At 42.6% G+C, this 60,948-nt stretch overlaps 2 protein-coding genes and 1 pseudogene across 2 annotated transcripts; all 3 read right to left on the minus strand.

Moving 5' to 3' along the window:
• Positions 1-14,031: 14,031 nt before the first annotated feature.
• On the minus strand, positions 14,032-45,295 carry LOC121575533 (protein-glutamine gamma-glutamyltransferase 2-like). The gene is made up of 13 exons (XM_045223289.1): positions 45,045-45,295; positions 27,612-27,791; positions 26,238-26,456; positions 22,373-22,491; positions 19,733-19,861; positions 19,393-19,570; positions 19,044-19,179; positions 18,321-18,424; positions 17,812-18,051; positions 16,691-16,966; positions 16,158-16,318; positions 15,847-15,983; positions 14,032-14,789 (listed from the first exon to the last, which is right to left on the minus strand). Exons 1-13 carry the CDS (start codon positions 45,052-45,054, stop codon positions 14,639-14,641), a joined length of 2,040 nt encoding a protein of 679 aa, XP_045079224.1. The 5' UTR covers positions 45,055-45,295; the 3' UTR covers positions 14,032-14,638.
• Positions 45,296-53,769: 8,474 nt separating this feature from the next.
• LOC121574653 (uncharacterized protein KIAA1755-like) lies at positions 53,770-60,667 on the minus strand. Its single transcript, XM_045223328.1, has 9 exons — positions 60,587-60,667; positions 60,190-60,306; positions 57,090-57,188; positions 56,859-57,007; positions 56,216-56,354; positions 55,928-56,050; positions 54,801-54,998; positions 54,203-54,365; positions 53,770-53,954 (listed from the first exon to the last, which is right to left on the minus strand). Exons 1-9 carry the CDS (start codon positions 60,638-60,640, stop codon positions 53,770-53,772), a joined length of 1,227 nt encoding a protein of 408 aa, XP_045079263.1. The 5' UTR covers positions 60,641-60,667.
• LOC121576013 lies at positions 58,573-59,926 on the minus strand (annotated as a pseudogene).
• Positions 60,668-60,948: the final 281 nt, after the last annotated feature.

The raw sequence follows: 60,948 nt of genomic DNA on the forward strand, positions 1-60,948 counted from the left end.
TGTGATTTTCTGGAGAAAAAAAATCTCAATTTGTCTGTCATAGTTGACGTGTACCTATGATGAAAATTACAGGCCTCTCACATCTTTTTAAGTGGGAGAACTTGCACAATTGGTGGCTGACAAAATACTTTTTTTTCCCCACTGTATATACTGACATCATGTGACAGATCATGTGACACTTAGATTGCACACAGGTGGATTTTTTAAAACTCATTATGTGAGTTCTGAAGGTAATTGGTTGCACCAGATCTTCTTTAGGGGATTCATAGCAAAGGGGGTGAATACATACAGTGGGGAGAACAAGTATTTGATACACTGCCGATTTTGCAGGTTTTCCTACTTACAAAGCGTGTAGAGGTCTGTCATTTTTATCATAGGTACACTTCAACTGTGAGATACGGAATCTAAAACAAAAATCCAGAAAATCACATTGTATGATTTCTAAGTAATTAATTTGCATTTTATTACATGACATAAGTATTTGATACATCAGAAAAGCAGAACTTAATATTTGGTACAGAAACCTTTGTTTGCAATTACAGAGATCATACATTTCCTGTAGGTCTTGACCAGGTTTGCACACACTGCAGCAGGGATTTTGGCCCACTCCTCCATACAGACCTTCTCCAGATCCTTCAGGTTTCGGGGCTGTCGCTGGGCAATACGGGCTTTCAGCTCCCTCCAAAGATTTTCTATTGGGTTCAGGTCTGGAGACTGGCTAGACCACTCTAGGACCTTGAGATGCTTCTTACGGAGCCAGTCCTTAGTTGCCCTGGCTGTGTGTTTCGGGTCGTTGTCATGCTGGAAGACCCAGCCATGACCCATCTTCAATGCTCTTACTGAGGAAAGGAGGTTGTTGGCCAAGATCTCGCGATACATGGCCCCATCCATCCTCCCCTCAATACAGTGCAGTCGTCCTGTCCCCTTTGCAGAAAGGCATCCCCAAAGAATGATGTTTCCACCTCCATGCTTCACGGTTGGGATGGTGTTCTTGGGGTTGTACTCATCCTTCTTCTTCCTCCAAACACGGCGTGTGGAGTTTAGACCAAAAAGCTCTATTTTTGTCTCATCAGACCACATGACCTTCTCCCATTCCTCCTCTGGATCATCCAGGTGGTCATTGGCAAACTTCAGACGGGCCTGGACATGCGCTGGCTTGAGCAGGGGGGACCTTGCGTGCGCTGCAGGATTTTAATCCATGACGGCGTAGTGTGTTACTAATGGTTTTCTTTGAGACTGTGGTCCCAGCTCTCTTCAGGTCATTGACCAGGTCCTGCCGTGTAGTTCTGGGCTGATCCCTCACCTTCCTCATGATCATTGATGCCCCACGAGGTGAGATCTTGCATGGAGCCCCAGACCGAGGGTGATTGACCGTCATCTTGAACTTCTTCCATTTTCTAATAATTGCGCCAGCAGTTGTTGCCTTCTCACCAAGCTGCTTGCCTATTGTCCTGTATCCCATTCCAGCCTTGTGCAGGTCTACCATTTTATCCCTGATGTCCTTACACAGCTCTCTGGTCTTGGCTATTGTGGAGAGGTTGGAGTCTGTTTGATTGAGTGTGTGGACAGGTGTCTTTTATACAGGTAATGAGTTCAAACAGTTGCAGTTAATACAGGTAATGAGTGGAGAACAGGAGGGCTTCTTAAAGAAAAACTAACAGGTCTGTGAATTCTTACTGGTTGGTAGGTGATCAAATACTTATGTCACGCAATAAAATGCAAATTAATTACTTAAAAATCATACAATATGATTTTCTGCATTTTTGTTTTAGATTCCGTCTCTCACAGTTGAAGTGTACCTATGATAAAAATTACAGACCTCTACATGCTTTGTAAGTAGGAAAACCTGCAAAATCGGCAGTGTATCAAATACTTGTTCTCCCCACTGTATGCACGCACCACTTTTCCGTTATTTATTTTTTTGAATTTTTTGAAACAAGTAATTTTTTTCCTTTCACTTCACCAATTTGGACTATTTTGTGTATGTCTATTACATGAAATCCAAATAAAAATCAATTTAAATTACAGGTTGAAATGCAACAAAATAGGAAAAACACCAAGGGGGATGAATACTTTTACAAGGCACTGTATATGAACAATCTCAAATATAAAATATAGTTTTGTTTAACACTTTTTTGGTTTTCTACATGATTCCATATGTGTTATTTCATAGTTTTGATGACTTCATAATTTTTCTACAATGTAGAAAATTGTACAAATAAAGAAAAACCCTTGAATGAGTAGATGTGTCCAAACTTTTGACTAGTAGAGTATACACTAATGATGTTGAAATCCATCTGTTTAGGTGGTGAAAGACTCGCAAAGTCAAGCCTTCTTACAGAGGCTTGAATAATGAACTGTTTTTGTGTGTCCTGCTGTAATCATATTGTTCTTGTTCTTATTGTATATTCAAAGTCACTGCACTTTTTATTTGACGTCTTCTCTTGTGCAGGATTTTACTTAAAATGTGATTGTATTTTATATTTTTTAGATATTGTATTTGTAATATAAAGTATGTTTTGTTTCTATGGCCTTTATAATCAGTTGTTTTAACTCATGTATTTACTATTTTCCATTCGTGTCAATTGAACAGTTTCTGATTGTTTATATATTTTTGTCCATATCTATATGACTTCACAATTAATTATTATTAATTATTAATCTTTGTGACCAATTCATTGTATGTTAGAATACATTTTGAATTCGCAAGTACAGTGTGCAGGAGTATATCTAGTCGGCTCAAGTTTTCACTTGAGGTACATTATGAGGAATGGATAAATACATTCTTATAACTGGTGTTAAATTAGTGTATTAATTAGTCTCTGAGTATTTACTTCCACCAGCATCCTTGTGTTCTTTAGGGGGTGATTTGACTAATTTGTGTCTTTTGTTTTAGGCATGAATACAATTAAAGTAAGGTAGGTGAAGGTTATCTTCCATTTACAGTTACACACTCTCTGAACATTTTAAAGGAGAGCAGGGATGCAACATACACAAGGTTATACTGCCACTGGGAAATATTTTAGGATACAGTTTTTTTTCACACACCCTTTTTCACTCTTATCACACTATATTTATCAATTGGGATACAGTGCACTACTGCCACACACAGTCCTAACGATGAACTACAATTACTGGTGCTCTTCAGCCTGTTTAGGTACACTTCCTTGTTTGAACAGTAGAGGTCTGTGTGGATATGAGGCAGTTCAGGTTTCTTCAGATGGTGCGAGACATGTTCCATTTCAGAAGGAGCTAGTTCACTGTGGTGCTCTAAAGCAGGGGTTCCCAAACCTTTTCACTCGGGCCCCACTTCCAGCATTGGGGAACATCCCACTCCCCCCCTGCCTGCGTGCTCTATGTGTATGTGTATTCATGTGATATTTGAGTGACAAAAAAATTACAACAATATCTATGGGCTAAAAAACCTAAATATAAAAGGTGTGCAATGACTAACATGACAAGAGGAACTGATGATGCACTACCCAATTTCGAAATTGCACCTTGTGCATTCTACTATTACAACTTTCAAGAGTAAGTTTAAAGCCGGACTGAGTTCCTTAAAAGCCGGACTGAGTTCCCACACCCCCCTGCCGACCCCTCGTGCCCCCTACACATTTTTGGAATCGCTGCTCTAAAGCATGTCTAGAAATGCTGTATCCCAGCCCAGATGAAAACTCCGCCCTGATGGAAACTCTTAAATTTAGAGTTATCTGAGGTCATTGGTATAACTACCTTCAGAATGATTATATCCATGCAACTAAGTTATGTTTGTGTTAACACACTTGATTTACAACCTATACTTAAACTTATTTTTCTTGTTTTCAAACAATCAAATCATTTAAAAAAAACATGAAGTAAAATTGTACAATATCTTCTATACCTTGAAGAACCAATTCGCATTTGGGGAAACAGCACTACTGTTTTCCCCAGCGCCTTTGAATTAGTTTTTTTGATGAAATGGAGGAGTGTCCGGTAGCGTGGTATGGTAAAAAAAATATCTGTACATATTCAGCTGTTTTAAAACTGTGTTCGTTGTTTGCTGTAACTTCTTCGTTGTTGTAATATCCCAAATGGACGTAGCAGTTTGACCAAAAAAGAATTCTAGCTTTAAAGGGACAATTTGGGATTGGTACATCCATTTGTGGACTTTTAAATTAATGATGTTATAGCCATTGATTTTTGAAGAATACAACTTATAAATGCCTCATGCCTCTTTGTTCAACTGTCTTACCCCATCATAACTCCAAAATAAAAGCTTATTTTAGTCCAATGTTTGTATTGCTTTGTTCACAAAAGAAGTGGCAGGGTACCAGCGCTGTTGTGGATTAAATCCTGGATTGCCAATTTAATAGGATGGTTTTGTGAACCTGTTGCCCTCTGTTGGTAGCAGTAGATTTTATATGATAGGGAAACATATTTATTTCCGCCTAAATAGACATACCCAAACGTAATTATTTTTCATTAGATGGCCATGTGTATCAAGTTTTATTAGTCGTACAGCATGTACAGGATACACATGGTACACACAGTCCAATGAAGTATTTTTTCATGTTGAGAGCTCTAAATCCAGCTGAAAATATCACAGCGAGATGAAACCACAACAGATTAACTGTCACTGTTCGTGCAAATGTGGGGTCTGAAACCTGACACTTCAAGTCAGCTCCACTGAGAGAGTACAAGGGGAGAGTAGACAAATGGGGCTTTCTGACAAGGCACAGGACCCTACTGCATTCACAGAGCACTTAGTATACCTAAATGTCAGTCGGACATATGGAGGATCTACATCTATTAATTAATAACATGTAATGTTTTGTCAAAGTCAACAATTCAATGAACAATCAGGGCTTAAAATGTCCCTGTGGCTAACTTTGCTATGCACGACGAAATGGAGGTCCATTTGTAAGAACCAACTATCAGAACCTAACCAGATCCAGAGCATTACATCCAGATGTCCTGCTCAAAATGAATTATTGCATTTGTTTGTGCATTTTCCCCCTGGATCTGATTTATCAATGAAAGTGGATGGATTCTACACCGTCCAAAGGTTTATGGGTAGAATAGGCATTTTACTGGGTAGAATCCCCAAACGACATGCCACATTCCTGGTTTAACAAGCTAGTTTCCCTTCTCACTCTCTTACCTTTCATAACTGTCTAGAAATACACCTCAGAAGCAAGGGAGTATATTGTGTGGGTGTTGAGTGTGTCCACCACAAACTGAAACCCAAAGAAGTGGAAAGATTAGAAGGAAACTATTACTTAATGGCACCTCCATTCTTCATGGCATCATCATTCAATGGAAGACATTAAAATGTTCCTGTGGATTGTTCAACATGTAGGGACTAATCATATAAATACTTTGATGGTGTGCTAAGTGTTCATCAAGATGAATTCTACCACAGTGCTTTGTCCGTTCATGATAGACTTGACCAGTTTCCAGGTACAGCAAGTTTTACATGGAGCCAATGTGTCATCTCATCTCTTGAACCAGTCTTGTTGAATGATTTGTATCTCTAGCTTCTGCCAATGATTTATTTAATTGATGCAGAAGACAGTTTTACTATTACATATTTGTCAAGAAGATGGAAGTGAACCTTTTGCCCTCCATAATAAAATGCTCAGTATTTGCCAAAAGATTACTGATAGCAAGCCACTGTATTTGTTCATGTTGCTCTTCTCATTGCACAATCGTTGATGAAGGGTTAATATACTGTAGGGTTGGAGCTGGCTTGACTTCTGTAAAGCTATCTGACTAAATAATAAATGAGCATATCAAATACTTTTTCATGGGTATTGAAATGTATTTCTACCAATTAACATTTTGAAATATTGCCTGCTGCATTGCAATAAGAAAATACACAGTATAATCCAATACATTTTAATGATAGCGGTTACTGCAAACTGAGTATAAAAATATTACATAGTACCCATTATGCCCTTCATCATTGTAGACTTTTAATAGACAATCCAAATCCATTTAATACTTCTATATCTAATAGCAATACTAGTCTGCAGCATTGTCAATACATTCACTTTCAACATATGCCACTAACTGTATCAAAAGAAGCGTATAAAAAATTTGACATTATAAAGCTTTACTTGTACAGGTTTCTAATCCCAAGAAAATAGATGATTTGCTTGAAAATGTTATTTTTAAAGTAAAAATGTAAATGTTCTTTTGCGTTAATTTATATGAAAAGGCCTCTAGTCTGCATTATATTGTCAATAAATTCATTTAAAATATATCAATAAGCAAAAATATAAAAGTACTACATATCAAAGCTTTGCATGCAAAAATGTATCATCAGAAACACCTTTATTTGCCAAGTACATTTACACATACTCAGAATTTTACTTGATGATATGATAGTGCCTTCAGAAAGTATTCAGGCCCTTGAAGTTTTCCACATTTTGTTATGTTACAGCCTTATTCTAAAATTGATTAAATTGTTTTTTTTCTTCATCAATCTACACACAATACCCCATAATGACAAAGCAAAAACAGGTTTTTAGAAATGTTTTCTAATTTATTAAAAATAAAAAAATGAAATATCCCGTTTACAGTACATTAGTATTCAGACCCTTTACTCAGTACTTTTTTGAAGCACCTTTGGCAGCAATTACAGCATCGAGTCTTCTTGGGTATGGCGCTACAAGCTTGGCACACCTGTATTTGGGGATTTTCTCCCATTCTTCTCTGCAGATCCTCTCAAGCTCTGTCAGTTGGATGGGGAGCATTCCTGCACAGCTATTTTCAGGTCTCTCTCTCTCTATGTTCGATCGAGTTCAAGTCTGGGCTCTGGCTGGGCAACTCAAGGACATCCAGAGACTTGTCCCGAAGCCACTCCTGCATTGTCTTGACTGTGTGATTAGGGTCGTTGTCCTGTTAGAAGGTGAAACTTCGCCCCAGTCTGAGGTCCTGAGCCCTCTGGAGCAGGTTTTCATCAAGGGTCTCTCTGTACTTTGCTCTGTTCATTTTTGCCTCGATCCTGACTAGTCTCCCAGTCCCTGTCGCTGAAAAACATCCCCACAGCATGATGCTGCCACCACCACGCTTCACCGTAGAGGAGGTGCCAGGTTTCCTCCAGATGTGACGCTTGGCATTCAGGCCAAAGAGTTGAATCTTGGTTTCATTAGACCAGAGCATCTTTTTTCTCATGGTCTGAGAGTCTTTAGGTGCCTTTTGGCAAACTCCAAGCGGGCTGTCATGTGCCTTTTACTGAGCAGTGGCTTCCGTCTGGCCAATCTACCATAAAGGCCTGATTGATTGCGCAGTTTGGCCGGGCGGCCAGCTCTTGGAAGAGTCTTGGTGGTTCCAAACTTCTTCCATTTAAGAATGATGGAGGCCACTGTGTTCTTGAGAACCTTAAATGCTGCAGAAATTTTTTGGTACCCTTCCCCAGATCTGTACCTCGACACAATCCTGTTTCGGAGCTCTACGGACAATTCCTTCGACCTCATGGCTTGGTTTTTGCTCTGATATGCACTGTCATTTATGCATTGTTATATAGACAGTTGTGTGCCTTTCCAAATAATGTCCAATCAATTGAATGTAGCACAAGTGGACTCCAATCAAGTTGTAGAAACATCTCAAGGATGATCAATGGAAACTGGATGCACCTGAGCTCAATTTTGAGTCGCATAGCAAAGGGTCTGAATATTTCTGTAAATAAGGTTATTTTTTTAATTTTTTTTATATGCTTAGGGTCATTGTCCTGCTGGAAGGTGAACCTCTGTCCCGGTCTCAATTCTTTGGAAGACTTAAACTGGTTTCCCTCAAGAATTTCCCTGTATTTAGCGCCATCCATCATTCCTTCAATTCTGACCAGTTTCCCAGTCCCTGCCGATGAAAAATACTGCAACCACCATGCTTCACTGTGGGGATGGTGTTCTTCGGGGTGATGAGAGGTGTTAGGTTTGCGCCAGACATTTTCCTGGATGGCCAAAAATATCAATTTTAGTCTCAGCTGACCAGAGTACCTTCTTCCATATGTTTGGGGAGTATCCCACATGCCTTTAGGTGAACACCAAAAGTGTTAGCTTATTTTTTTCTTTAAGCAATGGCTTTTTTCTGGCCACTCTTCCGTAAAGCCCAGCTCTGTGGAGTGTACGGCTTAAAGTGGTCCTATGGACAGATACTCCAATCTCCGCTGTGGAGCTTTGCAGCTCCTTCAGGGTTATCTTTGGTCTCTTTGTTGCCTCTCTGATTAATGCCCTCCTTGCCTGGTCAATGAGTTTTGTTGGGCGGCCCTCTCTTGGCAGGTTTGTTGTGATTCCATTTTTAATAATAGATTTAATGGTGCTCTATTGGATGTTCAAAGTTTCGGATATTTTTTTATAACCCAACCCTGATCTGTACTTCTCCACAACTTTGTCCCTGACCTGTTTGGTGCCGCTTGCTTGTTGGTGCCCCTTGCTTAGTGGTGTTGCAGACTCTGGGGCCTTTCAGAACAGGTGTATATATACTAAAATCATGTGAAACATAGATTGCACACAGGTGGACTTTATTTAAGTAATTAAGTGACTTCTGAAGGTAATTGGTTGCCCCAGATCTTATTTAGGGCCTTCATAGCAAAGGGAGTGAATACATATGCACGCACCACTTTTCCGTTATTTATTTTTTAGAATTTTCTGAAACAAGTTATTTTTTTCCTTTCACTTCACCAATTTTGACTATTTTGTGTATGTCCATTACATTAAATCCAAATAAAAATCCATTTAAATTACAGGTTGTAATGCAACAAAATAGGAAAAATGCCAAGGGGGATGAATACTTTTGCAAGGCACTGTATTTAGAAGTTACTCTATCGACATGCTCCGTAACACTCTATCATGCGATATTCTCAGCATAACTGTTTAGAGAGTTGATCATTTTTTGATGAATACCTTGTTTATCAATGGATATCTTTAGCTAGTGTTATTGTAATAATTTTGCTGAGTTGACCAGCCAGGACTGTGTATGTATTGCATCACTGTCTACAGTATGCTCTCATCCAACACCGCCAGACATATAAATGCAGTATTTGTGAACTAGAAGTTATTTGGATTTAAACATCTGCTAAATAACCATATAACCATATTCATATATCCGTATAGGATATGTAAATCTGTCATAGGAGCTTGTCAAACACATTCAAAACTGTCTTTATGATCAAATCTATTCATATTCTCTGCCTTTAGGCAGTCGTCTCGATTGCGTAACACCACATTGAGCCAAACATCTGGGAGTCGCATGTCAACTAAACCCTATCATCACAACCATCTGAATGCTTGGAGACCCAACTCTGACAAAGCGATAATAATAATAATAATAATAATAATAATAATAATAATAATAATAATAATAACAATAATATAATAATAATAATAATATGCCATTTAGCAGACGCTTTTATCCAAAGCGACTTACAGTCATGTGTGCATACATTTTTACGTATGGGTGGTCCCGGGGATCGAACCCACTACCCTGGCGTTACAACCAATTGAGCTACTCTCAAAATTAAATTATTTCATAAATAGTGAATAAATCCAGACAAACATTAATTAACTGGTGAAACAGACATAGTTTGTCCAGCAAACTCCCTAGTCTTTGATGTGAAAGTGTTACTTTCAATTTAAAATCATTTTTTGAGAAGCTTCATGAATTGTGACCTTGGCAAGACTCTTGGATAGTTTTAGTCTGCTTGATTTGTAGATGCCTTTTTTAGAACTTTCTGAAACAAGTTATTTTTTTCCTTTCACTTCACCAATTTGGACTATTTTGTGTATGTCCATTACATTAAATCCAAATAAAAATCCATTTAAATTACAGGTTGTAATGCAACAAAATAGGAAAAATGCCAAGGGGGATGAATACTTTTGCAAGGCACTGTATTTAGAAGTTACTCTATCGACATGCTCCGTAACACTCTATCATGCGATATTCTCAGCATAACTGTTTAGAGAGTTGATCATTTTTTTGATGAATACCTTGTTTATCAATGGATATCTTTAGCTAGTGTTATTGTAATAATTTTGCTGAGTTGACCAGCCAGGACTGTGTATGTATTGCATCACTGTCTACAGTATGCTCTCATCCAACACCGCCAGACATATAAATGCAGTATTTGTGAACTAGAAGTTATTTTGGATTTAAACATCTGCTAAATAACCATATAACCATATTCATATATCCGTATAGGATATGTAAATCTGTCATAGGAGCTTGTCAAACACATTCAAAACTGTCTTTATGATCAAATCTATTCATATTCTCTGCCTTTAGGCAGTCGTCTCGATTGCGTAACACCACATTGAGCCAAACATCTGGGAGTCGCATGTCAACTAAACCCTATCATCACAACCATCTGAATGCTTGGAGACCCAACTCTGACAAAGCGATAATAATAATAATAATAATAATAATAATAATAATAATAATAATAATAATAATAATAATAATAATATGCCATTTAGCAGACGCTTTTATCCAAAGCGACTTACAGTCATGTGTGCATACATTTTTACGTATGGGTGGTCCCGGGGATCGAACCCACTACCCTGGCGTTACAACCAATTGAGCTACTCTCAAAATTAAATTATTTCATAAATAGTGAATAAATCCAGACAAACATTCATTAACTGGTGAAACAGACATAGTTTGTCCAGCAAACTCCCTAGTCTTTGATGTGAAAGTGTTACTTTCAATTTAAAATCATTTTTTGAGAAGCTTCATGAATTGTGACCTTGGCAAGACTCTTGGATAGTTTTAGTCTGCTTGATTTGTAGATGGCTGGGAATTCAGTATCCATCTTTGCCCTAATAAGGCTGTTATTCTGTTTTTGACATGTAAGCATTATTGTTTGCAACAAAACAGACATTTCTCTTATCATTGACTACAACTACCAAAGCATGGACATACAACACTCAGTGACTAGATGATTATATGTGTATGAATTACACATGGTTATGGACATACCTGACAAACAACACTAAATGGCTATACACTTTGACCTTTACTAACATGTCCTACAGTGAGGGAAAAAAGTATTTGATCCCCTGCTGATTTTGTACGTTTGCCCACTGACAAAGAAATGGTCAGTCTATAATTTTAATGGTAGGTTTATTTGAACAGTGAGCGACAGAATAACAACAACAAAAATCCAGAAAAACGCATGTCAAAAATGTTATAAATTGATTTTCATTTTAATGAGGAAATAAGTATTTGACCCCTCTGCAAAACATGACTTAGTACTTGGTGGCAAAACACTTATTGGCAATCACAGAGGTCAGACGTTTCTTGTAGTTGGCCACCAGGTTTGCACACATCTCAGGAGGGATTTTGTCCCACTCCTCTTTGCAGATCTTCCCCATGTCTTTAAGGTTTTGAGGCTGATTTTTGGCAACTTGAACCTTCAGCTCCCTCCACATATGTTCTATGTGATTAAGGTCTGGAGACTGGCTAGGCCACTCCAGGACCTTAATGTGCTTCTTCTTGAGCCACTCCTTTGTTGCCTTGACCATGTGTTTTGGGTCATTGTCATGCTGGAATAACCATCCACGACCCATTTTCAATGCCCTGGCTGAAGGAAGGAGATTCTCACCCAAGATTTGATGGTACATGGCCCCGTCCATCATACATTTATATTACATTTGACATTTTAGTCATTTAGCAGACGCTCTTATCCAGAGCGACATACAGTTAGTGAGTGCATACATAATTTTTTAATACTGGCCCCCCGTGGGAAACGAACCCACAACCCTGGCGTTGCAAACGCCATGCTCTACCAACTGAGCTACATCCCTGCCGGCCATTCCCTCCCCTACCCTGGACGACGCTGGGCCAAATTGTGCTCCCGGTCGCGACCCGTTACGACAGAGCCTGGATTCAAACCAGGATCTCTAGTGGCACAGCTAGCACTGCGATGCAGTGCCTTAGACCACTGCGCCACTTTGATGCGGTGAAGTTGTCCTGTCCCCTTAGAAGAAAAACACCCCCAAAGCATAATGTTTCCACCTCCATGTTTGACGGTGGGGATGGTGTTCTTGGGGTCATAGGCAGCATTCCTCCTCCTCCAAACACGGCGAGTTGAGTTGATGCCAAAGAGCTCCATTTTGGTCTCATCTGACCACAACACTTTCACCCAGTTCTCCTCTGAATCATTCAGATGTTCATTGGCAAACTTCAGACGGGCATGTATATGTGCTTTCTTGAGCAGGGGGACCTTGCGGGCGCTGCAGGATTTCAGTCCTTCACGGCGTAGTGTGTTACCAATTGTTTTCTTGGTGACTATGGTCCCAGCTGCCTTGAGATCATTGACAAGATCCTCCCGTGTAGTTCTGGGCTGATTCCTCACCGTTCTCATGATCATTGCAAACACCAGACGGCACTTTTCACATTGGGCATGTTATTCGTAACCACACAAAATAGTCAAAATTGGTGAAGTGAAATAATAAAATAACTGGTTTCAAAAAATTCTAAAAAATTAATAATGGAAAGGTGGTGCGTGCATATGTATTCAACCCCTTTGCTATGAAGGCCCTAAATAAGATCTGGTGCAACCAATTACCTTCAGAAGTCATAATTAGTTAAATAAAGTCCACCTGTGTGCAATCTAAGTGTCACATGATCTCAGTATATATACACCTGTTCTGAAAGGCCCCAGAGTCCACAACACCACTAAGCAAGGGGCACCACCAAGCAAGCGGCACCATGAAGACCAAGGAGCTCTCCAAACAGGTCAGGGACAAAGTTGTGGAGAAGTAAATATCAGGGTTGGGTTATAAAAAAAAACATCCAAAATCTTTGAACATCCCACTGAGCACCATTAAATCCATTATTTAAAAATTGAAAGAATATGGCATCACAGCAAACCCGCCAAGAGAGGGCCGCCCACCAAAACTCACGGACCAGGCAAGGAGGGCATTAATCAGAGAGGCAACAAAGAGACCAAAGATAACCCTGAAGGAGCTGCAAAGCTCCACAGCGGAGATTGGAGTATCTGTCCATAGGACCACTTTAAGCCGTACACTCCACAGAGCTGGGCTTTACGGAAGAGTGGCCAGAAAAAAGCCATCGCTTAAAGAAAAAAATAAGCAAACATGTTTGGTGTTCGCCAAAAGGCATGTGGGAGACTCCCCAAACATATGGAAAAAGGTACTCTGATCAGATGAGACTAAAATTGATATTTTTGGCCATCCAGGAAAATGCTATGTCTGGCGCAAACCAACACCTCTCATCACCCCGAGAACACCATCCCCACAGTGAAGCATGGTGGTGGCAGCATCATGCTGTGGGGATGTTTTTCAGACTGGGACAAAAGTTCACCTTCCAGCAGGACAATGACCTTAAGCATACTGCTAAAGTAACACTTGAGTGGTTTAAGGGGAAACATTTAAATGTCTTGGAATGGCCTAGTCAAAGCCCAGACCTCAATCCAATTGAGAATCTGTGGTATGACTTAAAGATTGCTGTACACCAGCGGAACCCATCCAACTTGAAGGAGCTGGAACAGTTTTGCCTTGAAGAATGGGCAAAAATCCCAGTGGCTAGATGTGCCAAGCTTATAGAGACATACCCCAAGAGACTTGCAGCTGTAATTGCTGCAAAAGATGTCTCTACAAAGTATTTAATCGGGGGGGGTGAATAGTTATGCATGCTCAAGTTCTGTTTTTTCGTCTTATTTCTTGTTTGTTTCACAATAAAATATGTTTTGCATCTTCAAAGTGGTAGGCATGTTGTGTAAATCAAATGATACAAATCCCCCCCAAATATATTTTAATTCCAGGTTGTAAGGCAACAAAATAGGAAAAGTGCCAAGGGGGGTGAATACTTTTTCAAGCCACTGTATTTGTTCATGTTGCTCTTCTCATTGTACAATTGTTTATGAAGGGTTCATATACTGTAGGGTTGGAGCTGGCGTGACTTCTGTAGAGCTATATGACTAAATAATAAATGAGCATATCAAATACTTTTTCATGGGTATCGAAATGTATTTCTACCAATTAACATATTGTAATATTGCCTGCTGCATTGCAATAAGAAAATACACAGTATAATCCAATACATTTTAATGATAGTGGTTACTGCAAACTGAGTATACAAATATTACATAGTACACATTATGCCATTCATCATTGTAGACTTTTAATAGACAATCCAAATCCATTTAATACTTCTATAACTATTAGCAATACTAGTCTGCAGCATTGTCAATATATTCATGTTCAACATAGGCCACTTACTGTATCAAAAAGCGTAATAAAAATATGACATTATAAAGCTTTACTTGCACAGACTTCTAATCCCAACAAATAGTGGATTTGCTTGACAATAGTTTTTTTTTAAAGTGAGCCCGAAAATGTAAATGTTGTTTTGCGTCCATTTATATGAAAAGGCCTCTAGTGTGCACTATATTGTAAATAAATTCATTTAAAATATATCAATAAGCAAAAATATAAAAGTCCTAACTTTCTAAGCTTTGCATGCAAAAATGTATAATCCGAATCACCTTTATTTGCCAAGTACATTTACACATACTCAGAATCTTACTTGATGATATGATATAATTCTAACAAACAGAGAAATGTATATCTATAGGTGATAAAAGAGATCTTGGGGTATAGAAATATGCATAGCGTGTAGGCTCAGGGTGGGTCCTCTACTTGCCGATGATGACATTCCTGTATCCCTTGACGTGACACAGCTTATTGCTGTTAAAGTCGACCACCAGTTTCCTCAGGCCTGAATGGGTGGGCGTGAAGTAGATTTTGACCTTGGCATCTTGCCCGGGTTCCACCGTGGAGTTAAGTCTAAGGAAAGTACATATTTAGAAGTTACTCTAATGACATGCTCTGTAACACTCTATCATGCAATATTCTCAGCATAACTGTTTAGAGAGTTGATAATTTTTTTGATGAATACCTTGGCTATCAATGGATGTCTTTAGCTAGTGTTATTGTAATAATTTTGCTGAGTTGACCAGCCAGGACTGTGTATGTATTGCATCACTGTCTACAGTATGCTCTCATCCTACACTGCCAGCCATATAAATAGAAGTTACTTTGGATAAAAAAATCTGCTAAATAACCATATAACCATATTCATATATCCGTATAGGATATGTCAATCTGTCATAGGAGCTTGTCAAACACATTCAAAACTGTCTTTATGATCAAATCCATTCATATTCTCTGCCTCTGGGCAGTCGTCTTGATTGCGTAACACCACATTGAACCAAACACCTGGGAGTCGCAAGTCAACTAAACCCTATCATCACAACCATCTGAATGCTTGGAGACCCAACTCTGACAAAGCGATACTCTCAAAATCCAATTATGTTATAAATAGTGAATTAATCCTGACTAACATTCATTAACTGGTGAAACAGACAGCTTTTGTCAAGCCAACTCCCTGGTCTTTTATGTGAAAGTGTTACTTTTCAAATCAAAATCTTTTTTTGAAAAGCTTCATGAATTGTGACCTTGGCAAAACTCTTGGATAGTTTTAGTCTGCTTGATTTGTAGATGGCTGGGAATTCAGTATCCATCTTAGCCCTAATAAGGCTGTTATTCTGCTTTTGACATGTAAGCATTATTGTCTGCTAAAAAACAGACATTTATCTTATCATTGACTACAACTACCAAAGCATGGACATACACCACTCAGTGACTAGATTATTATATGTGCATGAATTACACATGGTTATGGACATACCTGTCACACAACACTAAATGGCTATATATGCTTTGACCTTTACTAACATGTCCTATATACACAAAAGCACCTGTCCTGTTGTTAGTGTTTAATGATCTGTTATTAGTTATTTTTGGACATAACATAGATGTCACACTGCCATGGTTGTCCTACTTCTCAGTGATGATCTGTCCTCCAGTGAGGTTGGACCCCTCCACGGTGAAGCAGCAGTTCTGCAGTGGTACTGGCAGAGGGTTCTGTAGGGTGATCTCAGCCGCCAGCTTACGGTTCTCTTTGGGTTCCCCAAGAATCTACAGCGTAAGGAACATCTCTTAATGCTTTAAGACATTGCATTTAATTGGCTAGAGAAAGATTAATGCATTAATTAATACACTATTCATGTTAACTATTACATGAACACATTTTTATTGTATGCTGTATTCTTGTTTTGTAAAGTGTTGAGGTAGTGACAGTAGTGACCGTACCCTGATTTTGATCTCAGGGTTTTCCAGTTCAACGTTCCTCACAGCAAGATAGGTCTCTTGGGTGCCGTAGTCTAGGAGCAGAGCCGCCAGCCGGATCAAATTGTCCTCAGTGAGGTTCTCGACATACTTGGAGTAGTTCATTCTCAGAGGAACCCGCTTCTCTGGAGCGAGACATAAAGCAGAGAAAGTGAGACACTCACAAAAGCACAACATCTCACATGTTGACATAAGCAGATACATAAAGCACTGGAGAGTTTTTACATTTTATTCATTTAGCAGACGCTCTTATCCAGAGCGACTTACAGCCTGGCGTTACAAGCGCCATGCTCTACCAACTGAGCTACAGGAGGCCTAAATAGACACAGATACACAATTAGCATTAGACAATGAAAGAACATGAAGAGATAAATCCATACACAGTCTTATACTCTAAATGAGCTAGGTGTAAATGATAATCAATGCCAGAAATACATACAGTATATCACACTCATACATATTTACACAGAACACTCCATTCTACAAAGCCAACTGACCTTCTCCAGGTGCCAACTCTACGTTGAGCAGGTCTTTGAACCCACAGTTCTCTCCCAGAATGCCGTTGGAGGACACAGCTCTAGAGCCGAACACCAGACGGCACTTTTTCTCATTGGGCGTGTTATTCATAACCACGGCGAACACGTCAAAGTCGCAGCCCTTCCTCATCTCCGCGGAAACCTTGATAACGATAAGCAGGCCAGCATTCTCTTGCTGCTGCAGAAGTTTGTTCTGGTGGTTGGCTTTTGTAAAGGCCTCCCTTTCCTCGTCAGAACCTGGGGGCACAAAAAACAAGTCATACATGCCTTCATACTGTGTTTAGCCTCTGATCAACTCTGACACATTTAGGGAAGAATAAGAACTTGTTTCCAAAGCAGAGTAGTCCTTAGTGACTTTCACCATATATTTCCTCTTTCGAGGCTCCATACGCTTTCCTATCTGCTATCTTGGTGGCATATTGTGGTGTAATGTGACATTGGTGTGTCCTGGTGGCATGTTACAGTGGTGTGTTTGTATCATCGACCCCAAGCTTCCCCTGTTTCCTACCTCTCCTTCCCCTTCTTCTATCCCCGCCTTTTCACTGCAACCTGAGGCGAGTTCAACAAGGCTTCTGTTTGCCAACATGTTGCCAGAGTAACAATTTCAGTTCAACAATTTGAATATACATTCTCAAATGTTACGGTGAAACATCAAACAGCTACTTTTTGTAAGGATGACTTTTTATCAACAATATTCAAACTGCAAATGGCTTTGCTATTCCTACTACATGTAATAGAAAGCCTACATGGTCACTTGATTATTTGTAGTGGCAGTTTAGACCCGAAACAGACACTTATGTTCGCCACACGCTACCTTCTTAGAATGTTAGCTAATGTAAGCGAACGGTCACGGCTAACACAAGAGAAATGGAATATGTGAGCTAACGTTAGGTAACATTCGCAAACTATTTCCCTTGTTGAATGCACCTCAGGTTATCACTTATCTGACTCTGTTGGTCACCCTACATAATAGAATGCCAGCCTTGCCACAAATGTTTATCACGGTTACATGCGGCCCCTGTGGTGTACCTCAGGGGTAAGTGTTGGGGTTCCTTATTTTTTGTTGTAGTGAAGCTCCCTACCCTCAGGGTATTTGTACAGGTGTGTAATGTCCTCTCTTCTATCACTGTCCACACTCTTAGTGCTGATCTTCTGGCCCACTTGGACGTAGCTGATGATTTTCTTTGTGCTGCCATCTTCACGCTTAATAAAGGTGTGCACGTCAGCGTTGACCTCAGCGAACACAAATGGGGCATCATATTTATAAGTGAGCTCGCCCTCCTTGATGGCTTTCAGTGGGATAGGGCCACAGCAGTTAACTCCTGAAAGAAAGGGATAGTGAGTGAGTGAAAAAGTCAGAACTGATAATGACATGTTTTTAAGACGTATCTAAAGGCATATCTTTATCCCTACTAGTAAAATATGATGATTATCAACTCAGTAGTTTCTACACCAAATCCCAAGACTTAACTTGAATGGTATCAGTGGAATCAATACACATTTGAATTGGGGTAAGGCCATTTTATGGGCTATTCTGAGGCTGTTGAGGTTATTGTAGTTGGGGTTATTCTCAATGCCATGTAGGCCTTACCTTCACTCTTCTCCTGTGGTGTGGGGTCCATGACCTGCCAGCCATCATAACCTGGTTTAAGGTCAGGTCTGGTCATCCAGTTCTCGACCCAGCAGTGGTAGTTCCTACAAAGACACAACAACCATTGTAACCCCTTAAACATTTCCAGATTGCTGTCTGGCAAAAGAGCAGGACATTTGCTCACATATCTTCCCGAATGCTTTGACTATTTCCAGATTGTTGGCAAAAAGGCATGAGCAAATTTAATCTATACTACAATATATTTTTACAAAATCGGCAGGTTGATTTGCATCTTAAAACACCTACTTTAATCAGAAATTACTGTATTTTGATTTTGTATTTCTATAGAATTACTGTACTGTTGAAAACTGTAAATATACAGTAATTTACCCCTAAAATTGATTATTTAGAATGTATATCTACAATACTTTTCAGTTACATCTTAAAACACATACTTTGATAAAGAAAAGTACAGTTTTTGTACTGTCATTTTAGCCTGCCAAAGCAGTTAATATTAGTTCATTAACAGTTTTTTTCACTCTTACTCTTAATGTAAATGTCTGTAATTTTAAGATTTTATTTTGAAAGATGTCTTTTGAATCTACACTTTTATTCTAAAAAGTGAAACCGATATTTTCCAACTATATACTGTAGCTCTGTGTTGAATTTGTTTGAGTGGAAATTCAGTCACTCATCAATTTGATAGTCCTCGTGAGTTCTCACCATATCATGTCTTTCGAAGGCGAAACAAGTTGTCCGTTCTCATCCACGTAGCGCTCTATCACCAGGTTACTGTTGGTGTCGTGGGCTGAATAGTAGTTGGTGACTACTCGACAAGGGATGCCCAGGGCTCGTGAAACTGACAGGGCACAGAAATAATGTATAGTTAGCCAGTACTACTCCTGAACTATACTACTACAGGTGGAACATATGGCATTATAAATACATTGTACACAAGTAGTTCATAGAATGTGTTACTTAACGCGTCTTGTGCAAAACAAAACATATTTATCTTACATCACGATACAGTATGAAAACATGCTGTTAGCATTTCTATGCGTTCATGTCTAACCTGAGCAGGCCACTGCTGCAAACACCCAGCATTGGCCAAAGCGCACAGGTTGACAGGCATTCATGTCCCAGTTCCGCAGGATCTCCACACTGCCCCTCCATGACATGGGGCTCACCCCGCCCTCATAGTCTTTAGTCCACCTGCCCAGCAAGACCCCTTTGTCGTCATTGCAGTTCACCTGAGGGACATGGACAACAATGGTCAGGCTCTTCATTTCACATTTTGCTTTGTAATCTTGAGCGGTGCCATTTGCCATCTATATTAAACTATTCTGCTGTATGTACTGTAGTGTGTAATGCAGTGCATGACTGGATGGGAAAGCCATTTGATGTGATCTCACCATGGCACTGAGGACTCTGGACACATAGATTGGGTTTCTCCTCCCGGAAGCGTCTTTCCCAGGGTTACGCAGGCACTTCGGGTTCATATCCAGGATTCTCAGACAAGCTTCCAGGATCCCATCCTCAAACTACACAACACAGACAAAACAAACAAGGAAAGATTGACTACAGATGTAGGATCTCAATTTGAGGACTCTTTTGTTGCTGAAAACTTTTCTACACCACAGGAAATGCAGATTATTTTAGGGATTTACAAAAAATAACTGAAAACCCACACTAACACACAGTTAGTTATATTAACAGTATTGCACTTTTCATGTAGCCTACTTTTGGTCAGCTAATAGCCTAACTACCAATCAAGCAACATTATGAACTAAACGTTCAAGATCCTACATCTGTACAGTGGGGAAAAAAAGTATTTAGTCAGCCACCAATTGTGCAAGTTCTCCCACTTAAAAAGATGAGAGAGGCCTGTAATTTTCATCATAGGTACATGTCAACTATGACAGACAAAATGAGAGAATTTTTTCCAGAAAATCACATTGTAGGATTTTTTATGAATTTATTTGCAAATTATGGTGGAAAATAAGTATTTGGTCAATAACAAAAGTTTCTCAATACTTTGTTATATACCCCTTGTTGGCAATGACACAGGTCAAACGTTTTCTGTAAGTCTTCACAAGGTTTTCACACACTGTTGCTGGTATTTTGGCCCATTCCTCCATGCAGATCTCCTCTAGAGCAGTGATGTTTTGGGGCTGTCGCTGGGCAACACGGACTTTCAACTCCCTCCAAAGATTTTCTATGGGGTTGAGATCTGGAGACTGGCTAGGCCACTCCAGGACCTTGAAATGCTTCTTACGAAGCCACTCCTTCGTTGCCCGGGCGGTGTGTTTGGGATCATTGTCATGCTAAAAAGACCCAGCCACGTTTCATCTTCAATGCCCTTGCTGATGGAAGGAGGTTTTCACTCAATCTCACGATACATGGACCCATTCATTCTTTCCTTTACACGGATCAGTCGTCCTGGTCCCTTTGCAGAAAAACAGCCCCAAAGCATGAAGTTTCCACCCCCATGCTTCACAGTAGGTATGGTGTTCTTTGGATGCAACTCAGCATTCTTTGTCCTCCAAACACGATGAGTTGAGTTTTTATCAAAAAGTTATATTTTGGTTTCATCTGACCATATGACATTCTCCCAATCCTCTTCTGGATCATCCAAATGCACTCTAGCAAACTTCAGACGGGCCTGGACATGTACTGGCTTAAGCAGGGGGACACGTCTGGCAATGCAGGATTTGAGTCCCTAGCGGAGTAGTGTGTTACTGATGGTAGGCTTTGTTACTTTGGTCCCAGCTCTCTGCAGGTCATTCACTAGGTCCCCCCGTGTGGTTCTGGGATTTTTGCTCACCGTTCTTGTGATCATTTTGACCCCACGGGGTGAGATCTTGCGTGGAGCCCCAGATCGAGGGAGATTATCAGTGGTCTTGTATGTCTTCCATTTCCTAATAATTGCTCCCACAGTTGATTTCTTCAAACCAAGCTGCTTACCTATTGCAGATTCAGTCTTCCCAGCCTGGTGCAGGTCTACAATTTTGTTTCTGGTGTCCTTTGACAGCTCTTTGGTCTTGAACATAGTGGAGTTTGGAGTGTGACTGTTTGAGGTTGTGGACAGGTGTCTTTTATACTGATAACAAGTTCAAACAGGTGCCATTAATACAGGTAACGAGTGGAGGACAGAGGAGCCTCTTAAAGAAGAAGTTACAGGTCTGTGAGAGCCAGAAATCTTGCTTGTTTGTAGGTGACCAAATACTTATTTTCCACCATAATTTGCAAATAAATTCATTAAAAATCCTACAATGTGATTTTCTGGAATTTTTTTTCTCAATTTGTCTGTCATAGTTGACGTGTACCTATGATGAAAATGACAGGCCTCTCTCATCTTTTTAAGTGGGAGAACTTGCACAATTGGTGGCTGACTAAATACCTTTTTCCCCCACTGTACATGCAAATAGCACCTATTTATTTTCTAAATCGAACTAAACATACAAGGGTGAGCAAAATGTCAAATAAAGATCAAAGGATTAGAAGTTTGCTTCTTGTCTTTGATTCCGCCCTGAAAATAACAGGTGCAAACGCTTAGTAAAGCTGGATGCCAGTCACATGCATAAGCAGTATGTAACTATGACACACACCAATGAAATACAGAGCTGTATCAACAATGGAATCTAGGTCTCACAATCTCACAGTGGGATTATCATGATCTGTCAATCATACACTGATTGAACCAATGGAAATGTCTAGATTCGTGGATATCACCAGTCAACAGTTGACAGGAAGTCCCACTCATCACAAGTTCATCTGAACCCTATTTTCCCTTTTTACTTCATCAAACTTGTCAGGCCACTGATAAGCAGCACTATCTCTATTTTGAAAGTACACAGTACAGTACACAGTACAGTAGTAGGAAAGCGGTTTAGAGCACATCTCTTGATAATGGAAATGTTTTCCTTATTGGGGTAAGCTTCAGCCAAATTCAAAAGTCAAGCCTTTATCACTACCAAATTCCAGTTTGTCTCTCCCCCAAGGAAGATGTTTTTACAAAGTGGAGCTGATAGCGCTTGTGTTGGTGTTGGTACCTGGCCAAAGTTCCAAGGTGTAGAGATGATGTGTTCACAGCTGCCTCGGAAAATGATACCATCTTGAGCCAAGACGTACTCCGTCAGTTTTTCCTCACTGTCCATGTACACCACATCGCCTGTTGCCAAGAGACATAAATAATACAGTGATAAGGTATCGTCCTCCATAGAAAAAGACAAGCTCCCAAAATGTTAAATGAAATGGAATGAAGGATACCTCATTATGTGCTTACAGTAAGAAAACAGTATTTCAACATGCATAGGGTTTATTAAAGGTAGACTCAGTGATATGACGTAGATTAAGAAATAAACATAATAGTGGGTCAATTTCCGCAACAACTTAGAACATTAAAGTGCGAAGCTCAACTTCTCCTCTGTTTTGGTGCCCTGGTCACCAAGCTGTGAACTGCATAAAATCAAATCAAATCAAATCAAATCAAATTTTATTGGTCACATGCGCCGAATACAACAGGTGCAGACATTACAGTGAAATGCTTACTTACAGCCCTTAACCAACAGTGCATTTATTTTAAACAAAAAAGTAAGAATAAAACAACAACAAAAAAGTGTTGAGAAAAAAAGAGCAGAAGTAAAATAAAGTGACAGTAGGGAGGCTATATATACAGTAAAATAAAGTGACAGTAGGGAGGCTATATATACAGGGGGGTACCGTTGCATAGTCAATGTGCGGGGCACCGGCTAGTTGAGGTAGTTGAGGTAATATGTACATATGGGTAGAGTTAAAGTGACTATGCATAAATACTTAACAGAGTAGCAGCAGCGTAAAAAGGATGGGGTGGGGGGGCAGTGCAAATAGTCCGGGTAGCCATGATTAGCTGTTCAGGAGTCTTATGGCTTGGGGGTAGAAGCTGTTGAGAAGTCTTTTGGACCTAGACTTGACACTCCGGTACCGCTTGCCGTGCGGTAGCAGAGAGAACAGTCTATGACTAGGGTGGCTGGAGTCTTTGACAATTTTGAGGGCCTTCCTCTGACACCGCCTGGTATAGAGGTCCTGGATGGCAGGGAGCTTTGCCCCAGTGATGTACTGGGCCGTACGCACTACCCTCTGTAGTGCCTTGCGGTCAGAGGCCAAGCAGTTGCCATACCAGGCGGTGATGCAACCAGTCAGGATGCTCTCGATGGTGCAGCTGTAGAATTTTTTGAGGATCTGAGGACTCATGCCAAATCTTTTTAGTCTCCTGAGGGGGAATAGGCTTTGTTGTGCCGTCTTCACGACTGTCTTGGTGTGTTTGGACCATGATAGTTCGTTGGTGATGTGGACACCAAGGAACTTGAAGCTCTCAACCTGTTCCACTACAGCCCCGTCGATGAGAATGGGGGCGTGCTCAGTCCTCTTTTTTTTCCTGTAGTCCACAATCATCTCCTTTGTCTTGGTCACGTTGAGGGAGAGGTTGTTGTCCTGGCACCACACGGCCAGATCTCTGACCTCCTCCCTATAGGCTGTCTCATCGTTGTCGGTGATCAGGCCTACCACTGTTGTGTCGTCGGCAAACTTAATGATGGTGTTGGAGTCGTGCCTGGCCATGCAGTCATGGGTGAACAGAGAGTACAGGAGGGGACTGAGCACGCACCCCTGAGGGGCCCCCGTGTTGAGGATCAGTGTGGCAGATGTGTTGTTACCTACCGCTTACCACCTGGGGGCGGCCCGTCAGGAAGTCCAGGATCCAGTTGCAGAGGGAGGTGTTTAGTCCCAGGATCCTTAGCTTAGTGATGAGCTTAGAGGGCACTATGGTGTTGAATGCTGAGCTGTAGTCAATGAATAGCATTCTCACGTAGGTGTTCCTCTTGTCCAGGTGGGAAAGGGCAGTGTGGAGTGCGATAGAGATTGCATAATCTGTGGATCTGTTGGGGCGGTATGCAAATTGGAGTGGGTCTAGGGTTTCTGGGATTATGCTGTTGATGTGAGCCATGACCAGTCTTTCAAAGCACTTCATGGCTACAGACGTCAGTGCTACGGGTCGGTAGTCATTTAGGCAGGTTATCTTAGAGTTCTTGGGCACGGGGACTATGGTGGTCTGCTTGAAACATGTTGGTATTACAGACTCAGTCAGGGACATGTTGAAAATGTCAGTGAAGACACTTGCCAGTTGGTCAGCACATGCTCGGAGTACACGTCCTGGTAATCCGTCTGGCCCTGCGGCCTTGTGAATGTTGACCTGCTTAAAAGTCTTACTCACATCGGCTACGGAGAGCGTGATCACATAGTCGTCCGGAACAGCTGGTGCTCTCATGCATGCTTCAGTGTTGCTTGCCTCGAAGCGAGCATAGAAGTGGTTTAGCTCGTCTGGTAGGCTTGTGTCACTGGGTAGATCGCGGCTGTGCTTCCCTTTGTAGTCTGTAATAGTTTTCAAGCCCTGCCACATCCGACGAGCGTCAGAGCCAGTGTAGTATGATTCAATCTTAGACCTGTATTGACTCTTTGCCTGTTTGATGGTTCGTCGGAGGTCATAGCGGGATTTCTTATAAGCGTCCGGGTTAGAGTCCCGTTCCTTGAAAGCGGCAGCTCTACCCTTTAGCTCAGTGCGGATGTTTCCTGTAATCCATGGCTTCTGGTTGGGGTATGTACGTACGGTCACTGTGGGGGGACGACATCATCGATGCACTTATTGATGAAGCCAGTGACTGATGTGGTGTACTCCTCAATGCTGTCTGAAGAGTCCCCGGAACATGTTCCAGTCTGTGCTAGCAAAACAGTCCTGTAGCTTAGCATCTGCGTCATCTGACCACTTTTTTATTAGCCGAATCACTGGTGCTTCCTGCTTCAGTTTTTGCTTATAAGCAGGAATCAGGAGGATAGAGTTATGGTCAGATTTGCCAAATGGAGGGCGAGGGAGAGCTTTGTATGCGTCTCTGTGTGTGGAGTAAAGGTGGTCTAGAGTTTTTTCCCCTCTGGTTGCACATTTAACATGCTGGTAGAAATGAGGTAGAACGGATTTAAGTTTCCCTGCATTAAAGTCCCCGGCTACTAGGAGCGCTGCATCTGGATGAGCGTTTTCCTGTTGATTAATGGCCTTGTACAACTCATTCAGTGCAATCTTAATGCCAGCATTGGTTTGTGGTGGTAAATATACGGGCTTATGTGCAGATACTGTGCAGATACTGTGTGTGAATGAGACAATTGGAAGCTGGGGATGATTAGGTGGCCATGATGGTATGAGGGCCAGATTGGGAATTTAGAACACCGGGGTTAACACCCCTACTCTTACGATAAGTGCCAAGGGATCTTTAGTGACCACAGAGAGTCAGGACACCCATTTAACATCCCAACAAAAGACAGCACCCTACACAGGGCAATGTCCCCAATCACTGGGGCATTGGGATACTTTTTAGACCAGAGGAAAGAGTGCTTCCTACTGGCCCTCCAACACCACTTTCAGCAGCATCTGGTCTCCCTTCTAGGGACCAACCAGGACCAACCCTGCTTATCTTCAGAGGCAAGCCAGCAGTGGGATGCAGGATGGTATGCTGCTGGCTAAAACATGCATGGTAGAACTGTCTCTATTAATGAGACTACATGCTGTTTATTGACTTTGTTGCCTATGGGGACACCATTTCTAAGTAAAACATGTATTGTAGATACATCACTTGGTAGGGAAAAAAATCCATCCCCATCCATCCCATTCATGATCATCAGATCCTCTCCCAAACTACAATCCATCCATCCATCCTATTCTCCACACTTCGTGATCCTTCCACTGCTGTAAGCCCGTATCTCTCCATTGGTCATGCTCTCTGTCTATGTAACAGAGACATCTAAGGCATTCCCTTGCTATACTGTACATAGGCCCCACTACACTGAATGGATACACTCGCAGACAGCGTGACTCAAGGAATGTTTACCCACCTGTGCACCAAGGGTTATAGAGCAGCACAAACTCCACCAAGCCCCCCTGACCCAGGGTCAGGCGCCATCGTCCGATAGGCGCGTCCGGGGGGGAACAGATGGACAGGGACACCATGTTCCCGGGGGGACTGGTGACGGCAGCACTCCAGCGGGAGGTGTCGATTTGGTCAATCAGACCAAAGGAGGCCCGTGTGCCATACTGATCATTGGGCTGGGGACCTGGAAGAGGACATGGAGGAGAGAAAGGGATAGGGATGGAATAGGAACTGTTGAAACACCGAAAGGATGTTTGTGGAAAAAAAATTACATTATGACACCATTCTGTGGTTTTCTCAATGACATTCAATTCAGCATTGAAAATAGGTGCAAGTTTAAGTTTGCTCCATCTGAGCGAGTCTGACCACAAGTCAGAGACCACTATGTTGACACACCAAATGCTTTTGATGGATCCTTTTTGTCTTCTAATGCCTCTTAAGGGGAAAGTCATCCAAAAGTAACGGAAACAAATCAGATTACATTACTGAGTTTGGGTAAAGTTCCGTTACTGATAAGAATTTGGGACAATTAACTAGTAACTGTAACGGATTACATTTAGAATGTAACATACCCAACCCTGAGGGTAAGTAATGGTAGAGGAGGCAGCTAACTATTCTGCTCAATACTGGTAACACTGACAATTGGAGCAGGCTAAAACAGTTTCCCTTTCCTTGAAGCAACATTAGACCTCACCATCATCTTTTCTTTCTCCCTATCATTTTCTAGATCACAATTGCCATTGCGGAAAATAAACAAGGTCCCAGTGCCAATAGAAACACACAATTAGGCATTTCCATCGTACCGTTGACATTTCCTGACAGACAAGACCCAGTTAAAGAATGTTCTCCATTCTCTGTTCAAAATGTAAACTTATTTCCAAAAAATTTAAGTCTATTGGGCGTGGCAGCAACGTCTCCCCACTGGGCACAGACGTCAGTTAAACGTACATTTTTTATTTACATTTGTTTGAGTTGTCAACTAACGTGAATTCAACATGAAATCAACAAAACATGTCACCATGACATTGGATTTAGGTTAAATGTTGGTAAAAAAAAGAAAGAAATTCCCTTACGTTGATGACCTTTTGCAAATCCAATCAGTTTTCCATGTTGATTCAACATTTTTGAAATGACGTGGAAACAACGTTGATTCAACCAGTTTTTGCTCAGTGGGGATCAAGTCTAAATTTGCAAATTTGCAAATACCATAACAACAGACTCTATGCTCTATTTTTGTATTGTTTTAACCTATGGTTTTTAATCAAAATTAAATGACATTGAGCAAGTGCCGTTCACACTGAATTGATGTTAGCTGACAACTCAGTGATAACACAGTTACCTGTCTCCACGGTGAGGTCGAGGGCACTGACACCAGGCTGGTAGACCCCCGAGCGGAGGTGCAGGTTTATGGTGAACGGCTGGCCCCTTCTAACGATGAGGTGCTCCACCCCGTTGAGCTCCGTACGGTGGTCTGTGTTGTTGAACTCACACTCCAGGTCCCATCGGGCAATTTCCAATGCTGGGAGATGGATGAGAGAGAGAGGACATAGTGAGTGGAATGACCTCAGGATTTACTTCTTAACATCTACCCAGCCAGTTACAAGGGAACAGAATTATGCTCTACAGTTCCTCTGTTTGTTCTTTGAGGGTGTAGGCCCACCTTCATTATAGTATGGTTTAACACTTTCTGACAAATGTTTTTCTAAAAGAGCTATACAAATACAATTTTATTGAATGACTATCTTGGCGCCTCAGTGGTGGACCAACCCTCCCCCTGCTTTTAGGACAGTAGGGTCTATAAAGGCTTTCTTTGTCTTCAGCCATAGGCTGAGAAGAACTTGACTCTTTCAATTGCACCTGGCTCCCCTCTCTCAACACTTTCATTGATTCAAAAGGGACGTATTTCACAAGAGAGAAAATTAGACAACATTGCTTTTCTGTCACTGCCTGCTAGGCGACGTGTACAAGCACATATTGTACTCCTCCTTATCCCCAGGGCTTGGTGTGACTAAAATCCCACCTTCTGATTTCCTGTTTATAGGAAGAACTATAGTCATCCTGCTTCCTCAAGACAAGACAGGGTGTTGTTAAGCAATCTCGGGCATTGAAAAAACTCCATGGAAAATAAACGTGCAGTGCCAAAGGTTATGCCCACTTAAACACTGACTGACAAGTGTTTCCGTAGGTTTGTTTTTATTTACATGGTGCATTATAGCTTGGTGTTTTAACACTGGCCACTGTTTAACATTTCAAGTGTTAAGCTAACACTCTATACTGGGTTGCTCAGTCACTGATTACAACATTACTGATGTGAGTAACATTGATTTGATTTTAGACACAACACTCACATCCTAATAGACTATATGACAAGATAACATCTATTTTTTACATAAACAGCTAAGAAAATTAAGTTCCATTAACCATATTAAACAATCAGAGATATCTTCTTCAAACTTTTTAATGTTGCTTGCCATAGGTTGCTTGTACACCCTGCTTGCCAAGGTGCTACTTCTTGAAGAATGTTAGGAGCTAACAGGTATGGAGTTTAAGACCATCTGGATAGTATATCTTCTTCATTTTACAGACTGTGGAGAATTTCAGCATGTTTCACACCTTGTAGTTTACATTTACATTTTAGTCATTTATCCTGAGCGACTTACAGTAGTGAGTGCATACATTCTCATACTTTTTCGTACTGGAAAAGTGGGGCTTAAAGGAGACAAACTCCAGTCGTCATTCCACCTCTGGGGCATTATTAGCTCATCCTAAAGAGAAACATAGTTGGCAATAACGCTATTTTACTCAGCCATAAAGCATCTCGGAGCTTGTGCTTTTGCACACCTAGAGGCAACAGGGCTATAAAATTGATCTATCAATGTCATAATATGAGACCATTACGAAGATTGATAGCAGATGAGAGGTGGTGAACCAAAATGTTGTTTTCGACAACACAGGCAAAACAAACCATGTTAAGGCTAAATCAATGTAATGGTAAACTGTAGTTATTGCTGCGTGTCATAATCGCATTTGGAGATGTGGTATTTCGTTTTTCCGCTCATACTGGCAGCGCTGTGCGCTCATGGGAGTCATGATAATCGAGCACTTTGTGCATGTGTAGAGAGAGACACATGGTTAACAAGTGACACTTATTCCCCATTCCCTAACTGTTTAATTAAAACACATTGAACAAAACTGCCTTGCATGGCTCCAAAAGATGAGTGAACACTGTAGTATGCAGCATGCAGCTCAAGCTCAGAGGCATTTAACACTGTTTCCTTGTACTATATTGGCAAATTGCAGATGTTGACTTTGATGCATTGTCATGCATTTGGCCTACTATCTGGACAGTTAGAGATTCTGAACAATAACAGAGAGAGGTAAATGTCTCTATTGCAATGATACACAATTGTAATAAAAAGTATATACTGTACATCAAATGTGTTGATGTTGAATTTTAGGACCCCTTTAGGTAAAGAAAATAATATGTACAATTTTTTAAAATAAAATATTTAATTTGGCATTTATTACTGTAGCCCATAGAAATGCATTGAATAACACATTCATAAATGGCAAAAAATAAACCATAAGGAATAAGGTTTTGAAATGTCTGTCCTATATCTAGGAGATACACTACATGACCAAAAGTATGTGGACACCTGCTCATCGAAAATCATGGACATTATTATGGAGTTGTTCCCCCCTTTGCTGCTATAACAGCCTCCACTCTTCAGGGAAGGCTTTCCACTAGAGGTTGGAACATTGCTGCGGGGACTTGCATCCATTCAGCCACAAGAGCATTAGTGAGGTCGGGCTGATGTTGGCCGATTAGGCCTGGCTCGCAGTCCGTGTTCCAATTCATCCCAAAGGTGTTTGATGGGGTTGAGGTCAGGGCTCTGTGCAGGCCAGTCAAGTTCTTCCACACCAATCTCGACAAACCATTTCTGTATGGACCTCGCTTTGTGCATGGGGGCATTGTCATGCTGAAAAAGGAAAGGGCCTTCCTCAAACTGTTGCCACAAAGTTGGAAGCACAGAATTGTCTAGAATGTCATTGTATGCTGTAGCTTTAAGATTTCCCTTCACTGGAACTAAGAGGCCTAGCCCGAACCATGAAAAACAGCCCCAGACCATTATTCCACCTCCACCAAACTTTAAGTTGGCACTATGCATTGGGGCAGGTAGCGTTCTCCTGGCATCCACCAAACGCTGATTCGTCCATCGGACTGCCAGATGGTGAAGTGTGATTCATCACTCCAGAGTACGTGTTTCCACTGCTCCATAGTCCAATAGCGGCAAGCTTTACACCACTCCAGCCGACGCTTGGCATTGTGCATGGTGATCTTAGGCTTTTGTGCGGCTGCTTTCATTAAGTTTCTGACATTTACATTTTAGTCATTTAGCAGACGCTCTTATCCAGAGCGACTTACAGTTAGTGAGTGCATAAATTTTCATACTGGCCCCCCGTGGGAAACGAACCCACAACTCTGGTGTTGCAAGCGCCATGTTCTACCAACTGAGCTACAGGGGACGAACAGTTATTGTGCTGACGTTGCTTCCAGAGGCAGTTTGGAACTCGGTAGTGAGTGTTGCAACCGAGGACAGACGATTTTTACGCACTACATGCTTCAGCACTCGGCGGTCCCGATCTGTTAGCTTGTGTGGCCTACCACTTAGCAGCTGAGCCGTTGTTGCTCCTAGACGTTTCCACTTCAAAATAACAGCACTTACAGTTGACCGGGGCAGCTCTAGCAGATCAGAAATTTGACGAATTGACTTGTTGGAAAGGTGGCATCCTATGACGGTGCCACATTAAGAGTCACTGAGCTCTTCAGTAAGGCCATTCTACTGCCAATGTTTGTCTATGGAGATTGCATGGCCATGTGCTTGATTTTATACACCTGTCAACAACAGGTGTGGCTGAAATAGCCGAATCCACTAATTTGAAGGTGTTCATATACTTTTGTATATATAGAGTATAAGAAATCTTCGGAAATATTGTTGTTTTTTGGACAGGTATTTTACCCCTTATTTTTGTTGGCACAATACTACCTCCATACTTCCATTCATTTGTATAGGGTACCTTCAGACGAGTCACGTGACACTTGTGGGAGTCGTAGAGCAAAACGGAGAACACCATTGTGTTCGAGAGAGTCTCCTCTTTCTATAGAGTGGTCATAGCTTGTAGGCCAAACCTTTCGGACACTTTAGACGTTTCGTGAGAAGACCGATTTTCCGCAGATGCGGAAGGCCGACATAGGCGGATGCGGTGGATTGACACGTAGCCCATGCAAAAAAACACATCTCTAGCTTAAACTGACAGATTTTGATGGGGATTTTTAAATTATGTTACTTAGATTGATGCACGGGTACATCAATAGACTTTTAAGGATTAAAATATATGTTCATTATATATATGTTTGCGCCACATGTATCATACTGAATTGTAATGTTGAGTCTATTGACCTCTGGTGTCTTGGCATTAGGGAGTGAACGTTATTTATATTGAGGGATACCTGGAGGTAATCGGACCTCTTCTAAATGAAAATGGATGTCCCTCCCACTGAGGAAAATATATTTTTACCTGGCCCTCCCTGAGCGTAAAAAAATATATAACCTGAATTTTTATTTTTTTTCCAAAATAGCAGGGAATATTAAATCCCTTTTTCGTAGGCCTTCAATGTTGCAGTCGTGATTTCTATCAAATCAACCTGCTGTATTCATACCATATTCATGTTATCCACAAGAGAGTGGCATTTACCAATTTATGTGTTAAGGGCCGTCCACACCAGGGACGATAACTATAACGATAAATTATATATAACTATAAAACGTTGGCGAACATCCATACTAGAGGAAAGTGTATCATTCTACTGTAGCCTACACCTGTCAATCAACTGATCAAAGCATCCTACTGCACATTGTAGGCCTATTAATAAGGTGGTAACACAGACCATTCAGTGCTTCAGGGTGTATTCATTGTCATAGTGACAACTGCAAATAATACTTAAATGTAGGCTACATGTAGCCTAATGAAATAAATTATATAGAAACTCGTATTTAAATTAAATGTAGAAATTCAACAACCAAAGCTGTTCAGCCTGCACATATTTTACATCATGTCATTGCTTGCCTCATTGCTCAAGTGGTGTGCAAGTGATTCCCATTTTTGTAACGGATGTACATTCGTTTGGATCTTCTTTTTCACTGTGCTCATCACTGTCTGTCCTGTGCAACCATTTAATAGGCCACATCAGTGCAACAATGTTATCTTCACTGACCAGTGATGCTTTCTCTCTCCGCAACTTTCCCCAACAGTTAATTTGGCCTAGGCCTATTTTACATTCAGCAATTAGCAAGAGCAAGCCTGCTTATCTCCACAAAAAGCCTATTAGGCATAATATAAAAAATGCAAAAATATAAATCTGCTATTGCTTTTGTAGCCTATATTTAGCTTTTCATGGGATTTCACAAGAATAGGAATAGTGGAGGCTTGCTTCCATAGCCTATAGCCTATTGTGCATGGGAATAGCTGGAAGAGAGAGGCTAGAGTTGTGTAGCCTAAGAAGCTAAATATTAGCTAGAAATTAGGCTACCAATTAACAAAATATTAGGGCTATAAATATTTACTTGTCAAAGATCTGTGCGTTCCTCCAGGCTGTGCTCTGCAGCAATCGGGCACGCAAAGCTCCACTATTGATTAGGCCTACGTTTTTACATAATAACAACATTCTACCTGGGCTACAACAACACAGTGCAATGAGGAATACATTATTGTTATCAAGTGAATACACAATTATTGACTAGGGCTGTAAACTGTAGGCTAATTAGAATTTTAATTTTATTAGGATCCCCGTTAGCTGTGGCGATTGCAGCGGCTGCTCTTCCTGGGGTCCACACAAAACATGAAACATTACATAATATAGAACATTAATAGACAAGAACAACGTAAGGACAGAACTGCATACATTCTAAACATCACACAAAGCTGATGGGGTAGCCTAAGTGTGTGTGTGTTAGTGCAGTGTGTAAGTTGACTATGCAAACAATTTTGAATTTTCAACACATGAATGCTTCTTCTAAAAACAAAATGCAGTCAGTCTCTCCTCTACTTTTAGCCAAGGGAGACTGGCATGTATAGAATTGATATAAGCCCTCTGATTACAGTGAAGAGCAAGACCACTCAAACGTCCTGTTTTGAATGTTACATGCCAAAATAACTGCATAAAATCTAATCACGTTTTATTTGTCACATGCGCCGAATATAACTGGTGTAGACTTTACCATGAAATGCTTGCTTATGATCCTTCCCAACGATGCAGAGTTTATTAACACAAGAGGAATAAAATAAAATAAAATACACAAGAATGGAGCTAATGGAATCATTTGGATCCATTATGGGTCTATTGTCAACAGATCAGTGACAGTTTACAAGGTCCAGAAAGGTAGACCTACATTTGCAGGCTACTCATATGGTGTATTTTAAATCACACATCACACTCTCTCGCTCTCTCTACTTTCAAATTCCCAGCCAGGGGCGTAGGCCTATTCCTTACCGAAACCGTTTATCGTTTATAACTAAATGGAAGCAAACAGAGCAAGACGAGAGTTTCTATTGGGACAAATTCAGGTAGGTCCCTCCCCATTTCGTTCCGTTTGCTTCCATTCAAGAAACAATTTGCAATGGAATTAGCTAAATGAATACGTCCCAGTTCTTTTGGTTTCTGTATTTTACATTCAGCACGCAAGAGCAGGCTGTATTAGTAAAATGCTCAAAATAAGTCTACAACAAACTATTGTAGGCCCAGTCTAGCTTTTCCTGAGACTCCAAGAGCTAAAGAGAAATTATTAGGAATAATATTGCAGTGAATAGCCTATAGGCCTACCCAATGAATTTACACAGTGAAATATATATATTTTATCTGATTTATATATATATATATTTTTTCACCTTTATTTAACCAGGTAGGCCAGTTGAGAACAAGTTCTCATTTACAACTGCAACCTGGCCAAGATAAATCAAAGCAATGCGATAAAAACAACAACACAGAGTTACATATGGGATAAACAAAACATACAGCCAATAACACAATAGAAAATATGTTATGATGTTAGGGCATAGTATTGTGAGGACCGAGGTAGAGTTACGAGATAATTGGTTTGGGGCCATGAAGTCTACATTCCTTATGTCAAAGGAGATTACTGATGTTTATGGTAGTATGATTGATAGACAGGATATAATGACCTGGGGCAAAGGGTAATGACAACAGAGAAAGGTAGTGCCTATGACGGTTGATAGATGTATGTGAAAGGAAGGATAACCAAGAGTATAAAAGCTGTGAGATTTGTGTGTGTGTGGGCAGTTCAAATAACAAAGGGCAGAGCTATGTCCGTTTGTTAGATGAACCCCCGAGCTAATGATTCAATAAATACTTGGTATAAAATCTCCAAAGAATGTCTAAGTAAATTCTTGCATCTTGAACTTCTCAATACCAGAAACTCATCATAACAAAATCTATATACAGTGTGTGCAAATGTAGTAAGTTATGGAGGTAAGGCAATAAATAGGCCATAGTGCAAAATAATTACAATTTAGTATTAACACTGGAGGGATAGATGTGCAGAAGATGATGTGCAAATAGAGATACTGGGGTGCAAATGAGCAAAATAAATAACAATATGGGGATGAGGTAGTTGGGTGGGCTAATTACAGATGGGCTGTGTACAGGTGCAGTGATTGGTAAGCTGCTCTGACAACTGATGCTTAAAGTTAGTGAGGGAGATAATAGTCTCCAGCTTCAGAGATTTTTGCAGTTCATTCCAGTCATTAGCAGCAGAGAACTGGAAGGAATGGCGGCCAAAGGAGGTGTTGGCTTTGGGGATGACCAGTGAGCTAAGATAAGGCAGGGATTTGCCTACCAGAGATTTATAGATGACCTGGAGCCGGTGGGATTGGCGAAGAATATGTAGTGAGGGCCAGCCAACGAGAGCATAGAGGTCACAATAGTGGGTAGTATATAGGGCTTTGGTGACAAAACGGATGGCACTGTGATAGACTACATCCAATTTGCTGAGTAGAGTGTTGGAAGCTATTTTGTAAATGACATCGCCGAAGTCAAGGATCGGTAGGATAGTCAGTTTTACGAGGGCATGTTTGGCAGCATGAGTGAAGGAGGCTTTGTTTGCGAAATAGGAAGCCGATTCTAGATTTAACTTTGGATTGGAGATGCTTAATGTGAGTCTGGAAGGAGAGTTTACAGTCTAACCAGAAACCTAGGTATTTGTAGTTGTCCACATATTCTAAGTCAGACCCGCCGAGAGTAGTGATTCTAGTCGAGTGTGCGGGTGCAAGCAGCGTTCGATTGAAGAGCATGCATTTAGTTTTACTAGCGTTTAAGAGCAGTTGGAGGCTACGGAAGGAGTGTTGTATGGCATTGAAGCTCGTTTGGAGGTTTGTTAACACAGTGTCCAATGAAGGGCCAGATGTATACAAAATGGTGTCGTCTGCGTAGAGGTGGATCTGAGAGTCACCAGCAGCAAGAGTGACATCATTGATATACACAGAGAATAGAGTCGGCCTGAGAATTTAACCTTGTGGCACCCCCATAGAGACTGCCAGAGATCCAGACAACAGGCCCTCCGATTTGACACATTGAACTCTATCTGAGAAGTAGTTGGTGAACCAGGCGAGGCAGTCATTTGAGAAACCAAGGCTATTTAGTCTGCCAATAAGAATGCGATGATTGACAGAGTCGAAAGCCTTGGCCAGGTCGATGAAGATGGCTGCACAGTACTGTCTTTTATCGATCGTGGTTATAACATCGTTTAGGACCTTGAGCGTGGCTGAGGTGCACCCATGACCAGCTCAGAAACCAGATTGCATAGCGGAGAAGGTACGGTGGGATTCGAAATGGTCGGTTATCTGTTTGTTAACTTGGCCTTCAAATAATTTCGAAAGGCAGGGCAGGATGAATATAGGTCTGTAACAGTTTGGATCTAGAGTGTCACCCCCTTTGAAGAGGGGTATGAACGTGGCAGCTTTCCAATCTCTGGGGATCTCAGACGATATGAACGAGAGGTTGAACAGGCTTGTGACAGGGGTTGCTACAATTTCGGCTGCTAATTTTAGAAAGAAAGGGTCCAGATTGTCTAACCCAGCTGATTTGTAGGGGTCCAGATTTTGCAGCTCTTTCAGAACATCAGCTATCTGAATTTAAGTGAAGGAGAAGTTGGTAGATTTATCGGTGGTGACAGTGTTTCCTAGCCTCAGTGCAGTGGGCAGATGGGAGGAGTTGCTCTTATTCTCCATGGACTTTACAGTGTCCCAAAACATTTTGGAGTTAGTTCTACAGGATGCAAATTTCTGTTTGAAAAAGCTAGCCTTTGCTTTCCTAATTGATTGTGTATATTTGTTCCTGACTTCCCTGAAAAGTTACATATCACAGGGGCTATTCAATGCTAATGCAGTTCACCACAGGATGTTTTTGTGCTTGTCAAGGGCAGTCAAGTCTGGGGTGAACCTGGGGCTATATTTGTTCTTAGTTCTGATTTTTTTGAATGGGGCATGCTTATTTAAGATGGAGAGGAAAGCACTTTTAAAGAACAACCAGGCATCCTCTACTGACGAAATGAGGTCAATAATCATCCAGGACACCCGGGCCAGGTCAATTAGAAAGGCCTGCTCGCTGAAGTGTTTTAGGGATCGTTTGACAGTGATGAGGGGTGGTCGTTTGACCGCAGACCCATTACGGACGCAGGCAATGAGGCAGTGATCGCTGAGATCCTGGTTGAAGCAGAGGTGTATTTAGAGGGTGAATTAGTCAGGATGATATCTATGAGGGTGTCTACGTATTTAGGGTTGTACCTGGTAGGTTCCTTGATAATTTGTGTGACATTGAGGGCATCTAGTTTAGATTGTAGGATTGCCGGGGTGTTAAGCATATCCCAGTTTAGGTCACCAAGCAGTACGAACTCTGAGGATAGATGGGGGCAATCAATTCACATATGGTGTCCAGGGCACAGCTGAGGGCTGAGGGGGGTCTGTAGGAAGCGGCAACAGTGAGAGACTTATTTCTGGTAAGTTGGATTTTTAGAAGTAGAAGCTTAAACTGTTTGGGCACAGACCTGGATAGTATGATAGAGCTCTGCAGGCTATCTCTACAGTAGATTGCAACACCGCCCCCTTTGGCAGTTATATCTAGACGGAAAATGTTGTAGTTGGGGATGGACATTTCAGAGGTGTTGGTGGCCTTCCTAAGCCAGGGTTCAGACACTGCTAGAACATCAGGGTGGGCGGAGTGTGCTAACGCAGTGAATAACTCAAACTTAGGGAGGAGGCTTCTGATGTTAACATGCAAGAAACCAAGGCTTTTAAGGTTACAGAAGTCAACAAATGATAGCGCCTGGGGAGTAGGAGTTATACTTGGGGCTACAGGGCCTGGGTTAACCTCTACATCACCAGAGGAACAGAGGAGGAGTAGAATAAGGACACGGCTAAAGGCTTTAAGAACTGGTCTTCTAGTGCGTTGGGTACAGAGAATAAAAGGGGCAGATTTCTGGGCGTTGTAGAATAGATTCAGGGCATTTTGTACAGACAAGGATATGGAAGGATATGAGTACAGTGGAGGTAAACCTAAGCGTTGGGTAACGATGAAAGAGATAGCATCATTGGAGGCACCGATTGACCCGGTCTCCGCGTGTGTGGGGGGTGGGACAAATGAGCTATCTGAGGCAGGTTGAGTGGGACTGGGGGCTCTACAGTGAAATTGTATAATAAGAACTAACCGAAACAGCAATAGGCAAGGCATATTGACATGGGAGAAAGGCATAAAGCAATCACAGGTGTTATTCGAGAGAGCTAAGACAACAACTGGTAATGGCGACGAAAGTTTGGGCTGAGGCTAAACAGATAAACAGGACAGATAAACAGGATGGGGTACCATGTAAAGGAACAGTCCAGCAGGCATCAGCTGTGTAGCTGAGTGATCATAAGGTCCAGTGAACAGCAATAAGTGAGTCCGGGAGCAAGTTCGATGGCTGCTATGGCACAGGCGAGCAGGAGGCACGGCTGTTGATTGCGTGTGCTAGTGGGCCGGGGCTAGCAGATGGATCTTCGTGGTCGTTGCAATGGGAAGCCTGTTGAAACCACATCAGGCGATTACATCGGCAGACCACTCGTGATGGATCGGCGGGGCTCCGTGTCGACACTAGGAGGTACGCAGAGTACGACCCTACCTTACACAGGAAGCGGCACAGGTCCTAATCCAGGCACTTGTCATCTCCCGTCTGGATTACTGCAACTCGCTGTTGGCTGGGCTCCCTGCCTGTGCCATTAAACCCCTACAACTCATCCAGAACGCTGCAGCCCGTCTGGTGTTCAACCTTCACAAGTTCTCTCACGTCACCCCGCTCCTCCGCACACTCCACTGGCTTCCAGTTGAAGCTCGCATCTGCTACAAGACCATGGTGCTTGCCTACGGCACTGTGAGGGGAACGGCACCTCCTTACCTTCAGGCTCTGATCAGTCCCTACACCCAAACGAGGGCATTGCGTTCTTCCACCTCTGGCCTGCTGGTCCTCCTACCTCTGCGGAAGCACAGTTCCCGCTCAGCCCAGTCAAAACTGTTCGCTGCTCTGGCACCCCAATAGTGGAACAAGCTCCCTCATGACGCCAGGACAGCGGAGTCACTGACCACCTTCCGGAGACACTTGAAACCCTATCTCTTTAAGGAATACCTGGGATAGTATAAAAGTAATCATTCTACTCTTTAAAAAAATATATATATAATAATAATAATTTATATATAAAACAAATTAACATTAAAAATATACTCTACAAATAAAAAAATTGAAAAATATAAAATAATATATTGTAAAGTGGTTGTCCCACCAGCTATCATAAGGTGAATGCACCAATTTGTAAGTCGCTCTGGATAAGAGCGTCTGCTAAATGACGTAAATGTAAATTTAAAATATATGAGTAATACATTTATTTAGATATATTTATTTCAAATACACTGAGTGTACAAAACATTAGGAACACATTTGCACTAAACATTTGCACTCCCTTTTGCCCTCAGAACAGCCTCAATTCATCAGGGCATGGACTCTACAAGGGGTCAAAAGCATTCCAAAGTGATGGTAGCCCATGTTGACTCCAATGCTTCCCACAGTTGTGTCAAGTTGGCTGGATGTCCTTTGGGTGGGGGACCATTCTTAATACACACACTCAAACTGGTGCGCCTGGCACCTACTACCATACCCTGTTCAAATGTCACATATTCACAATCCATGTCTCAATTGTCTCAAGGCTTAACAATTATTCTTTAACCTGTGTCCTCCACTTAATCTACACTGATTTAAGTGATTTTAACAAGTGACATCAATACGGGATCATAGATTTCACCTGGATTCACCTGGTCAGTCTGTCATTGAAAGAGCAGGTGTTCTTAATGTTTTGTACACTCAGTGTATATGTAAATATATTAGGCTTCGGTATGGGTCAAACTCATTCCAAGGACAAATGTAGTGTGGGACAGTTACTGGTTGCATTTACAGCTGCTGTCAATTGCTATTAATAAAAGCCCAAAGGTCCCTTAGCAACAATGAACTCCCCCTCAAACACAAGGGTGTAACATTCTTCAGATGTATTGGAGATAAGGTACACGACTATTGCTATAGCTTTTGTTTGCTATACGAAACATAACTGACAAGGTGGGAGACATCATTAGTGTCATCAGAAATGGTGAGCCAGAAAAATTAAATGTTGCTTTTAAGTTTATAATAATCAAATGATGGTCTATATGCATAGCCACGGGAAGTAGGGGTGTTGAAGGTGCTGTAAATTGAAATAATTTTGCCATAATTATATAATTACTCCTGTCTAAACACTGACTGAATTTGGGCAGCACACGCGCCAAATATCAAACAGCTTATTGTGGCCCCTCACCCTTGCAATTGTCACGATCGTCATTTGAAGAAACAGGCCAATGCGCAGCGTGGAATACGAACATCTTTTATTTTATATTTCACCACACGAACAAAACAACAAAACGATACGTGAAGTCCTTGGGTACATACACAAACCAACACGGAACAAGATACCACACCACACAAATGCCAAACGACTACCTAAGTATGGTTCCCAATCAGAGACAACAAGCAACAGCTGATTCACGTTGCCTCTGATTGAGAACCACCCCGGCCAACATAGAAACACATAATATAGACTCTACACACCCTGGCTCAACATAACAGAGTCCCCAGAGCCAGGGCGTGACAGTACCCCCCCCAAAGGCGCGGACTGCGACCGCGCCAAACATTAACCGAACAGGGGAGGGCCGGGTGGGCATTCCTCCTCGGAGGCGGATCCGGCTCCGGGCTTGACCAACACCCTCTAACAACCCCCCCGTAGCGCCCCTGGTCTGGTCTGGCCCCGCTGGCTGGAGCTGGACTGGACATCGGTGGAGCGGATTGCTTAGGCTCCGGTGTGGAGCAGCTGACCGGTACCTGACCAGGCACCGGTGAAACGGGCACGGGCTGTGCCGGACTGACGACGCGCACCACAGGCTTGGTGCGGGGAGCAGGGACTGGCCGGACCGGGCTGACGACGCGCACCATTGGCTTGGTGCGGGGAGCAGGAACAGGCCGGGCCGGGCTGGCGACGTGCACCCCTGGCTTGGTGCGGGGAGCAGGAACGAGCCGGGCCGGGCTGGCGACGTGCACCATAGGCTTGGTTTGGGGAGCAGGAACAGGCCGGGCCGGGCTGGCGACGCGCACCATTGGCTTGGTGCGGGTAGCAGGAACAGGCCGGGCCGGGCTGGCGACGTGCACCATAGGCTTGGTGCGGGGAGCAGGAACGGGCCGGGCCGGGCTGGCGACGCGCACCATAGGCTTGGTGCGGGGAGCAGGAACAGGCCGGGCCGGGCTGGCGACGCGCACCATTGGCTTGGTGCGGGGAGCAGGAACAGGCCGGGCCAGGCTGGTGACGCGCACCATTGGCTTGGTGCGGGGAGCAGGAACAGGCCGGGCCGGGCTGGCAACGCGCACCCTTGGCTTGGTGCGAGGGGCAGGAATAGGCCGGGCCGGGCTGGCGACGCGCACCATTGGCTTGGTGCGAGGGACAGGAACAGGCCGGGCCGGGCTGGCGACGCGCACCATTGGCTTGGTGCGGGGAGCAGGAACAGGCCGGGCCAGGCTGGTGACGCGCACCATTGGCTTGGTGCGGGGAGCAGGAACAGGCCGGGCCGGGCTGGCAACGCGCATCCTTGGCTTGGTGCGAGGGGCAGGAATAGGCCGGGCCGGGCTGGCGACGCGCACCATTGGCTTGGTGCGAGGGACAGGAACAGGCCGGGCCGGGCTGGCGACGCGCACCATTGGCTTGGTGCGAGGGGCAGGAACAGGCCGGGTCTTCTGGCAACGCGCACCATTGGCTTGGTGCGAGGGGCAGGAACAGGCCGGGCCGGGCTGGCGACACGCACCATTGGCTTGGTGCGAGGGGCAGGAACAGGCCGGACCGGGCTGGCGACGCGCATCACCGGTTTGGTGCGAGGGACAGGAACAGGCTGCACCGCACTGGGAACACACACCACTGGCCTTATACGGGGATCAGGAACGGGCCAGACCGGACTGGCCACACACTTCAGTACCTCTCGCCGTGCCTCTACACTTTCCCTCCCTGTAATCACCAATGGCTTGGTGACAACAATCAGAGACAACAAGCAACAGCTGATTCACGTTGCCTCTGATTGAGAACCACCCCGGCCAACATAGAAACACATAACATAGACTCCACACACCCTGGCTCAACATAACAGAGTCCCCAGAGCCAGGGCGTGACAGCAATTTGACTGGTAAACTCATGGGTACACTCAAAATGGCTGCCAGTTCTGACTTGAATGGGCACTGTCATTCTCTGGATTCTATTTTTATGGATTCTATCTTCACGCTGTCAGTGAATAGCTAATAGGCCTTTCACAAATTTCAAAATATAATTGCGGGCAATACGTTTGGAAAGCAAATGCCTACCGCTAAAAAGAGAAGACTAATCTGCCAGACACATTTTTTTCTCAACAACTCAGACGAACACCACTGTTTTTCAAAGTAGCTCAGGCCTATCTTGAGACCATCACCGGTATGGTGAGAAGCCTAGGCTACGCATATCCATGCTATATTCATCATTGTGTAAGTCAGTGCCACTGGAAAGTTGATTACATAGCCTACTGTAGCCTATAATACACTGCTCAAAAAAATAAAGGGAACACTTAAACAACACAATGTAACTCCAAGTCAATCACACTTCTGTGAAATCAAACGGTCCACTTAGGAAGCAACACTGATTGACAATAAATTGCACATGCTGTTGTGCAAATGGAATAGACAACAGGTGGAAATTAAAGGCAATTAGCAAGACACCCCCAATAAAGGATTGGTTTTGCAGGTGGTGACCATAGACCACTTCTCAGTTCCTATGCTTCCTGGCTGATGTTTTGGTCACTTTTGAATGCTGGTGGTGCTTTCACTCTAGTGGTAGCATGAGACGGAGTCTGCAACCCACACAAGTGGCTCAGGTAGTGCAGCTCATCCAGGATGGCACATCAATGCGAGCTGTGGCAAGAAGGTTTGCTGTGTCTGTCAGCGTAGTGTCCAGAGCATGGAGGCGCTACCAGGAGACAGGCCAGTACATCAGGAGACGTGGAGGAGGCCGTAGGAGGGCAACAACCCAGCAGCAGGACTGCTACCTCCGCCTTTGTGCAAGGAGGAGCAGGAGGAGCACTGCCAGAGCCCTGCAAAATGACCTCCAGCAGGCCACAAATGTGCATGTGTCTGCTCAAATGGTCAGAAACAGACTCCATGAGGGTGGTATGAGGGCCCGACATCCACAGGTGGGGGTTGTGCTTACAGCCCAACACCGTGCAGGACGTTTGGCATTTGTCAGAGAACACCAAGATTGGCAAATTCGCCACTGGCGCCCTGTGCTCTTCACAGATGAAAGCAGGTTCACACTGAGCACGTGACAGACGTGACAGAGTCTGGAGACGCCGTGGAGAACGTTCTGCTGCCTGCAACATCCTCCAGCATGACCGGTTTGGCGGTGGGTCAGTCATGGTGTGGGGTGGCATTTCTTTGGGGGGCCGCACAGCCCTCCATGTGCTCGCCAGAGGTAGCCTGACTGCCATTAGGTAACGAGATGAGATCCTCAGACCCCTTGTGAGACCATATGCTGGTGCGGTTGGCCCTGGGTTCCTCTTAATGCAAGACAATGCTAGACCTCATGTGGCTGGAGTGTGTCAGCAGTTCCTGCAAGAGGAAGGAATTGATGCTATGGACCGCCTGTTCCCCAGACCTGAATCCAATTGAGCACATCTGGGACATCATGTCTCGCTCCATCCACCAACGCCACGTTGCACCACAGACTGTCCAGGAGTTGGCGGATGCTTTAGTCCAGGTCTGGGAGTAGATCCCTCAGGAGACCATCCGCCACCTCATCAGGAGCATGCCCAGGCGTTGTAGGGAGGTCATACAGGCACGTGGAGGCCACACACACTACTGAGCCTCATTTTGACTTGTTTTAAGGACATTACATCAAAGTTGGATAAGCCTGTAGTGTGGTTTTCCACTTTAATTTTGAGGGTGACTCCAAATCCAGACCTCCATGGGTTGATAAATTTGATTTCCATTGATAATTTTTGTGTGATTTTGTTGTCAGCACATTCAACTATGTAAAGAAAAAAGTATTTAACACGATTATTTCATTCATTCAGATCTAGGATGTGTTATTTTAGTGTTCCCTTAATTTTTTTGAGCAGTGTATTTATATTTCCTCTTAATATTGTACAATCTGTGTCTCCCTTCTTTTTATTGGCCCTGGGCCAGGTCAAGACCAGGTCATTTTTATTGATCTGTGTCAGAGCCACTCATTTAGGTAATTTTGGTAGTATAAAAAAATATTCTGATAATGTCTCCTGTCATGTCGGCCTAAATTACTTGAATGAAATGGCCACATTTTTCTGGACCCTGCAAAAAAAAAATCCCCATGTGTGTAAATCCTAAAAACGCTTCTGCTGAACTGTATGCCACTTTGCAAATGCAATGATAGAATGCGTTATTAGAGAAAAGATGTACCTCCCCCCAGCAAACCAAACTCAAAACATATTCTCATTGCTATGTCTACAGTGTATGCATCATGTTAAGTTGGTAGTAATGGTTTAAGCATTGGCCATGGGAAAATAAGTTCTCACTGGTTGCTGCACTTTCACACCATTATAGCATATCCTAGGTCTACAAATGGCAATTTGCTGTCATAATTCGTCTATAGTGAAGGGGTGGGTCAGATTTCACTTTGGCTCTTTAGTTTTTAGCGTTTTTTCTTAACAAAGCAATTATTCTCCAATAGCCTATAAGGCAATACGAAAATGCTCTAAATTCTTCAAATATTTAACGAGTCATGGCTCAGCCCTGCATGGAGTGATTTATTTTTGGAAGCAATAACATAACATAAGCTATTTTAGTAGGCTATGATACTCAAGAATGAGTCAGAAACATAAATTCTGCCACTGTGTAGAGGATACATTTTTGTTGATATTACAAAAAAAAATGCATTTGTTGTTTTAGCCTACTGTTTATGAAACAAAAATATGTAATTCACAGTCGCTATCAAGTTCAAAGTTATGTTCAAATAAACAGTACATTTGGTGATGCAAACACTACAGAATAAGATTTGCAGCAATACAATATTTTCAATATAACATTACATAGTCTAGTTATTAAAATCTTACCTTGATCCATGATCGCGTTGATGTACAGCCAGGCAAGAGTCTGGGATATGCTGGCTGAGCGGGGGATATTGGATGTAGGTTATTCTCAGTGACTGTGTCTATTACCCTGTGCCGCGCTATTCAGACTGTGAACGAAGGTTTTATTTGGAGTGGTCATGCGTATCACAAAAATTCCTTGGAACTGTAGGTTGCTCTTGCCAAATAGCAGCGCACCAAACATTGCAGAAAGCGACAGCATAATGCATAACTTCGGTTGGGGAGTCATTGGGCTTCCCAAGAACACCTGCATACGCGTGCGCCATGCAGGGAAAGGGTGCGCACGCGCAAACACACACACAGACACACACACTCCACTGAGGAGACCTCGACCTATAGTTGCATAATTTACTGCATTCATTTGTGTGACAATAGGGAATTCATTTTCATTTTTGTGTAAATTGGGGGGGGGGGAGTTAAATGCTAATTTCTAGTGACTTTTGAGAAAAGGATACAGACAAATCTTAATTTGCAAATGGGCAAATTTACAAGGCTAAAGGGGGGCCTTACTCTGGTACAGTCCAATCAGTCTTAGGGCCATGTCCATCCATTCATGCTGTACTGAATACCAGTATGACTGTTAATGTGGAGATATTCAATTAAACAACCATTTTGTACTTTTTCTCTGCTACTGTATGATTCATTATGATTAATCGCCACTTGGTATGGCAACTTCTTGGAATCAGACCGACTGCAATGCGCTACAGAGGGTAGTGTGTACGGTCCAGTACATCACTGGGGCTGAGCTCCCTGCCATCCAGGACCTCTATACCAGGCGGTGTCAGAGAAAGGCCCTAGAAATAGTCAAAGATTCCAGCCACCCAACTCATAGACTCTTCTCTCTGCTACCGATGCTGTACCGATGCACCAAGTCTGGAACCAACAGGATCCTGAAGAGCTTATACCCCCAAGCCATTAGACTGCTAAATAGTTAGTCAGGGTAGCTATTTGCTTAACTACACTGAACAAAAATATAAAGGCAACATGTAAAGTGATGGTCCTATGTTTCATGAGTTGAAATAAAAGATCCCAGAACATTTCCATACGCACAAAAAGCTTAGCTCTCTCAAATGTTGTGCACAAATTTGTTTACATCACTGTTTGTGAGCATTTCTCCTTTGCCAAGATAATCCATCCACCTGATAGGTGTGGCATATCATGAAGCTGATTTAACAGCATGATCATTACACAGGTGCACCTTGTGCTGGGGACAATAAAAGGCCACTCTAAAATGTGCAGTTTTGTCACACAACACAATGCCACAGATGTTTCAAGTTTTGAGGGGGCATGCAATTGGCATGCTGACTGCAAGAATTTCCACCAGAGCTGTTGACAGAGAATTGAATGTTAATTTCTCTACAATAAGCCGCCTCCAACGTCGTTTTAGATAATTTGGCAGTATGTCCAACCGGTCTCACAACCGCAGACCATGTGTAACCACGCCAGCCCAGGACGTCCACATCCGGCATCGTCACCTGCAGGATCGTCTGAGACCAGCCACCCGGACAGCTGATGAAACTGAGGAGTATTTCTGCTGTAATAAAGCCGTTTTGTGGGGGAAAACTCATTCTGATTGGCTAGGCCCACTCATGGCTGCGCCCCTGCCCAGTCATGTGAAATCCATAGATTAGGGCCTAATGAATTTATTTCAATTGACTGATTTCCTTATATGTACTGTAACTCACTAAAATTGTAGTAATTGTTGCATGTTGCGTTTATATTTTTGTATGCAAATTATGCAAATTAACTGTGATTTTACAGAAAAATAGACTGGTATTTTTTTTATTTCAGATAACATTACATGTCTAATGAAGTTCTGATAATAAATAATTTTATACTTTGCTGTGATTCTTGCTTTATCCAATAGTTTCTTCTTGAGGTCAAATTGACCCTCGTGGGCAATCAATGTATGAAAAATATGTTGGTAGTTTTAATGGGTTAATGGAAACCATTGTGTAAGCATTCAATAAGTGATAATGCCCTCGAAGCCGGTGTTTGGTGGATATATTGGCACGGGTGTTGTTAGGCCCGAAACGAAGTCAAGTCATATTTTCATAAAAAACGTTATTTTGGTGAATTTATTCATACTATTTAATTATTCCACAAGATATAGTCCCGACACAAATCTAAACTTGCTACCGAAGCCGGCTGTTCGTTCGTTCTATCGGTTCGGTTGCCAGAGATGCGACCCAGTCGTTCAGTCTTTTTGTTCTGTATCTATGGACACGACCCAGTTGTTCATTCTAAATGTTTCATTGCCATACTGGCTGGCAATGTTCTTATCCCTTGCTTGCTAGCTAGCCAACTGTTGCAAACTTACAGTCACGTCAAAAAGTGCAGCCAGAATAACAGCAAAGTAGCTGCATTTGCATTTGTTTAAGCTGTTTTCTAGTGACATTTATTTGGATACATACAGTACCCGTCAAAAGTTTGGACACACCTATTCATTCAAGGGTTTATCTTAATTTTTTTACTATTTTCTACATTGTAGAATAATAGTGAAGAAAGATAGAGATGGCGCCAGAGGGGATGGCTGCCATTTTATGGACTCTTAACCAACCGTGCTATTTTGTGTGTTTTTTCGCATTGTTTGTAATTTATTTTGTACCTAATGTTGCTGCTACCGTCTCTTATGACCGAAAAGAGCTTCTGGACATCAAAACAGCGATTACTCACCTTGAACTGGATGAATAATTTTTATTTTATGAGTCGTACGAGAGGGATTTGCTCCAGACACCCGACAGGGCCCTCATCCCCATCATTCGCAGTAGAAAGAAAAGGAGATAGGGGTGCTTGGTAAGGAGCTGGCGACTAGTGTCTAATCTGCCTTTGCCATCGATACTATTTGCCAATTTACAATCGCTTGATAATAAATTGGACGAACTACAGGCACGAATATCCTACCAATGGGACATTAAAAACTGTAATATCTTATGTTTCACCGAGTAGTGGCTGAACGATGACATGAATAACATACAGCTGGCGGGTTATACACAGTATCGGCAGGATAGAACAGCAGCCTCTGGAAAGACAAGGGGTGGCGGTCTATGTATATTTGTAAACAACAGCTGTTGCACGATATCTAAGGAAGTTTTGAGGTTTTGCTCACCTGAGGTAGAGTATCTCATGATAAGCTGTAGACCACACTATCTACCAAGATAGTTTTCATCTATATTCTTCATAGCAGTCTATTTACCACCACAAACCGATGCTGGCACTAAGACTGATCTCAATAAACTCTATGCGGCCATAAGGAAACAGGAAAACGCTCATCCAGAGGCGGCACTCCTAGTGGCCGGGGACTTTAATGCAGGGAAACTTAAATCCGTTTTACCTCATTTCAAATTTGGACTCATCAGACCAAAGGACAGATTTCCACCGGTCTAATGTCCATTGCTTGTGTTTCTTGGCCCAAGCAAGTTTCTTCTTATTATTGGTGTCCTTTAGTAGTGGTTTCTTTACAGAAATTCGACCATGAAGGCCTGAATCACGCAGTTTCCTCTGAACAGTTGATGTTGAGATGTGTCTGTTACTTGAACTCTGTGAAGCATTTATTTGGGCTGCAATCTGAGGTGTGTTTAATTGCCGATTTCTGAGGCTGATAACTAATGAATTTATCCTCTGCAGCAGAGGTAACTCTGGGTCTTCCTTTCCTGTGGCGGTCCTCATGAGAGCCAGTGTCATCATAGCTCTTGATGGTTTTTTCGACTGCACTTGATGAAACTTTCAAAGTTCCTGAAATGTTCCGGATTGGCTGACCTTCATGTCTTAAAGTAATGATGGACTGTCATTTCTCTTTGCTTATTTGAACTGTTCTTGCCATAAAATGGACTTGGTCTTTTACCAAATAGGGCTATCTTCTGTATACCAACCCTACATTTACATTTTAGTCATTTAGCAGACCCTACCTTGTCACAACACAACTGATTGGCTCAAACACATTAAGTAGGAAAGAAATTCCACAAATTAACTTTTAGAAAGGCACACCTGTTAATTGAAATACATTTCAGGTGACTACCTCATGAAGCTGTTTGAGAGAATCCCAAGAGTGTGCAAAGCTGTCATCAAGGTAAAGGGTGGCTACTTTGAAGAATGCATTACTTTTTTGGATACTATATGATTCCATGTGTTATTTCATAGTTTTGATGTCTTCACTATTATTCAACAATGTAGAAAATAGTAAAAATAAAGAACAACCCTTGAATGAGTAGGAGTGTCCAAACTTTTGTCTTGTACTGTATGTCACCAAATTATTGATTGAAACACACTGTTTTGCAATGAAGGTCTACAATAGCCTCAACAGCACTCTTTAGGGTAGCACCATGGTGTAGCCGGAGGACAGCTAGTTTCCATCCTCCTCTGGGTACATTGACTTCAAAACCTAGGAGGATTATGGATCTCACCCCCTTCCATAGACTTACACAGTAATTATTACAACCTCCAGAGGATGTCTTCCAACCTATCAGAGCTTTTGCAGCATGGTAGCTAACACTGCAGTGCATAAAATGTGGTGAGTAGTTGACTCAAAGAGAGAAAAAGTTAAACAGTTTCAAACAAATTAATTTATTCAATAATGAAGGAGAGAGAGAGAGAGCTAGCTATATTTTTTATTTCACTTTAACTTACCTAGCTAGTGAATGCAGCCAGCTAATTTTGCCTACTCAAACACCTGGCTCAAACAGAGATGGATGCTATGTTAGCTAGCTGGCTATAGCTATCCAACACTGGAACTCTTCCAAGTCAAGGTAAGCTTTTGGTTTGATTAATTTATTGCCACCTGGGCCCGCTGGTGTAACTGCTAAACTGCTTGCTGACTGTACACTGTACTGCATGATTGTAGCGGGTTTACTAACGCATTAGTTCTAGTAGCTATGTTTACTATGACAGCTTATAATGGTGACAACGATGTAGGCTGTGTGTAGCGGTTAGCGGTTATGATATGAAGGTTTGGCTTGTAAACTTTTTTTGCCTGGTCACAGACAGCTGATGTGTTGTGCACTGTAGTCCACAAGCGAAGGGAAAAGGTGAGAGGAGGAGAGTGAGTAGATGCGAGAAGGAATTATAGCTACAACAATCAAAGTGATCATGCTGTTTGTATGTGGCTGCTTTGAAAGTGAACTGTTTGTGTGATAAGGGGTCTGTTCATTCCGTCGATACTGTTGAAAAACGTTAAATGGAGGCAAATGGAACAAAACTGAGATAAACATACTTGAATTTGTTTGCAACTGTTGGAATAATGATTACAACCTAGATCAGCTAGATGCAGGCAAGAGTGTGCAAGACAGTATTGAATGTGTTACTGTCTTTCACCTTGATTACTCAAATTTCTCTTGACCTGTGCACCTACATTGTAAACTTTCATTCATATAGGCTAGGTTGTACCAACCTCATGAAATGGGTATAGGGAACATTTTAGTATCATGTAGTAGCCTAAACCTATCAATGTTACATTGAGCTGGGTGAATGGAATATGAATGACAGTCATGCAATATACTGTAATAGAAATAAGGCCATGCTCCAATAAAAATGTACGTCCTCCCTCATCTTAAACAGCACCGACCGCAACTGTTATATACAGTTGAAGTTGGAAGTTTACATACACTTTGGTTGGAGTCATTAATACTCGTTTTTCAACCACTCCACACATTTCTTGTTAACAAACTATTGTTTTTGGCAATTCGGTTAGGACATCTACTTTGTGCATGACACAAGTCACTTTTCCAACAATTGTTTACAGACAGATTATTTCACTTATAATTCACTGTATCACAATTCCAGTGGGAAAGAAGTTTACATACACTAAGTTGACTGTGCCTTTAAACAGCTTGGAAAATTTCAGAAAATGATGTCATGGCTTTAGAAGGTTCTGATAGGCTAATTTACATAATTTGAGTCAATTGGAGGTGTACCTGTGGATGTATTTCAAGTCCTATCTTCAAACTCAGTGCCCCTTTGCTTGACATCATGGGGAAATCAAAAGAAATCAGCCAAGACCTCATAAAATAAATTGTAGACCTCCACAAGTCTGGTTCATCCTTGGGAGCAATTTCCAAACACCTGAAAGTACCACGTTCATCTGTACAAACAATAGTACGCAAGTATAAACACCATGGGACCACGCAGCCGTCATACCGCTCAGGAAGGAGACGCGTTCTGTCTCCTAGAGATTAACGTACTTTGGTGCGAAAAGTGCAAATCAATCCCAGAACAACAGCAAAGGACCTTGTGAAGATGCTGGAGGAAACAGGTACAAAAGTATCAATATCCACAGTAAAACTGTTTGGCAATAATGACCATCGTTATGTTTGGAGGAAAAAGGGGAACGCTTGCAAGCCGTAGAACACCATCCCAACCGTGAAGCACGGTGGTGGCAGCATCATGCTGTGGGGGTGCTTTGCTGCAGGAGAGACTGGTGCACTTCACAAAATTATTATTATTATTATTATTATTATTATTATTATTATTATTACAAAATAGATGGCATCATGACGACAAACAATAGTACGCAAGTATAAACACCATGGGACCACGCAGCCGTCATACCGCTCAGGAAGGAGACGCGTTCTGTCTCCTAGAGATTAACGTACTTTGGTGCGAAAAGTGCAAATCAATCCCAGAACAACAGCAAAGGACCTTGTGAAGATGCTGGAGGAAACAGGTACAAAAGTATCAATATCCACAGTAAAACTGTTTGGCAATAATGACCATCGTTATGTTTGGAGGAAAAAGGGGAACGCTTGCAAGCCGTAGAACACCATCCCAACCGTGAAGCACGGTGGTGGCAGCATCATGCTGTGGGGGTGCTTTGCTGCAGGAGAGACTGGTGCACTTCACAAAATTATTATTATTATTATTATTATTATTATTATTATTATTATTATTATTATTATTATTATTATTATTATTATTATTACAAAATAGATGGCATCATGACGAAGGAAAATTATGTGGATATATTGCAGCAACATCTCAAGACATCAGTCAGGAAGTTAAAGCTTTGTCGCAAATGGGTCTTCCAAATGGACAATGACCCCAAGCAGACTTCCAAAGGTGTGGCAAAATGGCTTAAGGACAACAAAGTCAAGGTATTGGAGTGGCCATCACAAAGCCCTGACCTCAATCCTATAGAACATTTGTGGGCAGAACTGAAAAAGTGTGTGCGAGCAAGGAGGCCTACAAACCTGACTCAGTTACACCAGCTCTGTCAGGAGGAATGGGCCAAAATTCAACCAACTTATTGCGGGAAGCTTGTGGAAGGCTACCCGAAACGTTTGACCCAAGTTAAACAATTTAAAGGCAATGCTACCAAATACTAATTGAGTGTATGTAAACTTCTGACCCACTGGGAATGTGATGAAATAAATAAAAGCTGAAATAAATCATTCTCTCTACTATTATTCTGACATTTCACATTCTTAAAATAAAGTGGTGATCCTAACCGACCTAAGACAGGGAATGTTTACTAGGATTAAATGTCAGGAATTGTGAAAAACTGAGTTAAATGTATTTGGCTAAGGTGTATGTAAACTTCCGACTTCAACTGTAAATGTGATTTCAGTATTTTATTTTTAATACATTTGCTGAAAAAATCTTTTTTTTTTTAAACAGTTTTTGCTTTGTCATAATGGGGTATGGTGTGTAAATTGAGGGAAAACAACTGTTTAATCAAAATGTGGAAAAAGTCAAGGGGTCTGAATACTTTCCAAATGCACTGTATATTATAGTTAACTGTACATACTACAGTACATTATACAGTATCCACTGTAGTGTTTTTGCAGACTTTAGTCCACAGAAACACTACAGTGAATACTATAGTGTTTACACAATAGTACACTATAGTATTTTTTCATGTAGGTATATCCTAATAACTGTGACTGGTTAACTTAGTGTAGTTATTGTAAAGGTTTCAGGCAACTAATCTTCATCTGAAATCTAACAAAGGCCCAAAGAAAAGCCATCTCTATGCTGCACTTCTACTAACACTGCATGCTGTAAATATCATTTGTCACTCATTTGTTTATTTAAACTGCCAGTAAGCATGAATTCAAGACTTATTTCACAGAACCATTTCAATAACAATGTTATTTTGTTTGTCTGAATTGCAGATTGTTAATAGTTCTTGGGTGACTATTGGCATGTAGGTTTTCTTGGAATTTCTGGGGAAACATTTGCATGTTATTTTGGGATAGCTTTTCACATAGTTGTTGAGAAGTGGGAGGTGCATCACTCACAGGACATTGTTTCCATTATCTTCAGCTTGTGTGTCGGCCAAAGATGAGGCCTTCTGGGTCCTGTCACCATTCGGGTCACAGGGGTCAGGGAAGGACACTGAAGACACCTCTGTGGGGTCACCATCTTCTCTGTCATCTTCCCTTTTCCCATTTGTCCTACAGCAGGAGTGGCCGGAGCAGAAACTTCCATTATGGGAGATATCATAAGGGTTTTGGGGGGACTGCAGTGCCACTACTAAGGGCCGACTATGGGAGTGTCTTGCCGACAAGGGGGAGGAGCCATATTCTGAGGACAGGAGAGAGCTCATACAGGAACCCTCACTCAGGGACCACCCCAAAGCGCCACGTTTCCATGGAAACGCCTCACACCCACCAATCAGATCCCCCGTCTTGAGGTCCGTCTCGCTGTGGTGCCTTCCTGGTCCACCTTCTCCATCTTGGGGCACCGCTGTCATCAGTTACCCCTCTATGCCTGGGGATTTGGGCGACTGGGATGCTTCTTTGGCTCCTTTGCTCCCTTTCGAGTCCGCTTTGAAAGGGAGGTTAAAACACGTGACGTGAGTGCTGTCCCTAGCATGGCTGTCTCTGCTCTCCATCTGTTCCACGGAGGCCCTCTCTGAGTTATTGGCCATATTGGGCACCCCTGGAGGGGAGGTTGAGGCTTGGGTGAGGGAGCAAGGGGCAACCACCTCCTCCTCCTTGTCCTCCTCCTCTTTCTCCCTCTCCTTCCCTGTCTCTAACACCCTGCTCTTCACTTGAGCTCCGCCGGCTGCGTGTTGCTGCTGGTTTTGTTGGCTGCATTCCCCTGCTGCTGCAGTCTCTCCCCCAGCCGCTGGCTGACTTCCTGCTACTGGAACCAGACTGCATTCCACAAATACATCCCCCCAGAGCCCTTCATGCTGCAGGCTTTGATCTTCTGGAAGTGTCGGGCCGAGAAGCAGTCACCCAATCTCTCCTCGTAGGTCTTAAGCATGCTTAGATTGGCTTTGGCAGGATAGCACCCTGTCTCTACCTGCTCCAGATATTGCCTGCATTCCTTGGCAAAGGCAGCAGCCTAGAGGAAACAGTACAGAGATCAGTGTTATTTTAGCGGTGTTAGAGAAGTTATATCTTGGATGGGGAGTCAGGGTTCTAAAAAGATTGATGGGAATATTGATGACTGTTGTGGTTAGGGGTTAAAGAGGGGGCATGTCCGCATATTGTAAAAATGTATCAATCAATACGTGATATCAGTTACTACAGACAACATGGTGGTTGTGGTGGTAAAAGTAATATGGTTGGAGAAATTAAGCAGAGTTAGGGTCAATTTTATATCAATTAGAATTAGTTGACATTCCTCCATAAAAGTGAGATACATTTCTTGCAATTGGGAGGAATTTAAATGGAATTAACTCACTAAGAAAGAAGGTAAGGACTTAAGAAAGGAAGAGAAGGAATGGAGTATTTGTCAGAGTATTTTGACAGGTCTTCCTCAACTTCCTCAACTAACCTCTTCACAGAAGCGGTAGACATGCACCATGTTGTCAAGCTCGGTACGCCGTTGCTCGGCGCGCAACATAAAGTCGGCCATATTGGATTTGAACGTGTTCATCAAAGTCCTAAAAACCTCAGTCTCGGGGTTGGAGTTAGTGGAACCCAGAATCTTCTCCACCTCCATCACCAGGGTCAAGGTCTTCTGTTTCTTCTCCTATGATGAATAACAAAAGATGTCAACATTTCCACCACCATATTTTACAGTAGGGTTATTTTCTGCCTATGCATCCTTATTTCAACGCTTAACCCAAAGAGCTCTATTTTCATGTCATCCTACAAATGTAAACGCCTGGAATTTGCTAAACGGCATTGGCACCAGGATTGTAACCGGTGCTATGGTCAGATGACATGAAAATAGAGCTCTTTGGCCACCACACCCGTGATGGGTTTGGCGTCGAAATAAGGATGCATAAACTGAAAAGAACCTCATACCTACAGTCAAATATGGTGGTGGACTTTTGCTTCCACTGGTCCTGGGGCCCTTGTTAAGGTCAACGACATCATGAACTTTACCCAGTACCAGAACATTTTAGCCAAAAACCTGGTTGCCTCTGCCAGGAGGCTGAAACTTGGCTGCAAGTGGATCTTCCCGCAACCCCAAGCACACATCAAAATCCACAAAAAATGGTTAATTGAACACAAAATCAACATTTTGCAGTCTCCGGACTTGAAACCCATTGAAAAAGTGTGGTTTGAATTAAAAAGTAACGATGAAGGATATCAATGATCTGGAAGGATTCTGTTCAGAGGAATGGTCCAAGATCCCTCCAAATGTGTTCTCCAATCTCATAAAATCATTTAAGAAAAGGCTCAGTGCCGTTATCCTTGCAAGATGAGCTATTGGAAGGTATTAAAAACAGGGGTGCCAATACTTTTGACCCTTATCTTTTTGAGAAAAATTATATTACTTGTTAAACAAATGATCTTTATCTGAGCAATTGTCTTAGCATACAATATAGCTCAGTATTTGTATTATTTATTTTATAGTATTTTTTGCCCATCTTTATCAAGGGTGCAAATATTTCTGGACCTGACTGTGCCTCATGAGTTTAGTTAATTTGTCTAACCCCAACCTAGCTGTACCTTGGCCTGAGAGAGGACGGTGTCAAAGCGCTGAAAGGCTTGGTTCACACTCTCCAGGGTGTCCTCAGTGGAGTTGGAGTCCTTCAGCCGTTGCTCTCCTTCTGTATCGAACCATGCCTTGGCCTACAAGGTACAAATTCAGATAGGGAATTATACATCATAAGGCATACTAACAGATCCGGGTGAAAATAGTATTCGTTTTCTTTCAATAATGTTAGGTGTGCTTGATTATACTTCACAATATACTTCTAGCTGAATGTTCTGTAAGGTTACAACCTCCTGACCTACCGTGTTGAGATTTGACTCCGCCTCCCTGAGTTTGAGCAGGAAGTCCAGATGCTTTAGTGATTCATTGGACCTCATCACCAGGGTATGAACACTCTCAACCATCTGGTTATATAGGACCGTCACTGACTCCAAGGCATCCCTGTAATGAGAGGTGGACGTTGGCAAACATTCACTCTTTTCCTCTCCACCTTGATAGATGATGTGTGGTCAGTGGTGTTCTGGTAGAAAATGGCTGCCTTGGTATCACCTAGATCCCTCAAACTCAACTCTGGACCTCGAAGCCAGTTCCACTGCATTTTTTTTATTGTTCCCCTCTAATCAGGGACTGAATTAGACCTGGGACATCAGGTGTGTGCAATTAATTATCAGGTAGAACAGAAAATCAGCAGGCTCCGGACCTCGTAGGGTAAGAGTTGAGTACCGCTGACATACTGTAGATGGTTGCTACCATAGAGATGTATAGAGGGCTCACTTGCCAAGAAGCCTGTTTTAGAATGGGCAATGCAATGGAGGGCAAGTAGTCAACTAGGTAGGTGGGACATAGAAGCAATCAATGGCAAAGATAGGTGTGCCCTCTTTACATCTCTAAGGGTACTACACACAGTTAATCACAAGAATTTATGAATTAGATAAAGAACAATACCTGTAGTCGTCGGACTTGGTAAATCGAAACTCCTCCCTCCTCATTCTGGTCAGGATGGCCCCACCTTCTCTCTGTAAATGGACCAATCGGGCATCCTGCAGCACCTCTTTCATTGAGGTCTTCTGATCTTGAATACATAGCTGCACATTCTGAACCAAAAAGAAAATCAGCTCTGAAAAAGATAATGCTATAGACTTATATTATTTTTAATTCATAATTGTAATGCGCTACCTGGTCGGTGTCCGTTTTTGGATTACCATCAATTTTCTTGATTGCTCTACGTAGTAAATGGGCTGCCTCTTGCAAGTCCAACACAAAGGAAACCAGTTTCTGAAACACAGGAAAAAGATTTTAGGATTCAGACTCATCCCAAAACAAGGCTGATGCAATAGATTTGGGGAATTTATGGTTCAGAATAGCAAAGACAACGGCCACGCGATTCCGAACAAGCTCACTTCCAAACCGATTTCTTGCCCACTATCCGTATGCCCTTGTTGACTAGCCCTTGCGAATTTGAAAGAATTGGAAATGTATTAGCAAGAGACATATTCCCTAAATCTACCCAGTTCTTTTCAGATCGGTGAGGGGGTAAGCAACAAGGCCCTAGTGATAGGGCCAAGTGATCCGTATAGAACTATAACGTGTTCACAATCACAATCGGTTTCATATTCAACCTAATGGAAGTTGTTTGTTTCCTAATCACAGGGGAAATGCAAGGCAGAGCAGTGATTAACATGAGTTAATCTGTGTTATAAGAGCAATCTCCAGTGGGTGTGGTAGAACAGCTGATTACTTTACTGGAAACTAAGTGAATAATGTGTCATCATGTGGGCACTACTGGAATGATACAGTGGGATGTATTGTATATGCATGGACTTTGAGATTTTACATTTTAGTCATTTAGCAGACGCTCTTATCCAGAGTGACTTACAGTTAGTGAGTGCATACATAATTATACCCCCCATGGGAAACGAACCCACAACCCTGGTGTTGCAAACACCACGCTCCACCAACTGAGCTACATCCCTGCCGGCCATTCCCTCCCCTACCCAATTGTGTGCCGCCCCATGGGTCTCCCGGTCGCGGCTGGCTACGACAGAGCCTGGATTCGAACCAGGATCTCTAGTGGCACAGCTAGCACTGTGATGCAGTGCCTTAGACCACTGCGCCACTCGGGAGATCCTGGTTCAAATCCACTTCCACACTTACACTACCAACACCAGAGCTACGTTACACTATCTACAGGTCTGGAAACAGTAACCATTAATCTATCCATAGTGGAAAGCAACAGATGCATTGACTAACTGTACATAGTTATGGAACCTCCTCTAGTACTATAGTCAGCTACACAGTGGTTTACATGTGAGCTCTACAGTAATGCCTGACACTCTAAGGGCCGTATTCAGTCTGGATCGCTGAAGCGTTACAGATTGCATGATAGAAATTTAGATTGAGTCGACATATGCAGTGTTTACAGTGAATGCAGTCTCCACTAAACGGGGGAACATTGCCTTTAAATTTCAATCATGCTGGAACGTTGAACTTCCGCGATACGGATTGAATAGTGCCCTAAATCCCACAACAGTCCAACAACGAGTGATATAACCAATGGGTCACAAAGAGGAGTGTATAACGGTCTGTCTCCATGATGAGGATATAGTCATGTCAGGCTCCATGATGGGGATCCAGCCAGACTAGGTCAGGTCAGGATGTCAGGTCAGTCTCCATGATGGGGATCCAGCCATGTCAGTCTCCATGATGGGGATCCAGCCAGGTCAGTCTCCATGATGGGGATCCAGCCAGACCAGGTCAGGAGGTCAGTAGTCATAGTCCTGGTCTATAAACTTGGCCATGGTGGACAGCTGGATGTTGGTTGTGCCTTCATAAATGGTACCTATTTTACAATCTCTGTAGTATTTCTCAATAGGGTAGTCTTTGGTGAAGCCTACCCCTCCCATCCACTCTATGCATTTTGATGTGGTCAACGTTGCGACCTCTGAGGTGAAGTACTTGGCCATGCAGGCCTCCTTGATGAAAGGTCTTCCTGCCTCCTTCAGCCGGGCAGCGTTGTAGGTCAGCAGCCTGGCAACCTCTATCTGGGTGACTACATGGGCAATCTGGTGCTGCATGGCCTGGAAGTCGAAGATGCGTTTGCCAAACTGAACCCTCTGTCTGGTGTAGGGAACCGCCTGGTCGAAGCAGCCCTGAGCCAGTCCCAGCATCTGAGCAGCGATCCCAATCCTGCCTTCATTCAGCCGATGGCGTACTTGTATCCATGGCCGATCTGATCCAATATGTTCTACTCAGGAACCTTGATGTTATCCAGGTTGAGAGGACAGGTTGAAGAGGCTCTCAGACCCAGTTTGTTCTCCTTCTTGCCGATCTGATGCCCCTCTGTGTCTCTGTCCACGATGAAGCAAGTGATACCTCTGTGACCAGCAGACGGGTCCACGTTGGCCATCACCAGAAACACCCCAGCTTGCTCTGCATTACTGATCCACATCTTGGAACCATTGATGACGTAATAGTCCCCGTGTTTGTCAGCACGCGTCTTCAGAGAGAAGGCATCGCTCCCCGACACTGCTTTTGACAGGCAGAAACTACCAATCATGTCTGTTGACAGTCGGCTGAGGTACTGTTCTTTCTGGGCTGCGGTCCCCAGCTTGGTGAAGAGGGTGTTCTGGATGTCACATAGCACGGCCACGGAGGCGTCCACCTTGGCCAGCTCCTCAATGACCAGGATGGAGGAGAAGAACGTGGAGCCGGTGCCTCCGTACTCTGGGTCGAACTCAATGCCCATCAGCCCCTGTTCAAAGACTGACTTTATCACTTCCGGATCCATATGAGAGTTTTCGTCCATCTTCGACACAAACGGGGTAAGACGCTCCTGTGCAAACTTTTTCACAGCATCCCTCATCATCCCCTCCTCCTCAGAGTATGTCTGTAGTGGAGGGTGGGAGACCCCAAGGGCAGCAGCCTGCTCTGCAGACACGTCTGGTTGGGTGGATCTGTTCCGCAGCCCATGCTGGTACACACTCCATGGTCGGGACACCTGCCTACCAACCTTAGAGATGGATCTGATCAAGGGCGTCGCCATGGTTTCGGTGGACAATGGACAATGCATTGGTATTATAGTGAAATTAACACAAGTAAAGAATCTACAATAGCATTGAAGTGAGCAACTATCAACGACAATGTAAAATGTTGATGACACTTGTATAACAGATTTAATTAACTTCTAGAAATCTTGACCACACTACCCGGGTAGACTGAAGCTCATTTAAAGAGGCCATTACATATGCAAAACCCATTTATAAATATTATACTGCACCTGGTGAAACTGCAGCCAATCAGTGTGGCTGTAGGGAAAGTTCCCGCCTAGGTCAGAGGTCAGCTGTTGTCCCTCCACCGTCTTGTGCAGGGCCTTCAGAGAGGTCACCACGTCCATCTGATTGACGGGAGTCATGAGGGGTGGGTCAGTCATATTACAGATAGAGGGCCTGACAATGTGGACGTGTCTCAATAGTCACAGATAGCATCCTTGAAGACACATCCCTCCTATTGCTTTCAGATTAGTTGAAAGAGAAGATGGAGAGGAGACACTGACTTTTAGACTATTGGGACACAGCCATGGAGTCTTGTAAAACAGGATTGTGTGTGTGTGTGTGTGTGTATGTGCTTGTGAATGTGCTTGCCATGTGTACATGCGCATGTATGTGTTCTCTGACCTGTAGCCCAGGGTGTCTTTCAGGGCGAGGGCTTGTGTCTTTATCCACCAGCATCAGCACACTATGAACTGCATGCAGGGCTTGCTCCTATAGGGCCGACCAATAAGGAAACATGTCAGGACAAGGCATCATGCAAGGTCATCATAATGTTTTCTTCACTATAGCGATTCACATTTGTATGTGTCCCCAAGATGTGTTTAAATAGTCGGTAAATATCTATGAGAGAAAGTGATAGATCATTGTCAATGACATAATTGACTACTGTGCAGTGGACAGAAATCACTATGAATTCATAAAGGATAAATTGGGTGAAGTCAGTCATGTAGAGCAACCAATATTTGAACGCTGAGTAACTAGATACA

Source organism: Coregonus clupeaformis, chromosome 10 (genome assembly GCF_020615455.1).
Source record: "Coregonus clupeaformis isolate EN_2021a chromosome 10, ASM2061545v1, whole genome shotgun sequence".
NCBI classification, from domain to species: Eukaryota; Metazoa; Chordata; class Actinopteri; order Salmoniformes; family Salmonidae; genus Coregonus; species Coregonus clupeaformis.

Excerpts from the sequence above, each read along its gene's own strand:
- LOC121575533 (XM_045223289.1), bottom strand. Across the intron at positions 22,492-26,237 it reads CTATAACCCTTGGTGCACAG|GCGATGTGGTGTACATGGAC; the intron begins GTGGGTAAACAT and ends TCTTGGCAACAG. Across the intron at positions 18,425-19,043 it reads CCTTCGAAAGACATGATATG|GAACTACCACTGCTGGGTCG; the intron begins GTGAGAACTCAC and ends GTGTCTTTGTAG.
- LOC121574653 (XM_045223328.1), bottom strand. The coding sequence starts at position 60,640 with ATGCTGGTGGATAAAGACACAAGCCCTCGCCCTGAAAGACACCCTGGG. Across the intron at positions 56,051-56,215 it reads CGGAGTCAAATCTCAACACG|GCCAAGGCATGGTTCGATAC; the intron begins GTAGGTCAGGAG and ends TGTACCTTGTAG. Across the intron at positions 53,955-54,202 it reads CAAAGCCTGCAGCATGAAGG|GGGTGCCCAATATGGCCAAT; the intron begins GCTCTGGGGGGA and ends CCTCCCCTCCAG.